This window comes from Schistocerca gregaria, chromosome 2, assembly GCF_023897955.1.
Source record: "Schistocerca gregaria isolate iqSchGreg1 chromosome 2, iqSchGreg1.2, whole genome shotgun sequence".
In the NCBI taxonomy this organism is placed as follows: domain Eukaryota; kingdom Metazoa; phylum Arthropoda; class Insecta; order Orthoptera; family Acrididae; genus Schistocerca; species Schistocerca gregaria.
The window spans coordinates 755394819-755466907 of NC_064921.1; the positions used below are offsets into that span (position 1 = coordinate 755394819).

The 72089-nt window shown below is 39.3% G+C and overlaps 2 protein-coding genes across 2 annotated transcripts; one reads left to right on the plus strand and one right to left on the minus strand.

The window, feature by feature from the left end:
* The first annotated feature begins 12804 nt into the window (after positions 1 to 12804).
* On the plus strand, positions 12805 to 55084 carry LOC126334948 (U6 snRNA-associated Sm-like protein LSm3). Its single transcript, XM_049997691.1, has 3 exons — positions 12805 to 13223; positions 15139 to 15246; positions 54630 to 55084. The coding sequence occupies exons 1-3, from the start codon at positions 13203 to 13205 to the stop codon at positions 54804 to 54806; spliced, it is 306 nt and encodes a 101-aa protein (XP_049853648.1). The 5' UTR covers positions 12805 to 13202; the 3' UTR covers positions 54807 to 55084.
* Positions 55085 to 58406: 3322 nt separating this feature from the next.
* LOC126335961 (jerky protein homolog-like) lies at positions 58407 to 59003 on the minus strand. The gene has a single exon (XM_049999437.1). It carries the CDS (start codon positions 59001 to 59003, stop codon positions 58407 to 58409), a length of 597 nt encoding a protein of 198 aa, XP_049855394.1.
* Between the last annotated feature and the right edge of the window lie 13086 nt (positions 59004 to 72089).

Consider the following 72089-nt stretch of genomic DNA (forward strand, 5'->3'; position numbering starts at 1 on the left):
TTCAACATCACATGGTTGCTGACGAGCCCCTGCTTGCCGAGCGCCCGTGCGGCCATCCCAACTCGCCCGTTACCTCACACACCTCCACTTATTAACATTCTGGCTTGCAAGCATGTTCAGAAGTAGCACCCTTCAATTCATACAGGTACATATAAAAAATTTACAAAGAACAGAATTAAATGATTAAAATGCTAGGCCAATAGTATTTACAAAATTTTTTAATGACTGGGAGCAGCATTAATTTCGATATAAACTTAAACTAACACAAAATATGAATGAAATGGCATATTAAATAAATGTCTGGATTTCAGTTATTCATAAACAATTTTTTGGACAAGAAATTAAATTTCCTTCCCTGATCTGATGAGACCGATGACCTTACTGTTTGGTCTCTTCCCCCAAGCAATCCACCCAACCCAACTATACTCCAATCCGACATATGTTTTAATTGAACTCTGATGGCATCCTAATCAGCTATAGGTATTACATACATTTTGCACTTTATTGGTTCGTAAAGTTTCACTATTATAGAGTACTCGAAATCGCTAACTTTACCAGATCGATCCGAGAATACGTCCTCTGAGTGGTTCAATGATCTACATAACTCTTTCTTTTCTCCTTCTGCCATGCGAGATTAACTGAGCGGTCCAAGGTGCTGCAGTCATGGACTGTGCGGCTGGTTCCTGCAGAGGTTCGAGTCCTCCCTTGGGCATGGCTATGTGTGTTTGTCCTTAGGATAATTTAGGTTAAGTAGTGTGTAAGCTTAGGGTCTGATGACCTTAGCAGTTAAGTCCCATAAGATTTCACACACATTTGAACTTTTCTCCTTCTGATATACCCATTATTGCATCAATCACTTCCTTAACTCTGTTATGCATATCGACATCCACACTCCAACACTCAGTAACTATGGTATGAGAAATGTGATTTTAAAAGTCTTTTAAATTTTACTTGCCTTTTTTCGTTTTGAAATTCATATTCTAGGCATTTCCCTACACAATTAAGCGAAGTATTGCACTTTCACAGGAAGTCAGTTCCTAAAATTACTTCTTTTACTAGATCACTCACTAAAGAACGTTCTATCTCGAGTTAATTTTCTCCGCATTTAAGTTCTAAAAGTATTTGTTGTCTTATTGGTTTTGCATTGTAGTGTATTGCATTGAACATGAACTGGGAGCCTAGAAACTATGGAGCGGCTTTGTCCCCACTGCAGCTGCAGTGGTCCACAACCGGACAACAACTATCACAGTCCATTTCACCCCTCCGCCACCCCACACCGAACCACTCTTTCAGGGTTACTGTGCGGTTTGGCCCCCAGTGGTCCCCCCCCCCCCCCCCAGGGAATGTCTCACACCAGACGAGTGTAACCCCTATGATTGCATGGTAGAGTAATGGTGGTGTACGCATATGTAGAGAACTTGTTGCCAACATAGTGTAGCCGAGGCGGAATAAAGGAAACCAGCCAGCATTCACTGAGGCAGATGGAAAACCTCCTAAAAACCATCTACAGCTCACCGGACCTCGACACAAGTCTGCCGGATGGATTCGTGCTGGGGACCAGGCTCTCCTACCCAATCCAGAAAGCCACGTGTTAGACCACACGGCCAACCAGGCGGGTCTTATTGCCTTACTCATAGCACCAACTGCCATTTTAATCTGAATGCTAGTGACTGGGAAGATTACTAGTTTCCTATTTTTGATCATGTTCATAAAAATTTTCTGACCCTGTTGACACATTACTGCCTGAATCTAGAAGTGCATCTCCCATTTCTTTGCCAATTTTAATTTCAATAAGTGGCTGTACATTTACCATTTCCTTTCGTTCTAATTATTTCTCCCTTAATAAATCATTTTCTACACCTCGTCCCTTCTTTTCCAATTCTAGCGTACACACATCCTTTTCTATCCATCCCTCAATCTCATGTTCATCCCAAAATAATTCATTAAATATTTCCTTCTCCCGAAATTCATTCCTTCCCTTTCTAAACCTCTAGCAATTTTATCTTCTCTCGTTTCCACATATGCGGCAGTAATGGCCATAATGTTCTCCCTTACCAACGCCAATCAGTCACATCAAAATCACACTCCTCCTTTATACACGAATTTCTACAAACTTCATTACACAAACTACCCTCATCCACACTATTTACTTCAGCCCTCTCCAAATTTTATGTTAGTTCTTCCACACATTTTGCAAATTCACTACCCACAGCATACACAACTTTACTGTTTTTTCCCTCCAAAATATCGACACTTGCAGCTCCAACAAAATTACACATCAATTCACTGTTAAACACTTTATCTTCCTGAAATATTACATAGATGCCTAAGCCATCATCACCACAAATATTTATTTCAGCAACCTTATCTGCTGACACATCATTTAAATCACTACATAAATTCACATCAGAAACCTTTCTTTCCTCTGTCGACAAATGAACTTTACATGAATCGTACACAACCTTATCCTCCACCACTACATTACACAAATTGCTGCTATTTGTTGTACAATTTTGGGACTCCCAGACTTTCTACATTCCGCTGTGATTGTCCAAAAATCAGCACACACTGCCATTTCTACTCACTTTTCATCCAGATTAACCCCCAATCCTACTTTACATACATTCTCACGTACACACTCTGACAGACGTTTTAAATCCACACGTTCATCAATAAGTTTCATTTCGCCTCATTCGTGACTAGAAACGTACAGATTCCTCCCTCCAAAGTATCAATACCAGTAGCTTTTACATCATTACATAAATTACCACTACTCTGTTCCTTTAAACAGAAATCATGTACCTCCACCGATACATTTTTAACTTCAACTGCTGGTGAGACCAATAATAAGCCTCCTTTAGTAATATGGACACTTTCAACCAAAACACAATCACCCTCATTTGCAGCTGGCGAGACCCAAGCTATGCCACCTTCACTAACATCGACGCTTTTCTCTGACTCACAAATACTTGCTACTACAACACCTTCCTTACTCCCATTGCTACTATTTGCTAATATCTCTTCAGAACTCTCCACACGATTTGCTTTCACAAAATTCATCTCCTCTTTAACTTATTTTTTAACCACTGAATCTTTCCATTCATCACCATTCACACGCTCATTCATTACACATCCATAACTTACATAATTCCCTGCAAATTTATTCCCATTACTTTTACTTAAATCTCTCACAAATCTAGGCTTCTGCCGTTCGCGCCAGCTTTTATTGAAAGAGCCACCTATTTTACCTTCCTCTTCAATATAATCCATATTAGGTACTTGTTACCTTTCTCCAAACCTATCAACATTTCTACCATCACCATTATCTCCAGTCCTTTTCATCAGCTGTTCAGATCACCATCACCGTACCTGAGATGTGGCGAACCTCAATTTCCTGACAGGTAGTTATGCGATTGCATTTTGAGCGAATTTCCACCGTCAAATCTGCGTTCTTTACAGTCACAGAAGTTATCACTCCCGTTCGTTCTCCGACCATTCTGCTAATTCCAGCTACTATCTCCTTGAGAATTTCTTCGATTTCTCTCATGGTTATTATTTTGGTGATGATTATTTGAATTCCCATTTTGATACTACCACCTGGTTTGCTCTGAGGTTTGAACTTCAAAACCCTCTCTAATTTTTGTACAAATTCTAGAAATTTGTTCACGGAATCACATGGACTATGAACAATATCTCACTGCATATTTTGGGGTAATCGCCTTTTAACGTGGTGATTTGGTTAAAACCGCCAACAGATGTTTCACATGCTTAAGCTTGCTAAGGTTGCGCTTGCAAAATTCTCTCGTCGTGTCATTACCCTACCAGTAACTTGGCCCATTTAAAAATTCATTTTGGATCTGTGTCTGTTTTGCCTTGCACCAAATTTTATTTAAAAAACACTTTTTGAACTCTTCATACGATTCACACAAACTACATTTAACATTTGCCCAAGACTGTGGGTTTCCCTCCAAATGCCATTTAACGTATTTTATTTTCGCTTCACCCGACATGCTGTGAACAAAAGCGTCCCTACATGCAGCCAAGAAACTTACTGATTGATATCTTTCATCATCTGTGTAACATTTCACAGATCCGGTATCTGCCCAAGATATATTTATAACTGGCGTGGCCTGTTGGAAGCCTAACGAATTAAAATCACTTTTTATCTGTTGCATTTGTTCTTTAAATTCATTTTCACTAGTGATACTGGCCTCTGTTTTATCTTTAACTTTGGCCACTTCTTTCTTCCCCTCACCTACACGATTGGGAATGTCACTAATTGCTAAATTTATATCGCTTTTACGAATATCTTGTGCTTTCATACAGTCGCTTATCTTGCCCCCAAGGTCCGTCTGTATCTTATCCATTTTTTGCCCAAGACATTTTTCCACTGATTCGATTTTAGATTTTGCTATTACAACTTATCTGTAATTTTCCCCATATCCACTCACACACATTTTAATTCATTATCAGATGCTTTTTCAAGGTTGCCCATATTTTTTTTAACTTCCTTTCTCCTAGCGGAACCTATTTCAGCTCACATTGCACCCATAACAGTCCAAATTGTATCAGTAACTGTTTTCATTGTGTCCATATTTGTTTGCAATGTACCCATATCTATTTGAATTGTACTGATATTATTTGCCATTGTATTCATATTTTTTCCCAATCCCTGGATCATTTGCATCAGCTAAGACATCATATCTCCTCCATATTCATTCCCCTGGTCTCGATTCCTACTAGTTACACTTTCACGCTCTGATTTAGGAGTAACTGGCTCACTTCCGTTTTCAGAATTAAACATACTAGGTGACAGTTTTATATTCACAAGATCTATAAGTGGAGCTTGAACTTCAGAATTAAACACTATTTCACTATTTGTGCAGGCACTTATCTGATCTGAGATGGTTCCCCCTGCCATGATGATGCTGTCGGTTGTAGTGGAAGATTCCCCTGGAGTACTCAAAAACGCTGCTGTCGTACTGCTGCTAAACTGCGTCCACCACTGGAGAACCCACCTAACGTAACTGTAGCTACTTCCGGTTACTGCGTGTTCCAATCATCTCAAAACCATTGCCTGTTAAACACACCAACTCCTACTGTTTCCTGTACTCGAATCTGAACCTCCATGAAAATTGCCTTTAACATCTATCGATGCGTTAGTTGTGAAAATACTGCGTAATTTCACTATTTCCATAAGCTACTTGCGGGGAAAAAACCTATCCCACACTGTGTTTTGTGAGAGGTCCATTCTACAGAAATCTCTACTGGTTTTGCAAAGGTTTTTACACTTCACATAGCACGCTGAAAAACAGAGAGCAAATGAATTACCACTTTGCAGGACACAAATCCCAGATGAACCCCCAATTGCAGGCTATAAAAAAAATTAATGGTGGCCCTCAAATACGCACCCTCAGACACAGAGTTGCAATATTAAAAGTTTTGGCTGGTTTCTTTGACTAGTGGCTGTTCCTATCACTCGGAAATTGCGAATTTTTGAATGTAACGTAGAAATTTATACATGAAAGATTGCAGTGAAATAATATCAGCAGGTACTATTTTTAACGACTTTAAATGATGAGTACAATATCAGAAGTACCTTTAAGAATGCCATTTATTTCTGCAAAACAGTTATTGGTGCCGATAGTCCAGTAATTAAATAAAATGTAAGTTGAATGACAGGGAAACAATAGATTAGTACTTCACATAATTAGTTATGAAGAACAACAGTGCTCGCAAGATATTAAATTGAAAACGTATACTACGTGTTCACTGCAGAAGCCACGGAAATCTCACAAGTGCACAAGTCATCACTACGAAATATTTCTATCTGCCATCACCATGCACAAACTGCTCAGCACTCTCCAAGTATTTCCTGCGATCGTCCGTCGCGCCTTCCTGTCAAGCACTCCCTTGTGTCCAGTGCGACCTGATGCTCCTCCCCCACTCCCATCCAGTCTCCCATCGCAGTAACGAGCGCTGTGATTGGTTAGAGCTTCCACCATGTCTCCAAGCCAATGCACACTCACAAACATATAGAAACACGCACGGAATACTGAATTTACATATAATTAACTTAAAATTAAATAAATATCCATAGGCTGGACCATAAACACGCTCTAACACACATTATTAAATACATAAACAAATCAAATAAACGTATATCGAAGGAATAGAAACAAAAGTAGGCCAGTAGCCTAATGTATCTTTGCTTTCTAAGCGCAGTAAATATTTGACCAATTTTTTCATGAATAGTATATATCGGATAAAAACAAAGACATTGACGAATAAACACATTTATAAGCATGCTGCTACCGTTTTTCGTGTAACTGTGGAGTACATATAGCCTGACGTGACCGCTAGTAATCGGCCACTTTGACCTCCAATAACTCACGTACTATTCAAGTTACATGCCTGTAATTCATACCAATTTAGATTTCTAAAGACACATTAATCTTCAACATCGGATGAACTGTTTATATTTGGGAAATTCGTTGCTTGGTGTTACTTAGATAATTTATAGTCAGGTACTAAACTTTAAACTAATAAATATATATTGAAAATCTGATAACACCAACAGAATCGTCGTGCAAATAATGGTATCTACATGTTTCTTCTTAAGGTATCATGATTCCCCCGGCTATTATTAATGTCTAAATGAACTACACTCCTGGAAATAGAAAAAAGAACACATTGACACCGGTGTGTCAGACCCACCATACTTGCTCCGGACACTGCGAGAGGGCTGTACAAGCAATGATCACACGCACAGCACAGCGGACACACCAGGAACCGCGGTGTTGGCCGTCGAATGGCGCTAGCTACGCAGCATTTGTGCACCGCCGCCATCAGTGTCAGCTAGTTTGCCGTGGCATATGGAGCTCCACCGCAGTCTTTAACACTGGTAGCATGCCGCGACAGCGTGGACGAGAACCATATGTGCAGTTGACGGACTTTGAGCGAGGGCGTATAGTGGGCATGCGGAAGGCCGGGTGGACGTACCGCTGAATTGCTCAACACGTGGAGCGTGAAGTCTCCACAGTACATCGATGTTGTCGCCAGTGGTCGGTGGAAGGTGCACGTGCCCATCGACCTGGGACCGGACCGCAGCGACGCACGGATGCACGCCAAGACCGTAGGATCCTACGCAGTGCCGTAGGGGACCGCACCGCCACTTCCCAGCAAATTAGGGACACTGTTGCTCCTGGGGTATCGGCGAGGACCATTCGCAACCGTCTCCATGAAGCTGGGCTACGGTCCCGCACACAGTTAGGCCGTCTTCCACTCACGCCCCAACATCGTGCAGCCCGCCTCCAGTGGTGTCGCGACAGGCGTGAATGGAGGGACGAATGGAGACGTGTCGTCTTCAGCGATGAGAGTCGCTTCTGCCTTGGTGCCAATGATGGTCGTATGCGTGTTTGGCGCCGTGCAGGTGAGCGCAACAATCAGGACTGCGTGCGACCGAGGCAAACAGGGCCAACACCCGGCATCATGGTGTGGGGAGCGATCTCCTACACTGGCTGTACACCTCTGGTGATCGTCGAAGGGACACTGAATAGTGCACAGTACATCCAAACCGTCATCGAACCCATCGTTCTACCATTCCTAGACCGGCAAGGGAACTTGCTGTTCCAACAGGACAATGCACGTCCACATGTATTCCGTGCCACCCAACGTGCTCTGGAAGGTGTAAGTCAACTACCCTGGACAGCAAGATCTCCGGATCTGTCCCCCATTGAGCATGTTTGGGACTGGATGAAACGTCGTCTCACGCGGTCTGCACGTCCAGCACGAATGCTGGTCCAACTGAGGCGCCAGGTGGAAATGGCATGGCAAGCCGTTCCACAGGCCTACATCCAGCATCTCTACGATCGTCTCCATGGGAGAATAGCAGCCTGCATTGCTGTGAAAGGTGGATATACACTGTACTAGTGCCGACATTGTGCATGCTCTGTTGCCTGTGTCTATGTGCCTGTGGTTCTGTCAGTGTGATCATGTGATGTATCTGACCCCAGGAATGTGTCAATAAAGTTTCCCCTTCCTGGGACAATGAATTCACGGTGTTCTTATTTCAATTTCCAGGAGTGTATAAATGTCTGCCATTATGGTTTCACAAAGTCCGCCATCTTTGGCACTCCTGGCATACAAATCTTCATCAACACAAAGCCCATTCGTTGACACAGCGTCAACATGGAATTCCCATCCACGTGGTCAGCCTAGACCACGCGCTGGGGCTACCCCACTTGCTCCAACTAATGTTCGGCACGATGCAATTTTTGACGAGCCTCAGCTTGCCAAGTGGCCCATGTGGCCACGTCAACTCCAAACTTAGAATATTTTCAGGGCGCCACAACTTTCCTGTTACCTCAAAACTGGAACAGAAGACTAAGATGCTATCAATCAGTGGTAGCAGAAACAATTAAACTAACAAGATTTGCAGGGTCCTGAAAAAGTTAAAGGAGAGTTCTAACATAAATACTGGCACCTAGAAGTAATAGTAATGTTGGAGACAATTTAAGATCAAAGGGACCTGTATCTGAAAGTGAAAAAACTGATTGATGTAATGAGGAAAAAGTGATTACAGTTTTGTAGAAACAGATACTGACTGGATAATAACAAACTAACCCATCAGATCTTCAACTTACTAAACAGCTACAAATCCAAACCCACATAGTTTACCGTAATTGATAAATATATGAAAGAATTAGAATAGACATATTAGATAACAGGAAACATTTTAGGAAATCAACACAAAAGCCAGGATTTCCAGGAACATAGAGGTCTGGGAGAGGAAGAAAGTGGGCTAAGGCTTAAATGAAATGGCACTCTCGAAGGATGAATGAAGCCTCAGAAGAACGAAAATTGAACACAACCGAAACCAAAGATAATTATCATAACCTCCGAAGATTTATACGAATGAATAAATAAGTAAAGGCTAAAAAGACCAAAAAGCACAAAATCCCAACCATTTGAAATCAAGACAGATGTGCGACAGGGCCATGGATTATCACCAATACTATTTAACTGTGTCCTGGATGTGATTGTGAGAATTTGGAATTCTGAACTTGAAAATCAAAGCATGAGTCCAATCAGTTTAGGAAGAAAATCGAGAGGAATCAAAGACAACTGCTTGGCTTTCACTGATGATTTTCCAATACTTTCAGAGAACTTAGAAGAAGTGGCCATACAGATCAACCTACTAGAAAGCATCTCGAAAGAGGAGGCCAAATTCATGACAAGTGACAAACATGGACCACAATTCCTTGAAACAAAATTTGGATGAATTGAGAGGGTAAAAAATTTGAAATATCTCAGTGAAGCCATGCAAGAGAACGAACTGGAGAAAGCTGCCTTGGGGGACCAGGTCTCAGAAATGGAGAGAGCTTGTGGATTAACTAAAAACATTTACAACAAACAGTGCATCTCTTGGAATTCCAAAATTAAGCAGAACAATGCTGTGGTAAAAACAGAGTATCTGTATGCTAGCAAATGTCTCTCAATGAATCACAAGTTGGAAAAGCTGGAGATACTAGAAAGAAGAATATTACGGAAAGTCAAGGGTTCTATCCAACTTGAAACTGGCTGGAAACTTTGGACCAACAATGAAATCTGCGAAAAGGTAGAAAGCTCTTGGAGACAATGAAAAAGAGGAGGTTATCATTTCTAGGACACGTGTACAGAAAGGACAAAACCAGTCTAACCAAAAGGATATTCGACTACCTGCGGAAAAAGAAGGCAACAAGAAGACAACAATGACATGGATTAAGGAAGCTCGTAAAGATATGGAAATGTTCAACATTCAGGAATTTCAGATGTTAAATAGGGACACATTTCGGATCATGATACAAAATTTGTAAGTATTTTAAGTCAGAATGATTAAGAAGACTGGAAGAGCCTGGATGGATGAACAGAAGCAACAGCCCAGCGTTCATATGAAGGAACACTGGAGAAAGAGGAAACTTCAGACAAAGAAGAAATGAAATTGTAGTGTGATCCTAAGTGGTCCATTCCCAAAGAAAGTGAGAAATAAGTTAATTACCGATATTGGCCACCAGTGACACCCTCACCTCCCCCCCTCCCACCACCTATGTCAACATCAAAATTTTGTTCCCATGTTCCCGAGAAAGCTCGATTTTGACGTCCTGTTCCTTCCCACCTCTACATTGACAGCCTGAGTGGATGCCGCCATTTGAAATGTGTTCTGAAACGTTTTCACATTCTGTTCCCTTCTATTCTCTTTCGTCAAGTGTGAAGTTTTGATTCTAAATCAGAACCATTTTTTCTGTAATACTTCTACTTTGTAGGAGATTTATTCAAGACAATAGGATGTGTAGCAAGAAATATGATATTGTTCACTCTTGCGTTACATGTAAGTCTAGTTCATGATAGCAGTAGTATAAATACTTTCATCCCTTTTTCCAAGGTTTAAGGTGAGTTTGGGTTCCATGACGTCATCATTCGATCTCTGGGGCCCACCGAAAAACTGGCCTCACAACAAACTTTTTACATCACACTAGTCGGCTTGTCCGCCACTCTTTGAGAGCACTCGTCTCCATGCAGGGCCCACTTGAAATCAGTGTGTAATGGAAATGGTACCCGCTAAAGATCTTAAGTTTATCGAGAGCTGTCGAGAACTTGCATGTATTTAAACTCGCAGTCAAGAATTATTAAGCTCATCTGAAATAGTTACTCGCTCCCAGATGGAAACAGCTGCTGGCACTCGTAAGGCTGGGTCCACAAACTCAACTAATGTGGCGCCACAGCTTGTTGTTTTCTGTAGTGGCATTGTGAGCTATCATTGACACAGTATGCCACAAATTCTACGTAATCGCACTGCTTGCAATATTACATCCATTGAATTCATATGGGTGGGTATGAATGAGGATAGTGCACATTATGGCATTAGAACTGTCACAAGGGTTAAATACAAGGAAGACAAAACCGAATGTTGGATCCAAAAATAGATTCCACACAGGGATAATTCAGGGGCCACAAACACATCTATTTATAAAAGAAATAACACTCGGAGACGAAAATTATCTGTGCAATGGGAAACTAACCAAAAGCTGGCATGGAAATTTCATCTGCAGACACGCCACTCTTCAAAGAGTTTAGATTTTTATTGTATTCTTTGGTAAAAGGCCAATTCACACTATCCGTCACGGCACCGTCACGTCACCGCACCATCATGTCAAGAAGTATACTCACTTCCATCACGTCACTTCTCGTCAAGTCAATTCAAGTCACGTGACCTCAACTCGCATTGCTTTCCTCAACAGTTCTTTCCGTGCGTGATTTTCAAGTGTTTTACGCGTGTAGTGCACATACACAACGTGATAGCTTATTTATGTGGATGGTGGAGACCAGATCTGTACGAAAGTGACATTTATTGGACTCTATAATTGTTTGCAACTTGCAGGGATAACTTGTATATTAGAGAAGGAAGACAGAATCGCAAAACAACACAGAAAGTACTTCGGTTCGAAAAAAAATTTTAAGATGGTACACAAGTGCAATTTCATACACAACAGAAGGAGCTTGAGGAAGTGAAACTTGCATTTTCCTTTTTAGAAAGACAAAGCATCAGTTTTTTTCTCATTTGTTACGTCAAACTACACCCAGAATTACTAACAGGAACGAAATGCTTCACGCTGTCATCACATTCTGAGAAAAATTGATTTGGTTGCTAGCCCCGTGCAAATTTTTGTGCAATGATCATATCGCCTCAATACCTTTCCCTTCAAGAAATAAAGTATTTTCTTCAGATGTTGTATTTGACTTTCAATAGTTCAATTCCTTTTTCTGTACTGGGGTAGCTAATGAAAGAACATAAATATTGACCACTAATGCTTGCAAAACTGTTTCACACACAATTCAAAAAGCTACTTAACAATAAATAGTCTTGCTTCAAATACCTATTTATTTCTTTATGCGACAGAATGGTTGACATACAAATAAATTCCACCTACTAATCAGTCTGATTATATGCACAGTGCTTTTTTCAGTTCAAGTTGCTGCCATGTTGCTATCCATTTCATAGTGAAATATTAATTACGATACCAGATTCTATAAATATCCACTCTATAAAAGTACTAGAGGGAAAGTAATTTAGTACATTCATGTCATACAATTCAGACTGCTGTCACACTGCTTCAGTTAATCTGTAGTAATTTATTAAAAATTTTAACAAAACAAATAACGAAATGAAAAAATTTGTAGCTAATAACAAACAACCGATGTCAACCAGTAAGAAATGAAATATGGAGATCAGCGTGAGGCCGAGTATTGGAAGGAAACGAGCTTGTGGGTCACATTATCATCTACGAATGGATGACGTCAGCTGTCAGAACTTTTCTCCAGAGAAACCTTGACTGAGTCGTGACGTTACGAGTTGACCAGTATGGATGCTGCTAGTTGCAGATTGTTTTGACGGGACTGGACGCGACGTGGCGGCCCGTGTGAATTGGCCTATAGGCATTTCGAATAATTAACTTTGAGGTTAACAGCTGCCACATCACACTTGGGACCGATTTCCTGCATATAATCCACAATTTATACAATGATTTATCTCACATATCACGAAGACGACTCGCTACATTCTAGTTTGCTATTCTTGTAGTTCAAGAAGCTGTGAAAATGTACCTCTCGACCACTATCTTCATTTTTTGATAATAAAATTAAAACACATTGATATCGAATAGACTAAAGCAGCAATTACTCCATGATAGCTGCGACAAATTGCTCGTGTTTCGAACCACTGCCACCAGGGAGCAGGGGTGGAAGGAAAGTGGCGCCACAAAGGAGAACGAAGTTGAGCTTTTTGTCGTATGACAAAAGTTGTGTCTCTTACGTTGCGCCACTAAAAAGTGAGAGTTCGCCCACGCAACTGCAGTGTGCCATTAGCTGTGGTGGCACTGTCGTTGCGTGTGTGATCTCGGCTATAAGACACGCGGTGTCAAATGCTGTGACGTCCGCGCCATGGTCTGTCTTTGTCGCTCCCCCCAGCGAGATATCTCCGATTGATGGATCCGACCTGATCTACAAGGCAGCGCATTTGGAAGTACAAGTGCAGAGATCATTAATTTGTAGAATTGAGAATTGCGTAGAATAGAATCTTTGCTGACATTTGTTAGCGGGAATATGAATCAATGTTTATGAAATAGTCTAGAAGGTATAAGACTGGTGGGGAAACAGCTGTCGTAATGGCGGAAGATGGCGACCAGGTAAATAGTTATTGAAGAACTATGAAATTTGTTTGTCATCTTGTTATCAATAGTACCTTTATATTTGAGGTTATGAATGTACAAACAAGTGGATTGTTTTCATTTAAGCTCAGCTGCTACTTTTGTTTGACACTGCTGCATCAAGGTATTTACCGTTTCAGTTAATATGAAATACACGATTAGCGTCAGCATATAGTATTCTTCCTCAATTACTCCGCCGACATGTAGCCGGCGCATGACCACACATTTGTGTTGTTCCCTATTTTCACTTTCTAGCTCGTATTTGACATGAATACTGTGACATTATCCCTGATCTAACATTTAATGTTTTAAGAATTTTAACTTTAAATGATTATATAGTTATTTTGCCTCAGTTAGACAGCTGTTTTGCCCTGGGACCCATCATTGACACTGCATATATTTTTAAATAATCCTTTCACCACCGTGATTAGATTTCCTTTGGCTCACGTAGCCGAAATTATACTCGTTTTTTGATGCTATATACGAATTATTACTACTTTATATAAATAGTGCTCCAGTTTTCTCATCTGGCATTACTTCTGAAATGCCATTGTCATAAACTATATGTTTCTGATTTGCTCTTGATCTGTAAAAATATTTAAAGAAGTATTCCCTCTGTTAATTACTGTACCATTTCTTGTCTTAACTGACAAAATCTGATGCCTACTCAGAGTGATAAGTGTGTGAGGTGACACAGTGGTAAGATACTAAACTTCTATTTGAACTGACAACAGTTCAAATACCCTTTTTCATCATGATTTTCCTAAATCATTTAAGGCAAATTGTGATGGTTCTGCTGAAAATTACAGGACCAATTTCCTTATCCTTCACCAATCAGAGTTTCCAGTAACCTAATTAATTTTAAATACTGTCTTTCGTCTTCCTAAAAATGGCAAGGAACAGTGAGTATGAGTTATCACTCTGTCTAGAATTAACAGATTTTGAGAACGCTTTTGACTTTTTTGCAGCAAGGTATATAAAATGGCATTTGAGAAATGAACCATTATAGCTATGATTTGTTACTTTACTGTAAAATACACAGTTGAAAGCTATAGCCTCTATTTAACTGCAGTAACTTAAATTAAACTTCTAGGCAATGAAATTATGTACATGAAAACTATTCTCAGCAGTTCTAGATCAAGTTGTTAGATTCTTCATTCGTGAATGCTGAGGAGGAGACTTCCCATACAAACAATTTAATGCTTGGAAAACTATTGATGTCACTTTGTATCCTAATGCATGCATTTGCTGCATGCCACTCATACTAAACAACATGAGGGGTAAATACCTACACTATACCTAAACTAAATTCTCTGTATGTGCTCCAAAGTGCATGCCACAGACAAACACAGCTGAATGATGCTGCTGGCTAAAGTGCCATGAGGTACACTGTCCATTACTACTGTGCATTGCCCCACCACCAACATTCTTACCTGTACGTCACTAGCAGCTGTATGCTGTCATTGATTGCGATGGCAACTTTATATTTCAGATTATTGGTAGTTATTCCTGCTTATCTATCACTTGATATTTGTGCTAGTAACTAAAAGGAACTGGAGACAGTGACCAGTTTTATACCTGCAGTTGATACATCATCCTTTCTGTGTTCTTTTCTGGATGGCTTGCATTCAGTCCTCCACTGTTTTGTGGATCTTGGGGCTTGTAGTAAGTTTGAATGTTATATGATGACTTGTATTTTAATCTTCTAAGTACTAACAGATCTGTGTCTTCTTTCTCCTATGCACTAATTTGCCTTTGCTTGTCAATGCTTTGTGTCGTCCTGCTTCCTAAAATACGCTTTTTTGCCAGTGAAATTTCATCATGGTTTAGGTCCTATTATAAGTGATGAAATAACAGTATCAATACATTTCATCTACCTGCTTGTTACTTTTAGGTTCCGGCTATTACTGTTAAGGAGCCTCTGGATCTAGTTCGCCTAAGCTTGGATGAAAGAATTTATGTCAAGATGAGGAATGAACGAGAGCTTAGAGGAAGGCTTCATGTAAGTAGAAGCATAAATTAGATGGAATATTGAGATTGACTTTTTATTTAGTTGCCGTAGTTCTATAAACTCTAATGTTTGAGGCCCACCACTATTTCATTTAAGCCATTTATTTATTGCATTGGTTTTATTTAAATGAGACTGTATAGATTCCAGAACAATATTTGTCTACCAGTACTAGTAGTAGTAGTAGTAGTAGTAGTAGTAGTAGTAGTAGTAGTAGTAGTAGTAGTAGTATATAGTCTCAGAGGAAATATTGACTCGGAGTAATAGTAAAACGTTAGGATGAATGAAAACCCACTTAATGACTGAGGTACTGGTTAGTTAAAAATAAACTAACTCTTATTCGGGAGAAATGCAGTTAAAGTCCACATTTGGCCATCTAGGTTTAGGTTCCCTGTGGTTTCACTGAATTGTTTAGGTTAAATGTTGGCATGGGTTTTTGAAAAGTGCATGGTTAGTTTCCGCCATGAAGCTGAGATTATGTTCTGTACTAATTTTGTAGTTCAGATATTAAAACCTAATATTACTTTTAAATACAAGGCTTTGTCTATCTTGGACGACACAATCAGCTGATTCTTTTGAGTTATGCCAGCAGCCTAATTGTTTTAAGCCAGAAACGACCTTGGTCCTGTTCATCATCGTAATCATTGTCGTGTTCCTTGTGTTTCTCGTTATAACCTTTTATTTCCTACATATTCTACGACATTGTCATTGATGTAGATGACTGGCTAATTGCAATTTATGTTAAAAAGGACAAGCTGTTCTCCCTCCATCCTTTATTTAAAATTGCAATCCAGCTTCTGTATGGTCCAGTTCGTGCTCAGAGCTGAGCAAGTATTAAGGAAAAATAGAAATTCATAAGACTAGAAGTAGTAGTGAGAAATGGCATACAAGCTAATTCATTACCTTCATCTATGCTGGGAATGTCCCGTAACATAATCAGAATAATCAAAATTTGGTTGCCTCACTTTACTCAAAGTAGTATGACTAGGAAGTGGAATGTAACCCTTGGTCTAGGGGTAGCATCTTTGATTAGAAATCAAAACATCCTGGGTTTGGACCCAGCTGCTGCTTCAAGTTTGAATAAAAATGTCCAGAATATTGGCCAAAGACTTCCGGCATAAGAAATCACATGCATCTACCAACAGCATGTAGTCAGAGGGTGGACAAATGTGCTGAGTTTCTGGGCACTCTTATGCCCTTGGAGCAGTAATCTGTCCCTAAAAGACAGAAGAATTAGAATGATCAACAGCATGAGGATCCAGAAGACAATGTAAAACCACTGCATTAAAGACACATTATTTGTATCCACAGAACATGTAGACTGTAATTGAAAAAGTGTCGTGACAATCTCTCCATTGGGAAAAGATTTCAGACTAGCTCCCATTCAGGAGGGGACTACTAATGGGGAGATGACCCTGAGAATAAGACTGAGTAACCAATGAAAGTATAACATTCTACCAACTGGGACATGGATTGTTAGACGTATGAAAGTTGTAGGAAAGTTAGAAAACCTGAAAAGGGAAATGCTAAAGCTCAATCTAGTTACAGTGGTGGTCAGTGAAGTGAAAAAAGAAGACAAGGATTTCTAGTCAGAGGAGAATATTGCATAGTGCTAGTAAGATTTCTTATGAATAGGAAGGCAGGGCAGAGTGTTACTGTGAATAGTACACTGATAGGGCTATTCTCATCAGAATTTACAGCAATCAAACACTGACAACAGTATCTAGAATGAAATTTTCACTCTACAGCGGAGTGTGCGCTGATATGAAACTTCCTGGCAGATTAAAACTGTGTGCCGGACCGAGACTCAAACTCGGGACCTTTTGGAAGGTAGGAGACAAGGTACTGGCAGAAGTAAAGCTGTGAGGACGGGGCGTGAGTCGTGCTTGGGTAGCTCAGTCGGTAGAGCACTTGCCCGCGAAAGGCAAAGGTCCCGAGTTCGAGTCTCGGTCCGGCACACAGTTTTAATCTGCCAGGAAGTTTCACTGACAACAATAGTTCAGGTCTATATGCTGATGTCACAGGCAAAAGATGAAGAGACAGAGAAAGTATATAAGGATACTGAACAGGTAATTCAGTACACAAAGGGGGATGAAAATCTAAGAGTCATGAGGGACTGGACTGTGGTTGTAGACAAAGGAATAGAAGAAAGGGTTGTGGAAGAATATGGACTTGGTAATAGGAATGAGAGAGGGGACAGACTAATAGAGTTCTACAATAAGTTTCATATGGTAATAGTGAATACTCTATTCAAGAATCACAAGATGAGGAGGTATTCATTAAAAAGGCCGGGAAATACAGGAGGATTTCCGTTAGATTGCATCATGATCACGTCGAGATTCCAAAATCGGATATCGGACTGCAAGACGTACCCAGGGGCAGGTATAGACCTGGATCAAAATGTGGTGTCGATGAAGAGTAGGCTGAAGTTTGAGACTAGTCAAGAAGAATCAATGCGAAGTTCTCTGAGGCTATAGATACAGTGATAATGAATAGCTCAGTAGGCAGGTCAGTTGAATAGGGATGGACATCTCTGAAAAGGGCAATCACCAAATTTGGAGAGAAAAATGTAGCTATAAGGAAAGTAACTGCAAAGAAATGATGGATAACAGAAAAAAAACTTCAGTTGGTCAATGAAAGAAGGAAGTACAAAAATGTTCAGGGAAATTCAAGAGTACAGAAATACAACTCATCTGGTAATCAAATAGGAAGTGCAGGGAAGCTGAAGTAAAATGGCTACATGAAAAATGTGAAGAAATCGAAAAATAAATCATTGTCATAAGGACTGAATCGGCATATAGGAAAGTCAAAATAACTTTTGGTGAAATTAAAAGAAAGGGCAGTAACATTAAGGGTGCAATGAGAATTCCACTGTTAAATGCAGAGTAGAAAGCAGACAGGCATAAAAAGTACAGTGAGAGCCACTATGAGGGTGAAGACTTGACTGATGCGATAGAAGAAGAAACATGAATCAATATAGAAGAGGTAGGGGATCCAGTATTAGAATCAGAATTTAAAAGAACTTTGAGAGACCTAAAATCTAATAAGGCACAAGGGATAGATAACATTCCTTCAGAATTTCTAAAACTATTGGGGATGTGGCCGCAAAATGATTATTCATGTTGGCGTGAGACTGGCGGTATACCATCATACCTTCAGAAAAAGTCACCCCCAAAGTTCCCAAGACTGCAAGAGCTGACAAGTGTGAAAATTATAGTACAGTAAGCTTAACAGCTCCTGCATGTGAGTTGCTGACAAGAATAATACAAACAAAAATGGAAAAGAAAATTGAGGATCTGATTATTTTGGTTTTGGGAAAGTAAAGGCTTCAGAGAGACAGTTCTGAAGTTGTGGTTGATAATGGTAGGAGACTGAAGAAAAATCATGTCACTATCATAGGATTCGTTGACCTGGAGAAAGCATTGGGCAATGTAAAATGGTGCAAAATGTTCAGAATCCTGAGAAAAATTGAGTTAAGCTGTAGGGAAAGATAGCTAATACGCAATTTGTACAAGAACCAAGAGGGAACAATAAGACTGGAAGGTCTAGAACGAAGTGCATGGATTAAAAAGGGTGAGATGTAGCCTCTGGCTCCTGCTGTTCCATCCATTTGTCAAAGAAGCAATGATGGAAATAAAAGAAAGAGTTTGATTGAAATTCAAGATGAAGGGATATCAGTGTTATGATTTGCTGATGACATTGCTATCCTCAGTGAAAACAAACAGGATTTGTTGAATGGAATAAATGATCTAATGAGTACAGAATATGAACTGAGGGTGAATAAAAGATGAACGTAATGAGAAGTAGAAGAAATGACAACAGTGACAAATTTAATATAATAATTGCTGATTACGAAGTAGATGAAGTTAAGGAATTCTGCTACCTGTGCAGAAAAATAATCCACAACGGCTGGAGCAAGGAGGGTGTAAAAAGCAGATTAGCACAGGTAAAAAGGGCATTCCTAGTGAAGGGAAGTCTACTGGTATCAAACATATATTTTAATTTGATGAAGAAATTTCTGCGAATGTATATTTGGAGCACAGCATTGTATGGCAGTGAGATATGGACTGCGACAAATGGAATGGGAGAGAATCGAAGCAGTTGAGATGTGGTGCTACAGAAGAGTGTTGAAGATTGGGTGGACTGATGAGGTAAGGAATGAGAGGGGTCTCACCAGAATTGAAAAAGTAATGTATGGAAAACACTGACAAGAAGAAGGGACAGAATGATGGGACATCTGTTAAGATATGAAGTAATAACTTTCATGGTACTGAGGGGCTGTTTAGAATAAAATCTGTAGAGGAAGACAGAGGTTGAGATACATCCAGCAAATAATTGAGGGCATAGGTTGCAAGTTCTCTGAGGTGAAAACATTATCACAGGAGAGGAATTCATGGTGGACCACATCAAACCAGTCAGAAGACTGATAACTCAAAAAAGAACTAGCAAATACAAAATCACTTTTACAAGGTTCTTGGAAATGTTTAGGTAATACAATTTAAGAGAAACAAAATACATACGTGCAGGTAGTCATCCATGTTTTTATAGTAGAAACCACCCCAGTATGTGCTAGAAGTAATCTAGGGTAATCAGGGGAAACCTAAATCATGATGACCAGATGAAAATTGGAGCCTCTACCCACTCACTTTGTTTAAAGCAGTGCTATCTTATTCAGCGTATTCCTAGTGTACAGTACTGTTTCACATTAAAGGTTATTTAATAATGTAAAAGACTAGTGCTACACTTCATTCATATATCTCACATACGCACATGCACATTACGTAAGGACAATAGCAGTGAGGTGGCCCTTTTTTTCCCTGCAAAGTAGGCTCTTTAAGTGCGTGTATAGAGTTTCTTGGGAGCCTGAACGAATTAAGAAGAAAACTAAAACATATCCAACCAGGCACTCTTTTTACAACTTGTCTAAGTTCCTAGACTCACCAGTTGAAAAATTCTGTTACATAGTTACGTGGTAAGCTGCAGTATTATAATAAAGTTGGATAAGAAGTAGTAATGTAAACAGGACTCACTATTTATAAATGTAAGCAAATGTTTACTTTGTAAAATATCAATGTAATAGAATAAATATTAAGCTACGAACAAGAGATAAACAGCAACTACTTGATATAACTGACGATGAAGCAGATTTTTTTCAAAGTAGGAGCTTTCTTTCTAATTTATTTTATTAAATTTAGCTACCATGAGCATCAATAGCATTGAACAACATAGTATAGTTTGTTGTTCACACAGTGATAGTGCTGCTGTTGGAATCCATGCTATCAACTTGGTGTCTTCACAGCACTGGGTGACTACCTTCTTTTTATGACTGACTCCCTGGTGAGTGGCAGGCCCGAGCCTGTGCCAGCTAGCTGCTCAGCTTCACTGTCCAACACAGAGCGGGCACCCACCATAGTCTTCTGTCGTGCCAGGTAGTGTGGTTTAAACACCATCTATCCTGATGCGTTGTATGCTGCAGCCACAAGGCAGTTGAACAGCGAAGGGCTGCCTCTGTCATACATCAAACAGCATGCTGATGAGATGCAGGTTTGAGCTTGGACCAGCTAGCTGCTCAGCTTCGCTGTTGCTATCCAGCACGCAGAGCAGGTACTCACCATTGTATATACTCATGCCATGTACTGCAGTTTAAAAACTAAGTGTCCCAATGTGTTGTATGCTGCAGCCACAAGGTGGCTGAGCAGCGAGGGGACACCTCTGTCATCTCTTTAAATGATGCACTACCATGTGTTAGTTACCTGTGGCTGCACCATAGTCACCACCACCAGCTGCTGCCACTGTCAGCATGTGTACCTCACTGAATGGGCAGGCAGCTGACATCAGTACACTGCGCGACCATGGCTGGTTACATCACAGAGGACAAGACCCCTCCCTCCAGCTATGATTCTGTCTTTATAACTGTCATGAATAAAGGACTTCCTTGATCAGGGGTGTTTTACTGATGGTCTGCCGTTCGTATCCAGTCAATACCATCTCTGCAGCCCACACCTAGATGGGGAAATGGCTCTCTACCATGACTTGCCAACAGCCAGTTCACATGCCCTCTTAGGGGTCACCTGCTGACTTGTAACTTAAATAGTTTTCATGAAATTTTCTTGGAACATTTCTGCAACAAAGAGGCTGTGCTACATGTTGACATCAGCTCTTGCATTATGTTAAATGTTAAGTTTTGTAGTTCGTTCGCAGAGTTTATGTTAATACATTTAAGGGATGGACTCACTGATTTTATGCCTGTCATTATTTGTTTGTATGCAACGTAAACAAACAAAAAAATGTAATAGAGGCACTATTTTAAGGTTTAACTGCAAAGTTAGTGCCACTGTGGATATCCACATCCATGCAGACCTGTAACAATGGTCTTTTTACAGAAGTGAATGGATGAGCATAGCAGATGGTGCTTCTTGTTTTAGGCAATAGCTGCAATGATGAATGATTGAATACCCTTTTAAAAAAATGTGTAAGAGAATGCCTTTGACATTCTTCATCAAAGTAATGAAAGCACAAAAAATACTCATTCTTGTATTTTAATTTACATTTATGTGACGTTGATGGATATTATTCCAGACATACTAAGATTCAGAATCTTATGTTGTAAAATAGTTCAGATTTAAATTCATAGAGCTATACATATGTTCCGACTTGTAATGGTGCCAGTCACAGTATCTGAAAGTTCATTCACTGAATCTGTATAACTCAGAAATCTACACCTCTAAATTTGGTAGTGGAAAATTCTTGATGCAGTATTAATAAAGGCTACAGGTACCACTCACTGCATAGTAAGGGTGTTGAGTCTTCAGTTGTTATTATTATTATTATTATTATTTCTTTTTTTTCTCAGACGTTATGTCTGGTCAAAAATGGAAAGTGACGCAGACCTTGATCAAGCGTGACTTCCTTTTAACTGTACGGTGTATGTTATATTACATTTAGGTACTTTCGGGTAATTAAACATGTATCAATAATTACGGATTTCTGTAGTTGTATATATAAGTTTGGATGTAGTTGTATTGCATTGATGTACTGGTGGATATTGTGTGGTATGACTCCTGTAGTTGATAGTATAATTGGTATAATGTCAACTTTATCCTGATGCCACATGTCCTTAACTCCCTCAGCCAGTTGGATGTATTTTTCAATTTTTTCGCCTGTTTTCTTTTGTATATTTGTTGTATTTGGTATGGATATTTCAATTAGTTGTGTTAATTTCTTCTTTTTATTGGTGAGTATGATTTCAGGTTTGTTATGTGGTGTTTTTTTTTATCTGTTATAATGACTCTGTTTCACTATAATTTGTATTCATCATTCTCCAGTACATTTTGTGGTGCATACTTGTATGTGGGAACGTGTTGTTTTATAACTTTATGTTGTAAGGCAAGCTGTTGATGTATTATTTTTGCTACATTGTCATGTCTTCTGGGGTATTCTATATTTGCTAGTATTGTACACCCGCTTGTGATGAGATCTACTGTTTCCATTTGTTGTTTGCAAAGTCTACATTTATCTGTTGTAGTATTGGGATCTTTCATAATATGCTTGCTGTAATATCTGGTGTTTATTGTTTGAGCCTGTATTTCAATCATGAATCCTTCCATCTCACTGTATATATTGCCTTTTCTTATTCATGTGTTGGATGCATCTTGATCGATGTGTGGCTGTGTTAGATGATACGGGTGCTTGCCATGTAGTGTTTTCTTTTTCCAATTTACTTTCTTTGCATCTGTTGATATGTGATCTAAAGGTTTGTAGAAGTGGTTATAAAATTGCAGTGGTGGAACCGATGTATTTATATGAGTGATTGCTTTGTGTATTTTGCTACTTTCTGCTTGTTCTAGAAAGAATTTTCTTAAATTGTCTACCTGTCCATAATGTAGGTTTTTTATGTCGATAAATCCCCTTCCTTCTTCCTTTCTGCTTGATGTGAATCTTTCAGTTGTTGAATGTATGTGATGTATTCTATATTTGTGGCATTGTGATTGTGTACGTGTATTGAGTGCTTCTAGGTCTGTGTTACTCCATTTCACTACTCCAAATGAGTAGGTCAATATTGGTATAGCATAAGTAATTATAGCTTTTGTCTTGTTTCTTGATGTCAATTCTGTTTTCAGTATTTTTGTTAGTCTTTGTCTATATTTTTCTTTTAGTTCTTCTTTAGTATTTGTATTATCTATTCCTATTTTTTATCTATATCCTAAATATTTATAGGCATCTGTTTTTTCCATCGCTTCTATGCTGTCGCTGTGGTTATCCAATATGTAATCTTCCTGTTTAGTGTGTTTCCCTTGACTATGCTATTTTTCTTACATTTGTCTGTTCCAAAAGCCATATTTATATCATTGCTGAATACTTCTGTTATCTTTAGTAATTGGTTGAGTTGTTGATTTGTTGCTGCCAGTAGTTTTAGATCATCCATGTATAGCAAATGTGTGATTTTGTGTGGGTATGTTCCAGTAATATTGTATCCATAATCTGTATTATTTAGCATGTTGGGTTGTGGGTTTAGAGCAAGGCAGAACCAGAAAGGACTTAATGAGTCTCCTTGGTATATTCCACACTTAATCTGTATTGGCTGTGATGTGATATTTGAATTTGTTTAGGTATTAAGTGTGGTTTTCCAATTTTTCATTACTATGTTTAGGAACTGTATCAATTTAGGATCTACTTTGTATATTTCCAATATTTGTAGTAACCATGAGTGGGGTACACTATCAAAAGCTTTTTGGTAATCAATGTATGCGTAGTGTAGCGACCTTTGTTTAGTTTTAGATTGATATGTTACCTCTGCATCTATTATCAGTTGCTCTTTACATCCTCGTGCTCCTTTGCAACAGCCTTTTTGTTCTTCATTTATAATTTTGTTCTGTGTTGTATGTGTCATTAATTTCTGTGTAATGGCTGAAGTTAATATTTTGTATATTGTTGGTAGGCATGTTATGGGGCGATATTTAGCTGGGTTTGCTGTGTCTGCTTGATCTTTAGGTTTCAGATAAGTTATTCTATGTGTAAGTGTATCAGGGAATGTGTATGGGTCTACGATGTAACTGTTAAATAATTTAGTTAGATGTGAACGTGTTGAGCTGAACTTCTTTAGCCAGAAATTTGCTATTTTATCTTTTTCAGGGGATTTCCAATTGTAAGTAGAATTAATTGCTTGGGTGAATTTATGTTGCAAAATCACTTCAGGCATTTGTGGTATCATCTTGTATGTATCTGTTTCTGCTTGTATCCACCGTGCATGCCTGTTATGTTGTACCGGGTTTCACCATATGTTGCTCCACAAGTGTTTCATGTCTGTTATGTTTGGTGGCTTGTCTATTTTAATGTGTGTGTTATCTATTGTCTGGTGAAATTTCTTTTGGTTTGTGTTGAATGTTTGGTTTTGTTTCCTTCTATTTTCACTTTTTTTGTAACTTGTAAGTCGTTTGGCCAATGCTTGTAATTTCTGCTTCTTTTCATCTAATTGCTCTATCGCTTCTTGTTGTGAGATTTTACCTAACATTCTTCGTTTTTTTACTGACATTTCATTTCTTATAAATTGTGTTAGCTGTCCGGTGTCTTTTCTCAGTTATTATTATTATTATTGTTGTTGTTGTTGTTGTTATTTCATGTGGCTCAACAGCCGAGAGACAAGTCTTTCAATTAGAGGCTACTTCAACTTTAGTGTTCCTAATCTACCCCAGTTGTCGATTGGAGCAAGAAGCCTACAGTTTAATGTGAAATCCAAACTGTGCCATTCCTGGTGGCTCCTCACATCATTGAGAGTTGCAAGCTACATTAAAGGCAAACTTAAAATTTCCGTAGTCCAACCAGCATTTAATCCCGCAGCACCTTGTTCGCCAGGCAGGTGCTTCACTGCTAACCCACTAGGTCTAACAAGTCAGCGATACATCTTCATATATATAAAATTATTTATGGTATTGTGTTGTTTTGTAGAACATTCTTTGTATGTGTAAAAAAGAATGTTCTTTGATGGGGTGGGCAGTTTCCTGTCTCTTTTTGAGCTGATGATGCCCGTGGGGACAAAGAAAATGTCTGCCCAGGATAATTTTGAGGCTCTATTTACTTAAACACTTTCACTCTCATTCTCTTCAGCTTGCACATTGATGGATTATTCAAGGGTCTAAACTTAAACAAGTTTATTGATTGCGTAAGTTATTTGTCCTCATCAGGATGTAAATACATGATATATCCCCAATGAATTTACTGAATTTTATACAGATTTGGATGCATTCGTGGTGGCACTAGTGTGAGTGAGACTTGATTGCTGTAAAGTTACTACTCAGAATGGATCATACAAATGGCATTCATGTTATCCAACAGTTGCATTCAGTCCGCAAAAATGCTGGATAGGCAGAGTTGGCTGGTATAGTGGCACATGGGAATCAACAGCGATTTAGTCAATACTGCAAGGAAGGAAACTTATGAGAAACGCATTGTAGCATAGTATTCTTTCACTGTCAAGAACAATGAGCTATGACTCGAGAATAATTAGCAAAATGTAAGGATTAATTAATAAACTGTTGTCCATAAAAATCAGTCTTTCACCTTGGACACTTCTCCCTTTGACCATTCAGATGGGATGTAATTAACTTTACGCATCTCTGAACAGAAAATTATATGGTAAAGTATGGCTTCATATTCTGGCAACAGGGACCATTAGTTCATAAAGTTTGAATCAGACAAGGTCCACTGTATAAACTAAACTCTAAGGTGTTTTACTCTGCCTCTGCAAGTGAGTGGTCAGTGCGCCTGGCTGCCATGTGGGGGTCAAGTATCAGTTGCCAATACTGCAAGGGATTTTCTCAGGATTCACTCAGGCTTACGATGCCAGTTGAGGAAGTTACTCAAACGGGAAGTAGTAGGTCCAAAAAGATCAGGAAAGGAGACAGTGGCTAGGGAAGTGGTATGCTGATCCCATGCCCCTCCATACCACATCCAAAGGCAGTATGTTAGAGGATGACGTGATGGCTGGTTGACTTTTCACTGTCCTTTGGGCTTGAGCTCAGACTTTAATACAGTTTTTGTAAAGATGCACACTACCAAAGAAAAATCTCACCTGGTAACCTACAGAAACTTAAAAAATGTTAACCATGACGCTCTTCAAAAGGATTACTCAGACATCCCTTGGCATAATATAAGCAATGGACCGACTTTACACGGAAAAATTCGGCAATTATGTCGGAAAATTATTGCGCTGTATGATAAACATGCTCCTCAACGCACTGTCAAGGTAAAGAGAGCTCCCGCTCCGTGGCTCACCACTGCATTTACGCCAGTTAATGAATAAACGTGATGCTGCACATAGGGTCTTCAAGCGTAACCCAACTCCCGAGGTGTACGAAGCTTATAGGAAACTCCAAAACAGAACCAAGCAAATCGTGAGGAATGCCAAAATCAGACATGCCCGTTCTGCTGTATGCGGCATATCAAAACCTGCTGCACTGTGGAAAAAGCCGCGCAGTTTCGGTATAGGGAAGCGAAGATCTGACGCTGTTTATCAAGTGTCTGCAGAAGAATTAAACGATTTCTTCTCAATAGCTGTAAACTGCCACGCAGCGACAAATTACCAGCCCCAAGATATCAGTCTCTCGAGAGACAAGTTTTTCCTAAAACATGTCACTACCGGCACAGTACACAAGACAATTATGAGAATCTCTTCCGAGGCAGTAGAAAATGATGGAGTGAGCATTGGCATGATTAAGAACGTCATAGACACTATTATTCCAGTTATCACAGACATCTTCAACCTGTCTCTTGTCAGTAGTACATATCCTACTGAGTGGAAGCAAAGTTTAACTCAACCTATACCCAAGACTGACAACCCTAAGTCGCCAGGTGACTACAGGCCGATCAGCATACTACCTGCAATATCTAAAGCCCTAAAATACATCGTCCATGAACAGCTGACGGATTACCTCAAAACCCATAACATCCATGACGAATATCAGTCAGGCTTTCGAAAGCACCATAGTACAGCAACTGCATTAATCAAAGTAACTGATGACATTAAACATGCTATGGACAGACGTGAAGCTACTATTCTAACACTGCTTGACTTTAGCAAGGCTTTTGACACAGTTGACTTCGATATATTACTAATTAAAATGAAACAGCTGAATTTCTCAAACAGCGCAATACACTGGTTCGACAGCTACCTCAAAAACAGAAGTCAACAAGTCATTTGTGGTTCGGAAAAGTCATCATGGAAAAACGTGCGCTCTGGAGTTCCCCAAGGCTCCATCCTTGGTCCACTACTCTTCTCACTGTACATTAATGATATTTCTTCAGTGATTCACTCCTGCAACTACCATCTATATGCCGATGACATCCAACTGTACATAAGTGCAAGCCTCAAAAACATTGCTGACGCAGTAGCGAGTATGAACACAGATCTTTGCTCTGTTTCTCGATGGGCACAGAACCTAGGTCTGAAACTAAACCCCAAGAAATCCCAGGTCATACTTATATCTCATCCAAAGTTAATCAGCCGGTACTTTCGCGAAACAGTCCCTAAAATACTTCTCAATGGTACCCAACTACCATACCAAAAAAACAGTAAAAGACCTTGGAATAATCTTGGATGAACACCTAAACTGGGAAGAATAAACAGTCACAGCTTGACGGAAATCGCTCTCCTCCCTACATGCAGTTCAAAAATTTAGAAAAATATTTCCAACCCATGTTAAACAAAAATTAGTCCAAACACTAGTCTTGCCTAATCTTTACTACTGCGATGTAGTTCAACACGGCACAAATAGTGAAAATTCTAGATGCCTCGAGCTAGTGATGAATGCTTGCGTTAGATACGTGTGCAATATTTGGTTGTATGATTATATCAGTCCTTCATACTCCCAGCTAGGTTGGATACGCCCACATAAGGCACGTGATCTCCACACAATGTGCTTACTTCATTGATTTCTTAGCCACTGGTGCCCCCAATACTTATCTTCTCACATTAAACACTTATCATCATTCCACAGTCGCAATACCAGATCGGATACGTCTAGCATCTTGGCTGTACCTTTACATAACACACAATCTTTCTCCGTGTCATTCTCCATCTCGGCCATACGACTATGGAACGCGCTCCCCTGTGATCTGCGTCTTATCCAGAACTACTCAACATTCAAGAGGTAACTCAAAACTTACATATTAGGGACGGTATAGCCACCATTGTTGTGCCCCTCCCATCTCTTTCTTTCTCCTCTCCATCACAGCTTCGAATTTTACCATTCTATTTCTCTTCCTCTAACCTATCTACCTCTCATATATCTCTTTCACCCCATTCTGTCGTCTTATGTCTCTGCTCCATGAAAATAACTCACAAGCTGCAAGAACATAACGAGGAAATTCCCAACTAACAATGGGGCTGACATTCACAAAAGAAAAGTATGTTTACTTTCAGATACATAGTCATTATTATTATCATTATTATTCTTGATTGTTATAATTATTTTTTATTGTTATAATTATCATTGTACTACTGTTATAATCTCTATTTTTTTCCTTAACATCAATACTGCATAATACGTTATATGTCCTTAATGTTCTGTAGAAAATGTAACTCGTTCAATCTGAGTACGCCTGGTTAGGTGTAAGAGAGGGCCTGAAGGCCCTAATCTTGCCAGGTAAAATAAATGCATAAATAAATAAATATGTGCATGGGGGACCCCCTTAGAATAGGCTGTTCCAACTCAGCTCTAGGTGCCTTGATCACTCCCAGCTTGCCAGCTGGGCAGGAGGAGGTGGTAGGGTGCTCATCAAGTGGCCCTATTGCACCTAGTTCTATTGCCTGCTCACTTACAATGGGAACAACCAAATGAAAACAAGCGAGTCGATCAGTTGTTAGAAAAAGGTTGACTCGTCCATTTTCACACATTCATCCATGTGAAACCAGTGTAAGGGAGCAACCAAATGTAAATGTCGTGTGACTAGGGCCTCCCGTTGAGTAGACTGTTTACTGGGTGCAAGTCTTTCAATTTGATGCCACTTTGTCGATTTGCGCGTTGATGGGATGAAATGATGATGATAACGACAACACCACACCCAGTCCCTGAGCGGAGAAAATCTCCGACCCAGCCGGGAATCAAAACCGGGCCCTTAGGGTTGACAGTCTGTCACACTGACTACTCAGCTACTGGGGGCGGACAGTAACCAAATGAAAACAATAGATTTATTCAGTTGTAGTTTTACATACCATTTGAACTACTCACTCATTCCATTGAGTGATTCCTGTCTGTAGGAGCAACTAGATGAAAAAACTTGATTTAGTTGTTTGTAGTTTTAGGTATCGGCTGGATTATCATTCATTCACTTTTTTCGAGTGAAACCAGTCTGTGGGAGCAACCGAACGAAATTCAATAAAACCCATTGCAGCTTTGCATTGAATTATTCATTCTTTCTTCTCAAGTTTCTCTATCAGTTCAACCATATATTCATTTTCTTCCTTTCTTTCCTTCCTTTTTTTTTTATTGAAACCCCTTTTTAGAGTTTTAGTTGACTGAGCCATCCACTCATTCTTAAGTGAAACCATTACTTTCATTAGTGAAGTAAAGAAATGGTACACAACCCCAGTAAACGTACTCCAGGGGATAGCCCTGTCTCCAGGTGTACATGAAATAATCACAGAAGGTACACTGCAGTTAAAATAAGCATTATACATATTCATTTAATTATGTATTGAAAGGGTGATTCTTCTTTTCATCATTTAAATTCTTCTTTTCATCATTTAAAATTGATCTATGTATTTCTGTGGATTAAATTGTTCCAAATGCAATTAATACACAACTAATTAAGATCGTGTATCATTGGAGGTACAATGTTGAGCATAAAACACCTGGTAGGGACACATGAAGAAAGGAACACTGCTAAATTTTAGTGACTTCTTGCATTTCATTTTACTGAAAATGCGAGATCTACATCTACGTTTATACTCCGCAAGCCACCCAATGGTGCCTCTGTCGTTACCTCCCTTTCCTGTTCCAGTCACATATGGTTTGCGTGAAGAACGACTGCCGGAAAGTCTCCGTGCGCACTCGAATCTCTCTAATTTTACATTCGTGATCTCCTCGGGAGGTATAAGTAGGGGGAAGCAGTATATCCGATACCTCATCCAGAAACGCACCTTCTCGAAACCTGGACAGCAAGCTACACCGCGATGCAGAGCGCCTCTCTTGCAGAGTCTGCCACCACTGAGTTTGCTAAACATCTCCGTAATGCTATCACACTTACCAAATAACCCTGTGACGAAAGGAGCCTCTCTTCTTTGGAGCTTCTCTATCCCCTCTGTCAAACCGACCTAGTACGGATCCCACACTGATGAGCAATACTCAAGTATAGATCGAATGAGTGTTTTGTAAGCCACCTCCTTTGTTGGTGGACTACATTTTCTAAGGACTCTCCCAGTGAATCTCAAGCTGGCACACGCCTTACCAACATATAATTTTATATGATCATTCCACTTCAAATCGTTCTGCACGCATACTTCCAGATATTTTACAGAAGTAACTGCTACCAGTGTTTGTTCCACTATCATATAATCATACAATAAAGGATCCTTCTTTCTATGTATTCGCAATACATAACATTTGTCTATGTTAAGGGTCAAGTGCCTATCCGCTGCAGATCTTCCTGCATTTCGCTGCAATTTTCTAATGCTGCAACTTCTCTGTATACTACAGCATCATCCGCGAAAAGCCACATGGAACTTCAGACACTATCTACTAGGTCATTTTTATATATGTTGTGAAAAACAGTGGTCCCATAACACTCCCCTGTGGCACGCCAGAGGTTACTTTAACATCTGTAGACGTATCTCCGTTGAGAACAACATGCTGTGTTCTGTTTGCTAAAAACTCTTTAATCCAGCCACACAGCTGGTCTGATATTCCATAGGCTCTTACTTTGTTTATCAGGCAACAGTCCGGTACTGCATCGAACGCCTTCCAGAAGTCAAGGAAAATGGCATCTACCTGGGAGGCTGTATTTAATATTTTCTGGGGCTCTTGAACAAATAAAGCGAGTTGGGTCTCACATGATCGCTGTTTCCAGAATCCATGTTGATTCCTACAGATTAGATTCTGGGTTTCCAGAAATGACATGATAAGCAAGCAGAAAACGTGTTCTAAAATTCTAAAACAGATCGATGTCAGAGATATAGGCCTATAATTTTGCACATCTGCTCGACGACCCTTCTTGAAGACTGGGACTATCTGTGCTCTTTTCCAATCATTTGGAATCTTCCGTTCCTCTAGAGACATGCGGTACATGGCTGTTAGAAGGGGGGCAAGTTCTTTCGCGTACTCTGTGTAGAATCAAATTGGTATCGCGTCAGGTTCAGTGGACTTTGTTGAGTGATTTCAGTTGCTTTTCTATTCCTTGGACACTTATTTCAATGTCAGACATTTTTTCGTTTGTGCGAGGGTTTAAAGAAGGCACTGCAGTGCGGTCTTCCTCTGTGAAACAGCTTTGGAAAAAGGTGTTTAGTATTTCACCTTTACGCGTGTCATCCTCTGTTTCAGTGCTGTCATCATCCCAGAGTGTCTGGATATGCTGTTTTGAGCCACTTACTGATTTAACGTAAGACCAGAACTTCCTAGGACTTTGTCAAGTTGGTACATAGAATTTTACTTTCGAATTCACTGAACACTTCACGCATAGCCCTTCTTACGCTAACTTTGACATTGTTTAGCTTCTGTTTGTCTGAGAGGTTTTGGCTGCATTTAAACTTGCAGTGAAGCTCTCTTTGTTTTTGTAGTAGTTTCCTAACTTTGTTGTTGAACCACGGTGGGTTTTTCCCGTCCCTCACAGTTTTACTCAGCACATACCTGCCTAAAACGCATTTTACAATTGCCTTGAACTTTTTCCATAAACACTCAACATTGTCAGTGTCAGAACAGAAATTTTGTTTTTGATGTGTTAGGTAGTCTGAAATCTGCCTTCTATAAACAGATAAACTTTCCTCCCTTTTTTTTATATTCCTATTTACTTCCATATTCAGGAATGCTGCAACGCCTTATGATCACTGATTCCCTGTTCTGCACTTACAGAGTTGAAAAGTTTGGGTCTGTTTGTTATCAGTAGGTCCAAGATGTTATCTCCACGAGTCTGTTCTCTGTTTAATTGCTCGAGGTAATTTTCGGATAGTGCACTCAGTATAATGTCACTCGATGCTCTGTCCCTACCACCCGTCCTAAACATCTGAGTGTCCCAGTCTATATCTGGTAAATTGAATCTCCACCTAAGACTATAACATGCTGAGGAAATTTATGTGAAATGTATTCCAGATTTTCTCTCAGTTGTTCTGCCTCTAATGCTGCTGAGTCAGGAGGTCGGTAAAAGGAACCAGTTACTAACCTAGCTCGGTTGTTGAGTGTAACCTCCACCCATAATAATTCACAGGAACTATCCACTTCTACTTCACTACAGGATAAACTACTACTAACAGCGACAAACACGCCACCACTGGTTGCATGCAATCTATCCTTTCTAAACACCTTCTGTGCCTTTGTAAAAATTTCGGCAGAATTTATCTTTGTTGAAGTTCCGGTACTTTACCAATGCAGCTTCGACAGTTTACAATTACAATACCGATTGCTGCTTGGTCCCCGCATGTCCTGACTTTGCCCCGCACCCTTTGAGGCTGTTGCCTGTTCTGTACTTGCTCGAGGCCATCTAACCTAAAAAACTGCCCAGTCCATGCCACACAACCCCTGCTAGCCGTGTAGCCGCCTGCTATGTGTAGTGGACTCCTGACCTATCCAGCGGAACCTGAAACCCTACCGCCCTATGGCTCAAGTCGAGGAATCTGCAGCCCACACAGTCGCAGAAACCGTCTCAGCCTCTGATTCAGACCCTCCACTCGCCTCTGTACCAAAGGTCTGCAGTCAGTCCTGTCGACGGTGCTGCAGATGGTGAGCTCTGCTGTCATCCCGCTAGCGAGACTGGCAGTCTTCACCAAATCAGATAGCCGCCAGAAGCCAGAGAGGATTTCCTCCGATCCATAGTGACACACATCATTGGTGCTGACATGAGTGACCATCTGCAGATCGGTGCACCCTGTACCCTTCATGGCATCCGGAAGGACCCTTCCCGCATCTGGAATTACACCCCTCGGTATGCACACGGAGTGCACATTGGTTTTCTTCCCCTCTCTTGCTGCAATATCCCTAAGGGGCCCGATTACGCGCCTGATGTTGGAGCTCCCAACTACAAATAAGCCCACCCTCTGCGACCGACTGGATCTTGCAGATGGAGGAGCAACCTCTGGAACAGGACAAGCAGCCGGCCGAAGATCAGTATCAGCCAGAGACAGAGCCTTAAACCGGTTCGTCAGACAAACTGGAGAGGCCTTCTATTCAGCCCTCCGGAATGTCTTTCGCCCCCTGCCACACCTCGAGACGACCTCCCACTCTACCACGGGTGAGGGGTCAGCCTCAATGTGGGCAGTATCCGGGGCAGCCACAGCCGTAGTCCGATCGGAGGATGCGTGGGACGAGCTGGCTGTCCCTGACGAACCCCTATCGGAACCCCCACAGTGATGCCCATTGGCAACAGCCTCAAGCTGTGTGACCGAAGCCAACACTGCCTGAAGGTGGGAGCGAAGGGATGCCAACTCAGCCCGCATCCGAACACAGCAGTCGCAGTCCCTATCCATGCTAAATACTGTAGTGCAAAGAACGTCTGAACTAATCTACAGAGAGCACAAACAATTTGACACAAAATTTAAACGGTTATTAAAATACAAGATTGCCTAGTAAATGCAGTAATTCTGCTAAATGCGCACTGCTGACAAGCTGCTCCACGGCAGAAGGAGACTACGCTGATTTTATGCTATTCAGGTACTAAAACGTGATGCTACAACTCTCAAATCTATAACATGCCTGAAATTTATGAATTAAACAATGTAACTACCCAAAAACACGCAAAGAAATTAAGAATTAAACTATGTAACAAATAAGTGAGCTAAGAGTATACGACTTGCTGCTGGCAGCTGCTTATCCAACAGCGGCAGGGAGCACACTTATGTCCATCAATTAAAAATCAGTTAATGTGCTCCTTAAATGCTTCCTCAACCATTTGTGTGTAAGGTAAATATATTATGCACAAAATTACATCACTAGCTATGTAGGACCTACGTATTATTCAAGTTGTACTTATGCATGCAGACGTGTTTACTTTTATTTCACAGTTAAGTCTATCTCTAGCCATCACTTTAAACAGTCTTTGCAGTACCCTGTCTGGACTGATGGGAATGACAATTGGTTGCCTGATCAGTGTGCATTCAGTTCTGAGCAGACACATACAGTTGTTTTAGCATTGCTTAATCATTATTGTTGTCTATAGTGTTATCACTTGTAATTGTTACTGTTGTTGTTGTGATATTTACTTTTTATTGAGTGCCAATAAATGGCTTTTAGTTCAGTTTTTTGTCCACATTTATGAACAGATGTTTACTTAGTAGTGAATTATGTGTCTGGATCAAAATGCTGAAACACACAGTAGCATGGAAATGAAAGAAATTGTATGAATGACTAAAAAGTGATTCACAAGATAAATTTGATAAAACATGTAGTATCTGCAAGGGTAACTCATATTGTGAAGCTATATTAATTAAAGTAGTTCAGTGAAAATTAACAAATGAAGACAAATATTTCTCATGGGAAAAAACTTTGCTTACGAATCAGATGATTAGTCACCGAACTATTAAAAATATAGCATTTTGTATGCTTCTGGTTCACATCACGTCTGCATTTATGTAAAGAGACTTGTCAGTGGTAGGTACCAACAAGTGGGAAGAGAGAGGTCTGTTTCAATAAATTTAAATAAAAATCAGTTGTTCATTTATTTAAACATAAACTTGTAATGCAGCACCAGTTATTAACCTTTTAAACCCAACCAAAAATTGATATTTAATGCCAGAAAGACAAAGAACTCACATTTAATTAGATATGTAAATTTTGAAAATACTTTATTTTTAGAAATATACATCTTGTACACCTCTCAACAAAATAAATTGTTTACTGAGTGAAAACATTCATATAACTGACACAACAGTCAGAGGCTTGTCAGTTGGTTGTCTCACATTGAGTGAAACCATTCAAACTCTGAGTGAGTGAGACCATTCTTTTAGTTGACATGGTCAGAAAGTCTAGTTTCATTCAGTTACTTCATTTGACTGAAAAATCGACTGATCAGTTGTCTGTTAAAATCAGTTAGCTGTCCCATCACTAGTGCACGCAGTCTTTCTCACTGATGTAATAAGTTACTTAAATAACTTAAATTTGACACATCAAGAGCATGATCTGCTGGTTACTAATGTGTGCCATAAAATTAAGGCATTCATGAACAAACTGTGTCTATTTGAAAGGCAGCTTGGTACAAGACATTTCATGGTTTTTGTTTGTTTTTCTAAATGTCTTTCATTGCTACAGTTGTCTGCAGACACATATTTTGTACTTTGTTAACAAAACATTGTGCAACTTCGTCCAGAGTTATGAAGACAAGGTATTGGGGAATGTGTGGTCTGTAAAATAAACTGATATTATTCAGCACTTTGTTATCTATTGTTCTACACACTTTACCCATTGCAGAGTCAATGATTGATTTACAAAATTGCTCTCTGCTCAAGGACAGATATTATGGCAACATGAATTTTGTTTTGATAATATCTTGATGGACATGTAGAAGAATTTCCTAAGTTACATGTAAATGCAGCTGTCATAAAGAGTCTGAATCAACATTTTGTCATGGACAACAGAGTGATGAAAAGGATAAATACTGCAGAAAGTTTAGAGCTAAATGATTCAGCACTGGTGAGCATTTTGTGCTTTGGTGCAACACAGATTCATACACACAACATTTCATCACTTATGAAGGAAAGAGAGAAGTGTTGTGTTCCACAAACAATAAAATGGTAATATTTTTACTTGTGCTGATTTTTTTTTTTTTTTCTATTTAACATGTTCTGTTGCAGTTGTATTTGCTTTGTCACGATTAACTCAGTTGCTAATATTGTGTCCAAAAGGTAGACTGCACGAGTGCTAGCTGTTTGCCCAACTCTGCCCGTGGGTACCCATCCTTATGCATTTGAGCTGGAACAGTCATATGTTGATATCTATAGCTGATTCCTGCACGTGGTGCCCCTGCATAGGTATCTGAAATAGGTACTGAACTGAACATCAGCATTCCAGAAGCACTTGTGAGTCCAAACAAGATACGTTTAAACAAACGGTTCTTTTTAGAACCTGTCCTGACAGTTATTTCAGTAAATATTGAAGGCATGTCACGACCTAAGCAACAGCTGCTTCAAGAACTGTGCCGTGAACAGAAGTGTGATGTACTGTGCACACAAGAAACTCACAGAGATACCCAGCAAAGACGACCAAAAATACCTGGTTTGCAGCTAGCTGCAGAAATACCTCATGCTAAATATGGAAGTGCTATTTTCGTCAAGCATGAAATCCAAGTCTTGAGTGCCTATTGCACACATGACAATAACATCAAGATCATCACCTTGGAACTCAGCAACTGTGTGATAATGTCAGTGTACAAGCCTCCTTCCGAAAAATTCTCCTTTGGTCCTCCTAAAAACTTTGACTCACGGAAGATATCTGTGGTAATTGGGGATTTTAATAGCCACAGCCATACCTGGGGATACACCCGAGAAGATGAAAATGGAGAAGCCGTTATATCTTGGGCGGAAACTAACTCCCTCTCCCTCATTCATGATAGTAAACTTCCTCCATCCTTTGACAGTGGAAGGTGGTAATGAGGGTACAACCCTGACCTCTTATTTGTGAGTGAAAATGCAGCGCAACAGTGCCACAAATCAGTGTGTCATCCCATACCTAACACACAATATAGACCAATAATGTGCTGATTTCTTCCCATCGTAAGACCCCGAGAAATTGGTTTTAGACGAAGGTATAATTTTAAGAAGGCAGATTGGCCAAAACTTTCTAGAATGCTGGACGATAAAGTTCAAACAATTAAGCCTGTGCCTGAAGAGTATGAACACTTTGTTGAACTTGTTAAATTCTGCTCGCGGGCATGTATCCCAAGAGGCTGCAAGACAAACTACCTGCTGGGCGTAACTTCAGAAACAGCTACACTGCTCGAGGAGTGTTATACCCAATACTCTGAAAACCCATTCAGTGAGGAAACCTCCCAAATAGCTAGATCTGTCCTCTCCTCAATCTCCGAGGCAAAGAGAAGACAATGGGAGAAACTGATGGAAGACTGTGATATGAGTAGAAATAGTCAAGAGGCCTGGCGGCTTCTAAAACGCTTGAATAATGACCCTTCACAGGCGAATATGCATGCGAATGTCCGAGCTGATCAAATTGCACACCAACTCGTACAAAATGGGAAACCACCTTATTCAGCCAGGCCTGGTAAGAAGACATGTGAGAGACGACCTGACAAAGAAACCAATACCCTGCTTCAACCATTTACCCAGACTGAGGTGGATCTCACTCTGAGTAAGTGCAAAAATGGGAAAGTGGCTGGCCTCGATGATATAAGAGTTGAGCAGATAAAGAACTTTGGGCCGATAACAAAAGCATGGCTGAGAGACCTAATGAACAACTGTGTCCAATCCTGCAAGATTCCTAAAATCTGGAGGAAAGCCAAAGTTGTAGCTATCTGCAAGCCAGGCAAGGACCAAAATGATCCTAAAAGCTACCGCCCTATATCTCTCCTATGTCATCTGTATAAACTCCTTGAAAGACTCGTACTACACCAACTAACGGAGAAGCTAGAGACAATATACATCCCACAGCAGGCTGGATTTAGACAGGGAAAGAGATGCACATCTCAAGTGTTGAAACTAACACAGCACATCGAAGATGGTTTTGAAAGGGAAGAGATCACAGGAGCTGTATTTATAGATCTAACAGCAGCTTATGACACAGTTAATCATAGAAGACTTCTAATGAAGCTGTACAATGCCAATAGAGACTACCAGCTAACCTGTTTCATAAGGAATCTCCTTGAAAATAGAAGATTTTTTGTTGAATTCCAGGGCAAGAGAAGCAGATGGAGATCACAGAAAAACGGATTACCCCAGGGAAGTGTTCTTGCTCCAGCTGTGTTTAACATCCACACAAATGATCAACCACTACCTGAAGGAACACAGAGCTTCATCTATGCAGATGATTGTGCTATCACCGCCCAAGCCCGCTGCTTTGAAACTGTTGAAGAGAATCTGTCCAAAGCATTGAGAGAACTGTCAGCTTACTACAGGGAAAATCAGTTGAGACTAAATCCTGGAAAAACACAGACTTGCGCTTTCCATCTTAAAAACCGACAGGCAGCTAGGGCCCTCAAAATCACCTGGGAAGAAACATCACTAGAACACTGTACGTATCCCAAATACCTAGGGGTCACCCTTGACCGTGCATTAACATACAAGAGGCACTGCCTAAATACCAAGCAAAAAGTGGCAGCCAAGAACAATATCAGAAAGCTAACAGGCACAACGTGGGGAGCACACGCCAACACTGTGAGAACCTTTTCCCTTGCGTTGTGTTACTCTGCCGGAGAATACGCAAGCCCAGTGTGGTTCAATTCTTGCCATGCCAAAACAGTAGATGTTGCTCTTAATGATACTTGTCGTATCATCACCGGGTGCATGAAGCCTAATCCTGTGGAGAAACTGCATAGCCTCGCGGGAATTGCACCCCCCGACATCCGCCGGGAGGTAGCAGCAAAAAGCGAGAAGGAAAAATAAGAAACTTCTGCAGCTCACCCCCTATATGGCTATCAGCCAGCAAACCCACGACTAAAATCCAGAAAGAGCTTCCAAAGCTCTAGTTGGGACACCACAGCAATGCCGAATCGAACTATGGCGTGCAAGGCTTACCAGTACTGTAGGATGGATTACACCAAGCGAAAGACTACCACCCGGCTACACAGAGAGTTGGAGTACATGGAGATCCCTCAACAGACTACGCTCGGGTGTCACGAAATGTAAAAGCAATCTGACCAAATGGGGTTTCCTAGAGGAGCTGCCACTCTGTGACTGTGGAGCAACGCAGACGACCTTCCACCTGCTCCAGTGTACCCAATGTCCAGCAACATGCACAACAGAAGACCTGCTACATGCAACGCCAAATGCAATAGAGGTCGCTAACTTCTGGGCAGCAAAAGTGTAAATAATTATCTTGTAAATGTATCTACAAATAACATGTAAATATTGTACATTATTTTATATATTGTAAATGCTTCTGACACGAATAAATAAAATAAATATAGCTGTCCGGGTGTTCAGAAACAGATTCATACAGTCCTGCTACAATTAGAGTCCTCTGTGATCGGCGAGACAAAAAAAAAATTAACCTTACTTTCGTACATACATCCTGTTACAGGAAAAATTGTTACAAAAACTGTGACACTATTTCATTCAAGAGTGAGTGGCGTTGCTACAGATCAGTGTAAATTTAGAAAAGCTGTTAGTCATGGAACATTAAAAAGCTTTGTGATACCGATCAGTCTCTTCTTTTTTGTACGATGAGCAACATGTGATGAGTGCTGAACTGCATCAGTCTTATGTGATTTTCAAAACGATTTTTTGGTGTCAATAGTCTTTATTATGCCCCCCCTCCCCCCCCCCCCCCCTCTCTCTCTCTCTCTCTCTCTCTCTCTCTCTCTCTCTCTCTCTCTCTCTCTCTCTCTCTCTCTCTCTCTTATTAAACTTTTCATGTGTTTATAATTCAACTATCTGACAAACCGGACATTGTCTGGGTACTGATTTCGCCAATTTTCTATTAGAAGCTTATGGTTTCTGTATGCTGGGTGCAGCTGCCTCACCTATCTGCAACAGGTTTTTGTAAATGCTTCTTTGGTAATGCCTCTTGATAGCTCTGTAGTTGGCTATTGTTTTTGGTTAAAGCCTTTTACACTTCGCAGTTGAAAGCTGTCAAAGGTGGTGCTAGATGTCAGTGAATTCCTTAAGTTGAGTCAACTGTAAGAGTATCTTACTAATATAGAGTAAATGTACTAAAACTACATGTTGTACAATAATATATTTGTGTAAGTACTTTCAGGGCATATGTTGTTACTGTCTACAAAATATGTTGCGAATAAAGTTATTAACAGCAAAGTAGTAAATTTAGTGTTTATGACTTACCTCCAGGACTGTGAGAGTTAGGCGGCAGTTACCCCAACCCCCGTCTCCACTGTGGCCACTACCTGATAGCAAGGGATACGTGTACTAAATTTGGCTGAAATTGTTCCAGTAGTTTAGGAAGAGATGTGGAAAATGCCACCCCCCCCCCCCCCCAATACACACACACGCACACAGTCATTTCAAGGCAAGGTCATTGATGGGAGCAGCTGCATCAATAAAAGTCAAATTATGTCAGGCAATTGTGACTGATTTCTGTTGATGCAGACAATACTGTTATGTGTGCCATGAAATGTCATGTGATACACAAAGAAACGGGTGTTATTAATCACGAAGCAGTTGTAGCAGCGATGATTGTGGCTCAGGATTAAAAGATCAATTGACCATGCACTTGAGAGATACATACCTAGTGGAAATGTTCATGATGGGAGGATCCCCCTTCCCCACTCCCACCCCCATAACACACAGTCACTGTAAAGAAATTTCTGAAGAAACAGACGATACGGCATAAAAAGTGTAAAACAAAAGATAGGGAAGGAGATGGCTGTCAAGAGGGCAATATGTGAAGTCTTCAGTGACTACTATGGCAGAGTATTGTTGATAGGTCTTTCAACAAAACCCTAAGAAACTATGGTTGTATATTAAGGCTGTTAGTGGCACCAAAGTTAACATCCTGACACTATTGGACAAGACTGACTGAAATTGAGAGTGACAAAGAAAAAGCAGAAATGCTGAACTCTGTTTTCAAATGTTCCTTTACAAATGAAGATACAGGGATATTCCCACAGTTGAATTCTCACACCACTGCAAAGATGAGTGATACAGATACTAGAGTCAGTAATGTTTAGAAACAGCTAAAACTACTAAAACTTTATACAGCTCCTATCAGATCTTATACTGAATTTGTGACTGCATTACTCCTCTTGTAACTACAACCCACCATAGATCCCTCGAGCAATAAACCATGCCCAGAAGTAGGAAGAAAGCACAGACCACACACTTCGGCAATAACGGTAGCAGAAGAAGTAATTCAACAACTGCTGTCCAGTATCCATAACATTCCTTTGTTGTAGAATCTTAGAACATATTTTGACCTCAAGTGTAACAAGGTATTTTGAACAGGACATCCTCTATGCCAACCAGCATGCATTCTGAAAACGTCGATCGTGTGAAACCCAGCTCACACTTTTCTTGCGTGATTTACTGAAAGCCGTGGATCAAGGCAGCTGCAGTAGATTCGATTTTCGAAAAGCATTTGCTCAGTACCACAGTTTTGCTTATTATCAAAAGTACTATTCTATGGGATAGCAAGTGAAATTTGTGACTGGAATGAGGATTTTTTGATAAGAGGTTGCAGCATTTAATAGAGAGTTGTAGAAGTAACTTCTGGTATGCCCCAATGACCTGGCATACAATATTTAGTGAACTTGAGCCTTTTTGCAGATGAAAAACTTGTGTAATTATGACCTTAAAAATAAATATGACTTTATATGAGTATTTTTTAAAAACCTCCTTGTTGATTTTTTAAAAAATATACCTTGTGATCCAAAATTTACATCTGGGCACATTGTGAATATAGAACTTACTTTTTGCATTATTTGAAACAAACTATATTTATTTTTGAAATATGTGTCCGAGAAAGAAAAACTCGAAGTGCTGCAAAAACAAAAATGTCATGTATTTTTTCTGCTGCACACCACTTGTTTAAAGTATTCCAAATTATTTACCACATTCTGTTAATCTTCAGTTTCTGCAGAGTTGTACTGGATTACGATGTGCATTTTAAGTTTTCCATTTTCAAAGATATATGGTTATAACAGGATAGTTTTGTTCCTGGAAAAGCTCCTCTCCACACCACAGGTCACAGGACAATACTTGAAGGCTGTGAGGTCACAGCTTGTTAGCTTTTTTTCATTCTTTTCAAATGTTGTGGCTTTCTCAGAAAGACTGTTACTAATTTTGTACATTGTCAAATATCCAAGATTCCACTGAATAACGCTTTGCAATATGTTGTTCACTTTGTCAGCCACATGATCATGAGCTCAAGCCAACTCAATCTGCACATGCACAAGTGCACAATATCCAGAGTGTCACACAGTCGAGTGCCAGCAGCTTCCAGTTGTGTGATGGATTTTGATACCACTGGAAAGTTGGCATTGGCATATGCCAAGTTTTCAGACAAGGTATCTGAAAGATGTCTTTCACAGCTTGGATAGTACTTGATTCACAGCTTTCAGTCTTTCAAAAGATGATCATCTGAGACTGTCAGCAGGATGCAATCACATGCAATAAGAAAAGTATTTTTTATTAGACAAGTATTATTTATTGACTCACTTTAATTACACATGTGGATGATTAGTTTTGGCAAATTGAAATTGCCATCTTCAGATCTGAAAGAATGTTTACAAGTTTTCTACAGTCTACTAATTGAAATTAATTTTGAAGAATGTTTTACCAACATAAGTGCATTACATACCATATACATACAAATATTGTATACTCTATGTAGTACATCTCATCTAGTTATGATTATAAAGGAGCTATACTGCAATATAGATGAAAGCAATTTTGGAAAATCCAATGTTAACATTATAATAAAAGAATGTCAGAGGTGCACAAACCTGACTGGAGAAGACATATGATGTAGCATCATACATCAAGTAATAAAACCATAAGTGTGATAACCACTCAGAAAAATTACTGATAAAATCCATTTGTTACATAAAGTATTACTTGCTGTGCCTGTGTTGACAGATGATGGCAGACTGCTAAACAATAGTCAAATGGACTGTTATGGAGTACCATCAGATGGCGGCAGCCTCGTACATAACACCTTAGGTGCACAATACATCCAGACTTTTCATATTTGCATAAAAATGTATAATGATAACAATATTTTACAGTTAAAATTGTTTTTATGTGAAATGTTATAACCATTTCAATACAGTTTCTTATTAGGAGCTAGGAAGTGGCAGTGCCAAAGTTGTAACAAATGCAACATTTAAAAGCAGACAATTCAAGTCAGTCAAAACATCATAAAAGCATTTGGCAAGATTCCACAATTAAAACCAAGAAATAAAGTGGACTACACAGGTGACATCAAGGAGCTTTTAGGGAGAATGATCGTTTCTGTTTTCAATAGCGCATTGTTTTGCATTTTCACAGTCATTTCCAATATTTGTGTACACAGAGTTCATGCATGTCAGTAGGTATGCTATACCAAGAACATAAATGTGATCTGCAACTGCCACATAAGTGCTACAGGTTTACATAGGATGTATGTGTGTCATTTAGCATAGTCAGGAACATGCTCTTACAGAACAAAAAACTGTTTGTGAGTAGATGATGTACAGTTTATTCATAATATAGTATCTATGTACACTGCCAAAAGGTCGAGCTAGACACACCATTTAACCACAAACAAGAAAGAAGGGGGGGGAGGGGGCAATACAGGTGGAATGAAAAACCATGTTGTGAGACGGCTCATCTCAAGCGTAGATAAGTCTTTCCAGGATGCATGTGGTATAACATGTCGTAAAATTACTTAAAGATGATTACTAATGCTATGCACATAGCAGTGATTGTGCCATTTGAGTGGTAATGCCCTAAGACTGAATGTGATAAGAGAATCAGTTCTGAGTCAATATTACCAGATGCTCAATAAATAACTGGACTGTGTAATGCATATTATGTGCATACATTATATTGTTTAACATGGCTATAACTAGACAATTGGGTCTTGTGTCAAATGTAACCCCAGGCCTATATTGAAACGCTTTTACTAAAGGACGACTCATAGGCAAAAGCTTGAGTCATAATGAGAAGTATCTGTTATGGTTAGAGCTGTATGCCCATACACAATTTATGCAGATCCAGATTCTATTTTATCGATGGTAAATCATACATAACAGGGTTTTAACGTGGATAACATCACATTTCTAGCATTTGTAGACTTAGAGAGAGCTTTTGACCATGTTGACTGGAATACTTTCTTTCAAATTCTGAAGGTGGCAGGGGTCAAATACAGGGAGCGAAAGGCTATTTACAATTTGTGCCGAAACCAGATGGCAAAGGGTTGTAAACTATCCCCGATGTTGTTCAGTTTGTATATTGAGCAAGCAGTGAAGGAAATTAAAGAAAAATTTGGAGTAGAAATTAAAATCCATGGAGAAGCAATAAAAATTTTGAGCTTTTCCAATGACATTGTAATTATGTCAGACAGCAGATGATCAGGAAGAGCAGTTGAACGGAATGGACAGTGTCTTAAAAGGAGGATTTCAGCTGAACATCAACAAAAGCAAGACGAGGATAATGGAATGTAGTCGAATTAAATCAGGCGATGCTGAGGGAATTAGATTAGTAAATGACACACTTAAAGTAGGAGATGAGTTTTGCTATTTGGAGAGCAAAATAACTGATGATGGTTAAGTAGAGAGGATATAAAATGTAGACTGGCCATGGCAAGGAAAGTATTTCTGAAGAATAGAAACTTGCTGACATAAAGTGTAGATTTAAGTGCCAGGAAGACTTTTCTGAAAGTATTTGTGTGGAAGTGGAAACATGGACAAAATGTGGTGCTGCAGAAGAATGCTGAAGATTAAATGGGTAGAGCACATAACAAATGAGGAGGTACTGAGCCGAATTGGGGAGAAGAGGAATATGTGGCACATCTTGACTATAAGAAGGGATCCATTGGTAGGACATGTTCTGAGGCATCAAAGGATCACCAGTTTAGTATGGGAGGGCAGCATTGAGGGTAAAAATCGTAGAGGGAGACCAAGAGATGAATACAATAAGAAGATTCAGAAGAATGTAGGTTGCAGTAGTTACTTGGAGACGAAGAAGCTTGCACAGGAAAGAGTAGCATGGAAAGCTGCATCAAACCAGTCTCTGGACTGAAAACTTCAACAACACATGCCAAGGGACTTGTCCCCAAACATTTCTAATTTAAGCATTTGAGCTACTTTAAAGAAAGATGAAGCATCTTTTAAGCAAAATCATGGTAGCATTGTACACATAATTGTATAACAACATAGTATTAATGTTGCCATACATAACACTGTTGCATCCGTTGATATAGGATACATCAGATCTACTTTCAGTAACGTAAAATATACTTATTTCATAATACACATTAATAAATAACAACCAGTTAGAAACTTATACTTACATGAACATGTTGTTACCTCATGCAGTATAATTGTGCTACCTATTGGGCTCTAAATTACATGTTGCTCATGGTTTAGATAATTACATAACATCATATGGGAAGCCCAGGTACACAGTCCAGGTCATACGCACATTGTATGCACCAAACTACGTGCTTGTAGTAATATGTTGTATATCATGTTATGGCAAGAAACCACCCATCTAATTCATGGCAGATTCAGTTTACAGTGTCACAAACCATAATAGTTCATGTAGAGAAATAATACTGACAGTATTTTGCAGTTGTACTGAGTTAATTCCAATTCAGTATAAAGCCAAGATAGATGTCTGGGTCATAATAGCTGCCATTACTACCATCTCTCGAAAGGTGCTACATAAGTAAGAGTACACTGCTGATTATTTCATACAGCAATGTTGAGTCGAGTGTAGATGCTTTTCTACTACATAATGCAGGTTTCAGCCGGGCACAGGCGCACACATGGTGCTCTCCATGATAAGATTAACAGACATTCATGAATAAACTCAGTATCCATTTAACTAGCTGTAGCATAACAAAAAGTAATATGACTGCATGAACTTCATGAAGATAAGGCTGTATGTCCACTCTGATATACTGTGTGGCACAATATGGCCAGTAGGCATGGTCTAGGTCATGTCTGATGTAACATTTATATGTATATGACAGTTAAATCAGTAATGATGGTCACATATTTGAGGTACTTACTAATTATCATAACATGTTATTTACTTAAGATTTGTATTAGAGCGCTATAACCCAGGACACAGATTATATGACTACTTCATAGTTTCAGATGTGATGTAGTACATTAATGTTACTTCTTATCTAGCCACAGGTCTAGGGCATGATAGTTACAATCATACACATTACTTCAATGTGGGTAACATATTAGCTTAGCTCCCGCATAAGCTATGTTAGTAACAAATATGATGCATAACCATTGGGCTAAGTAATATACAGTATATATATTGCGGCAATGAAATGTGATAACATAATACTGTAAATATCAAATGTAGTCATGTAGATGTAGATGAGTAGGTAGCAGATGCCATAAAATATAAACCAGTTTCCTCCCTTTTGAAGCTTTATGTAGCACTTTCGTATCTTGATGTGTGTGTGTGTGTGTGTGTGTGTGTGTGTGTGTGTGTGTGTGTGTGTGTGATTTTATGTTGAATATTGTTCGTGTTTACTGGGAATGCAGTTTGATATCGCAATTACCACATCTTAATTTATATTTTCCTGAACCGGAATAAATGTCTGTCTTATTACCGCCTGTCTGGTGCCATAGTCTCAATATCGAGGTTTTTGATGTTCTGAATGCTAATTTGACATTGTTTGAAAAACTTGTGCTTTATTTTCTCTGATATACTACCTTTGTATGTCATCCTTGCGTGCTTTGTTTATGTACTGCTTTTATTTGGCGCATGTCTGCTAACATTATACTGTGATTTTCTTTTAAATTTAATTTAAATTTTATTTACTGTGTTCTCTCTGTACTCATTTGCATTTTATGTTTGCTTCAGAATCACTAGTTATCTTTTTGTATTGACAGGATCAGTAGGGAGCTTGAGCTGCCTAGGGATTGTAACATAAAAGCAGCTCAAGTTACTCCTTTTGAGGTGCAGAATTAGACATGGCTAAAAAGGAAATATTGTGACATGTTATAGTACCTGTCTTGCTCAGGAATGTGATGCAGTGTCTGAAGGAACAGGCACTGTGGTGACCACAGCCAATAAGAAATATATTAGATGTATTCGCAATTGCAAATTTTAACAACCATCGGCTGTATAATGGAATGACAACACTGAAAATGTATCAGACTGGGACTAGAAACCAGATTTCCCATGTATCTCGAGCTTTACCACTAGGCTATCTGAGCACAGCTCAGAGCCAAACCAAAACTTCCATATGACAACAAACATGCGTCTACAACTTGCACTCATACATTCATATGTACATTCCCATACAGGGGAGACATTTTAATTGAAAGTTGCTTGCCTGGTGTTGGCGGCAACTCCAGCCATTCAGAAATACATTAAATGTATTTGCAGCTGCAGATAAGGGCAACCATCAGCTGTATAATGGAATGATGACAATGAAAATTTGTGCCAGACCAGTACTCAAATCGGATTTTCTGTTTGTTTAACACGAGTGATCACCTTACTATTAGGCTATACAACCACAAGACTCAAAACCAGTCCCAGACACACAAGTGCAGGTTGTAGACACATGGTTGGGTTGATGACAAATGGAAGTTTGGGACTGGCTGTGAGTCATGTGTTCGTATAACTTAATAGTAAGGTGACCGCTCGCCATAAACAGAAAATCCAGGTTCAAGTATCTCTCTGGCACAAATTTTCATTGTTGTCATTCCATTATACAGCTGATGTTTGTCCATATCCGCAACTGCAAATACATGTAATGCATTTCATAATGGCTGCAGTGCCTGTTCCTTTGGACATTCGTGCATGTCTGAAGGAACGTTGCATCATATTTATGAATAAAACAGATACTGCAGTATTGTTTTTATCTGCTGACACTGGGCAAACTACTTACAATTAAAATGTCTCCCCTGTAATGGAATATACATATGAATGTAAGAGTGCAGGTTGTAGGCACATGGTTGATGGCATGTGGAAGTTTGGGCCTGGCTGTGAGTTGTGCTCAATTAGGTGACTGCTTGTGTAAAGCAGGAAACCCCGGGTGCAACAAATTTTCGTTGTCATCATTCCATTATGTAGCTGATGGTTGTTTGTATTCGTAAATGTGAATATATTTAGAGAAATATTATGGTTTAAACTACCAATAACCTAGTTCTGTAGGGATATACACCTATTTTCAAATAGAGCAGCAGAATAAGCTAAAGCCATTTCAATTGTATATCATGAAGGAAGCAATTTGTAGTAGTGTCAACAAGTACTTAATGCTAATTCAGATTAGGCATGATAAAAAGATTAACAATTTATTTCATGTTCATAATCAAAGGCACCATACTAATCCAATAGAGAAACAGCAGTTCTCTGAAAGAGTAGTGAATCTAAGTGGCATCATATTTTTGGATGAAGAAGAGGTGTTACTGACCAACGGTTTACAATATAATATTAAGAAAAACTGGAAACCAGATGAGCTTAAGATTCTAAAATAGCTACCGAGCAGACTGAAATGAGTGTGTATCAAACAATTAGCACAGCAGTCAGAATTAGTAAAATTTTAAAAATAAAGTTAAAACATCCCCATAAAAATAAAAATGAGTAATTAAAACGTATAAAAAATTTAAAAAACGACAACAACAGGGTGTACCGTTGGCAGACGTATACCAGATAAAAGCAGTACAAAAACAAAGTATGTAATGAAAACATTCAAAAATAATATATCAGATAAAATTGAGCACAGGTTTCGCAAATTGAATGTCAAATTAGCATTTAGAATATCAGACACCTTGAAATTGGCATTACGACATCACATAGGTGATAATATGAAGGACATTTACTCTGGTTCAGGAGTACACAAAATAAAATGTAGCAATTGTGATAAATTTTGTTTAGGACAGACAGGACATAAGTTTTCAACAAGATTCCATGAACTTACTGACACACAAAATAAAACTGCATTCAGAGTCCACATGAAAAATGTTAAACATAAAATCACAGACATGCATCAAAATATGTAAGTGCTAAATAGTGTGTCAAAAGGAAGGAAACTGAATGTATTAGTGAGTTTGCAGATAGCACATAAGATATTAAACAATCAAAACAAAAGTTTTTTCAGCATCTTTGATGTTGATCTATAACATCACATTATATTTCCTGCGATGGTTCATGACAATATGCAAATAACATATTATTATCTCTTATGTTATGTGCTACAGACTCCATTTGATATTCTGATGTTATATCACATTTCATTATCACAATTTCTATACTGTACATTGCCTAGCCCAAGGCTATGCAACATTTCTAAATAGTATAGCTTATGCTGGAGCTACTGAAACACACTGACGTGACAGAAGGCATGGAATATCTCATAATATCGTGTTGGACCTCCTTTTGTCTGGCATAATACAGCTGTTCGGTGTGGCATGGTCTCGACAATTCATTGGAAGTTCTCTGCAGAAATGTTGAGTGAAGCTGCCTCTATAGCTACCCATAATTGCAAAATTGCTGCCATTGCAGGATTTTGTGCATGAACTGACCTCTTGATTATGTCCCAAAAATGTTCGATGGGACTTACGTTGGCCAATCTGGTTGGTCATATCATTTGCTCAAATCACCCATAACGTTCTACAAACCAAGTGTGAACAATTTTGGCCCAGTGACATGATGCATTGTCCTCCATAAAAATTTTGTCAACGTTTAGGAACAGGAAGTCCAGGAGTGGGTGCAAATAATCTCCAGGTAGCTGAGCATAATCAGTTCCAGTAGCAGTCAGTTCAGTTGGACCAGAGGACCCTGTCTGTTCCATGTAAACACAGCCTACGCCATTATTGAGCCACCACCAGCTTGTACTCTGCCGTGTTGACAACTGAGTTGATGGCTTTATGGGTTCTGTGCTACACTCAAACTCTATCATCATCTTTTGCCAACTGAAATTGGGACTTATCTGACCAGGTCATGGTTTTCCAATCATCTATGGTCACAAGCCCTGGAGAGGTGCTGCAGATGATGGCATGCTGCTAGAAAAGCACTCATGTCTGTCATCTGCTGCCACAGACCAGTAACGCAATATTTCGCAGCATTGTCATAACAGATACGTTCGTCATACGCCCCCATTGATTTCTGTGGTTATTTCATGCAATGTTACTTGTCTGTTAGCACTGACAACTCCACACAAACGCCGCTACTCTAGGTCTTTAAGTGAAGGCCACCAGCAAATGCGTTGTCTGTGGTGAGAGGTAATGGCTGGAATTTGATGTACTCTTGACACTGTGGATCTAGGAATATTGAATTCCCTAGCAATTTCCAAAATGAAATGTCCCATGTGTCTGGCTCCAGCTACCATTCTGTGTTCAAAGTTTGTTAATTCCTGTCGTGTGGTCATAATCACATCATTAACCTTTTCACATCAGTCACCTAGATACAAATGACAGCTCCACCAATGCACTGCCCTTTTATATGTTGTGTATGCAATACTACTGCCATTTGTATGTGTACATATCACTATCCCTTGACTTCTGTCACCTCAGTGTATGTTATCTGCCTTGAAGCAATGTGTATGATTGTAATTACCATGCTGTAGTCCTGTGGCTAGATAACAAGTGACATTAATGTAGTAGGTCACATCCGAAACTAGGATATAAATAGTTGTACAATCTGTGTCCTGGATTATAGCTCATGCACACATTTGTTGTGTGAATAATACATTATAATAATTAGTAAGCCCCTAGATCCAGGGCTACTGGCCATATTGTGCCATGTGGTATATCAGCATCAACATAGGGCTTTATCTTCATAGAGATTACATGGTCCTATTACTCCTTGTTCTGCTATGGGTATTACGTTTACTCACAAATACCTGTTCATCTTATCATGGAGGTCACCCTGCAGCTAAAACCTGTGTTATGTAGTAAAGGAATCATCTACATACAACTGCTGTATGATATGATCAGCATTTGGTCCTTACTTACACAGCATCTTTCAAGGAACCTCAATAATGGCAGCTGTTATGACCTAAACATCGTGCTAGGCTTTATATTACATCATAATCAACTCTGTAAAGCTTCATAATACTGTCAATACCGTTTCTCTGCGTGAACTATTATGGCCTGTAACACTGTGAAATGTATCTGCCATGACTTAGGCATGTGGTTTCTTGTCTTCACATGTTGTACAGCATATTCCAATGAGCACATAGTTGAGTGCATAAAGTGTGCATATGACCTAGCTTGTGTACTTGGGCTTCCCATATGATGACACACAATTAACTAAACCATGAGCAACATGTCATTTAGAGCCCAATCGGCTACACTATTATACAGCACGAGATAACAGTATGTTGCACATAAGTATAACAGTTTCTAACTGGTTATTTATTAATATTTATTATGAAATGGATGGTCCACAGCTCGTGGTCTTGCAGTAGCGTTCTCGCTTCCTGTGCACGGGGTCCCGGGTTCGATCCCCGGTGGGGTCAGGGATTTTTCCTGCCTTGAGATGACTGGGTGTTGTTGCGTCGTCTTCATCATCATCATCATCATCATCATCATCATCATCATGATTCATCCCATTACGGTCACAGTAAGGAAATGGTAAACCACTTCCGCTAGGACCTTGCCTAGTACAGCGGTGCGGGTCTCCTGTATCATCCCGTATGCTCCCCAGAGTCTGGGACCTCATCATCATTATGAAATGGATAATTTTTATGTCAAAAAAAGTTGATCTGATACATCGTATACAGCAGACCCAACAGCTTTAATACTGCATTGCTATACCGTGCTGTGTATGGCCACTGCCATGATTATGCTTATAAAATGATTGCTCTTTCTTTAAAATAACTCATGTGCTTAAGTTAGAATGTTTTGAGATAAGACGCTTGGCATACTTGTGATGTTGCTGACATAAAACACTTTATGTATGATTTAGCTTCTATAAACTAGAATATGGAGCTACATAAATCATGTGTGAACATACAGCTCTAATCATAACAGATATTTCTCATCACGATCTAGGCCTTTGCCTATGAGTTGTCCTTCAATAAAAGTGTTTCAACCTAGGCCTGGAGTTACACTTAAAATACCCAACCAAAAAAGGTGTAAATACAACTTAACATGCACAATAAAATACATTTTTCTACAGTATAATACCTAGATTCAAGCGTAAATTGTTGTAAAACTCGTCCTATAATCAGGGAGAAAATATGACGTCATTAAAATACAGGCCCTAATAATGAAGTACTGTCTGAAAAAAGCTGCAATAATATTCAGTGAGACCTTGATAAGATTTCAAAGTGGTACAAAGATTGGCAACATGTTTTAAGTGGTCAGAAAGTATTAAGCTGTATGAAATTTAAAAACAAGTCCTATGAACACAGTATCGAGCAGTAACAGTTAAAATCAGTCAACTCATACAAGTACCTGAATGAAACATTTGTAGGGATATGAAATAGAATGTTCACATAGCCTCAGTCATGGGTAAAACATGAGTCCCACAAGCCAGACTCCAGTTTATTGGTAGAATACTAGGGAAATGCAGACTGTTTACAAATGAGATTGCTCACAAATCACTCCTGTGAGCCATCTTAAGATACTCAAGTGTGTGTCCCTCATACCAAATAGGACTATTGGGGGGGGGGGGGGGAGGGGGGGGGGTTATAGAATGTATAAAGAGAAGTGCATCATTATTTGTGTGACCTGTGGGAGAGTGACTGAGAGATGCTGAAAAAACTGAACTGGAACACACTTGATGATAGACAAAACTATTCTGAGAAAGCCTACTTACAAAGTTCCAAGAGCTTTTGTAAATGAAAACTATAAGTATATACTACTACCGCCTTGTATTATTCCTGTAGGGATCGTGTGAGTACAAGATTAGGTTAACTATAGAGAGGTATTTAAATAGTTCTATATATGAATGGAATGGGAAGCAGCCCTAATAACTTACAATTTAACCTACCTCTCTCATGCTCTTCACAGAGGTTTGCAAAGTATGGCTGTAGATAATTGATGTAGACAAAAAAAAAAAGGTTAGTAGAAGGTGCTAAGCACTGGAAAGGATTCAATCATGGTCAACAGCTTCTGATTACTGTTGACTCGCCCACTTGAATCTTAAGAAAAGTGCATTTATAGTAGCATTAAACCCAAATTCCTGTTATTTATGTATTGTAGTTTTTTGCCTTCCTTTAACTATTCCTTCGTTAAATTGTGTTGGATACTATACAGATGTCTCAGTACCCATCCCATCTTCTGGCAAGGACTTTCCACACTCTTATTTTCTTTTCTATTGTCACCAACGCCGTCCTATTCCTTACTCTTGACTTAATTGCCTTCAGTATCGCAAGTTTTAAATGCTTCCTGTTTCTGCTTGGGTTTTGTTGCAGTCTGTGCCTGACTGACACCTGCTTAGCACTTTCATAGCTTTTTATTTTTGTTAGTTGTAATATCGTAAGTGTTGTGACGCGCTGATCATTCAAAGTGCCGCCATGCAATTTCGCATGTCCTCTACATGCGGCACTGTCTGCCAGCCATGGAGCAGCCACACCACCTAAGCGGCCAGCCGGCCAGCGTCCGCTAGACGTGGACTCAGTGCAGATTTGACCATTACCGTGTACACATGCCTTACGTGGTCTACTCGCTCTGTGACTTGTGTATTGTGTCAACTTTTGAAATACAAGTGTTCAAATTGACGTTATAGCAGTAAGCTAGTTTTCTTCTGTACAAAGTGTTATGATACAACAGATTTTTTCATGCTTGTGTAACATCTTTGACATTTAAAAAATATTTCATTAGTATTGTTAAACTTTGTTGCATTTAATGCTACAAAATCTCTGTCAAATAACACACTGACACAGGCTATTGAACAAAAATACTAAAATATTAAACAAAATACTAGTTTGTACATTTGGTAATGGAAAGTCTTGGTAGCATTAAATAATTTAGTAATAAAGGTAAAAGCTCACCAAACAGTGGTGGCATTGACTATTTGAAAGGCGCATAAATAAAATTGGAAACTTTGCAAACATTTGGATGAATCCTTTTTGGTCTGAAAGCTTCCTGTTTTGTTGGTATGGCTCTCAGCAAGTCAACACTTCCACTGTTTGGTGAGTTGACTATTTGAAAGGCGCATAAATAAAATTGGAAACTTTGCAAACATTTGGATGAATCCTTTTTGGTCTGAAAGCTTCCTGTTTTGTTGGTATGGCTCTCAGCAAGTCAACACTTCCACTGTTTGGTGAGTTGTTACCTTTATGCTTAAATTAATTAAAGTTCATAAGTATTTTCAGACAGAGTGCACTTACAGAATGAATGCTTCACAATGAAAATTTGTAGAAATTTTATGTTACAGTATGTTGTGTCCAAGTGTTTTGACCCTCATATCTTACATGAGTCATCTGTTTCAGGCTTATGATCAGCACCTCAATATGGTACTGGGTGAAGCGGAAGAAACTGTAACCACTGTGGAAATTGATGAAGAAACATATGAAGAAGTTTATAAGACAACAAAGCGGAACATTCCTATGTTGTTTGTTAGAGGTGATGGTGTAATTCTTGTATCCCCTTTGATAAGATCAGGTTAAACATTTGCATTTGCCTTGTATCGTGTTTGAGCAAATGATATGCCATAAACCTTATTGCCAAAATAAAAAGATCGTATTGTTGTTACTGGAGTAAATTTCTAATGTATTTCAGTTCTCTGCATGGATATTCCAAAGACATAAATATGTATCATGAAAATTTCACACTGTCAAACTATTGTAGTAATATTTTCTTTGTTACAGTGTAATTTGGAAGTATCTACCTGAAAAAGCAGATAATAAATAAATTTTGTGTTGTATGATTGCACTTTTGCAAAATATTTTCATTGGTTGTTTAATTTTTGTAATAAATAACATATGTACCAGAAACATCACAGCTCTTGAGTTGTGATGTCTGGCATAAAATGACCCATTTAATTTTGCAAAGCATTGTGTAGTTTTCAAATTTACCTCTGTAAAGCTTTTATGTTTATTACAATTTACATAAATAAACATGTCCAGTAAACTTTGAAAAATATAAAGGTGCTTTAACAACAGTTTTACTTAAAATATGTCCTACTACTAAAAGAGCACATTCGTTTTTTTAGATCAGGTACTGGCAATTTCCTACACATCCACAATTAACACTGAGGACTGGACAGTTATGGTGTAGTTCAGCTGGCAGATACTGTGCTTCAAAGTTTTTCTGAATTTTGTGTAGCAAGTTCTACTGCACAGAAATTAACTCATATTATCATATTTCAAAGTGTGTCCTTTTCTATGAAATACTGCAAAGAAACATAGAATTACATCAGTGACTGTTTTGTGTTGTTGTGGTCTTCAGTCCTGAGACTGGTTTGATGCAGCTCTCCATGCTGCTCTATCCTGTGGCAAGCTTCTCCATCTCCCAGTACCTACTGCAACCTACATCCTTATGAATCTGCTTGGTGTATTCCTCTCTTGGTCTCCCTCTATGATTTGTACCCTCCACGCTGCCCTCCAATACTAAATTTGTGAAGACTTGATGTCTCAGAACATGTCCTAGCGACTGATCCCTTCTAGTCAAGTTGTGCCACAAACTTCTCTTTTCCCCAATCCTATTCAACACCTTCTCATTAGTTATGTGATGTACCCTTCTAATCTTCAGCCTTCTTCTGTAGCACCACATTTCGAAAGCTTCTATTCTCTTCTTGTCTAAACTATTTATTGTCCATGTTTCACTTCCATACATGGCCACACTCCATACAAATACTTTCAGAAACGAGTTCCTGACACTTAAATCTATACTCAATGTTAATAAATTTCTCTTCTTCAGAAACGCTCTCCTTGCCATTGCCAGTCTACATTTTATATCCTCTATACTTCGACCATCATCAGTTATTTTCCTCCCCAATTAGCAAAACTCCTTTACTACTTTAAATGTCATTTCCTAATCTAATTCCCTCAGCATCGCCCGACTTAATTCGACTACATTCCATTAACCTCGTTTTGCTTTTGTTGATGTTCATCTTATATCCTCCTTTCAAGACTCTGTCCATTCCATTCAACTGCTCTTCCAAGTCCTTTGCTGTCTCCGACAGAATTACAATGTCATAGGCGAATCTCAAAGTTTTAATTTCTTCTCCATGGGTTTTAATACTTACTCTGAATTTTTCTTTTGTTGCTTGCTCAATATACAGATTGAATAATATTGGGGAGAGGCTACAACTCTGTCTCACTCCCTTCTCAACCACTGCTTCCCTTTCATGTCCCTTGACTCTTATAATTGCCATCTGGTTTCTGTACAAATTGTAAATAGCCTTTCGCTCCCTGTATTTTACCCCTGCCACCTTCAGAATTTGAAAGGGAGTATTCCAGTCAACATTTTCAAAAGCTTTCTCTAAGTCTACAAATGCTAGAAACGTAGGTTTGCCTTTCCTTAATCTTTCGTCTAAGGTAAGTCGTAAGGTCAGTATTGCCTGACGTTTTCCAACATTTCTACGGAATCCATACTAATCTTCCCCGAGGTCGGCTTGTACCAGTTTTTCCATTCATCTGTAAAGAATTTGCGTTAGTATTTTAAAGCTGTGACTTATTAAACTGATAGTTTGGTAATTTTCACATCTGTCTACACCTGCTTTCTGTGGGATTGGAATTATTATATTCTTCTTGAAGTCTGAGGGTATTTCGTCTGTCTCATACGTTTTGCTCACCAGATGGTAGAGCATTGTCATGACTGACTCTCCCAAGGCCGTCAGTAGTTCTAATGGAATGTTGTCTACTCCCGGGTCCTTGTTTCGACTCAGGTCTTTCAGTGCTCTGTCAAACTCCCCGGGGCTTTGTTTCGACTCAGGTCTTTCAGTACTCTGCCAAACTCTTCAGGCAATATCGTATCTCCCATTTCATCTTCTTCTACATCCTCTTCCATTTCCATAATATTGTCCTCAAGTACATCGCCCTTGTATAGACCCTCTATATACTCCTTCCACCTTTCTGCGTCCCCTTCTTTGCTTAGAACTGGGTTTCCATCTGAGCTCTTGATATTCATACAGGTGGTTCTCCTTCCTCCAAAGGTCTCTCTAATTTTTCTGTAGGCAGTATCTATCTTACCCCTAGCTAGATAAGCCTCTACATCCTTACATTTGTCCTCCAGCCACCCCTGCTTAGCCATTTTGCACTTCCTGTCAATCTTATTTTTGAGACGTTTGTATTCCTTTTTGCCTGTTTTGCCTCTTATATAGTGTGTATTAATTTTCAGTCAACATCATGATAATGTGAAAAAATCTTTCTTCTTCCACTTTTTGTGCCTCGTCTCAAAAAGGTTAGTAAGCCCATTAGCAGGTCACTGAGGTCCACACCAGCTCTGTTTTTATTCAAATCCAAACCAAAGGCTTGTTTCATCTTCTGTATTGTTCTTAGTTTCGTTCTTACATTGATATCCGATGCAGTTATTTTGTGTTTTGTCATCCAAAGAAATTTTACAAACACCTAATGGTTTAGTCTACAAAGTGAAAGTCCTTTTTTTTAATGAGCTTCTTCGGGTAATTAGGTCTTTAGCTAGCCCTTTCTCTTTCTCAGTACTGTAATGCAAGGGCATCTTGAAAAGAAATACAAATTGTGTACTAGACAATAATCAATGCCCTTTGCACTGCAAATGACCTTCAAAAGTGTGGTGCGTGGCAACAAGGGGAACTTAAATGCCACAAAACAAGTAACACACAATGTTTTATATATTCCTTTCCACCAAGTGCGATTGATAGGTGCTGGCATCTGAGTTTTTTTCATGGAAGTACAAGCACCACAGATTGCCACAGTACAGTAAACATGTATTAGAAAAATTGGCAAGAAAACATTAGGTTTAAACAACTCATAACAATGAAAGAAAAGCTGTCAAACTTACTAAAATACAGCAGACATTCTATCCCTCCTTTTTAGATGACAAAAACTCAGTCATTGTGTTTTGGTGTAACGAAGACGGCCTGTTATGATTATAGTTGCATCATTCTCTCATAAACATCAAATAAGCAGGTGTAGCAGTGGGTTGTTGCTCCAAATAATGTAGCATGAGGTCAAGGGATTCTGCTGCGTCACTGTGTGGCACCAGCTCTCCTTTGTTGCTTTCAGGCTCGTTGTCACTTCCATCACAGCAGTCTACTTCTTCCTGGTCATGAGTCACAGCAGCAACTAAATCAGCGTCAGTAAGGTTCTCCACACATCCACTGCCACCCACTCATCTATGTCTTCTTCACTAGCTTCTTCACATCCAGGGATTGCTTGTATCATTTGTAGTAGATTTTCCTCTTCATTTTCAACTAGGTTGTCCTGAAATTCAAGAAATGTTAACAGTTTTCTCCACGATTTTCTCAGAGTAATTTCTGAAATATTCAGCCATGCCTCAACGGCCCAATAAACGACATCCTTTACATTGGCCTTTTTTACTTCGTCCACTAAAGGAATGCTATCATCATGGATCAGTGTTCGTAAAAACTGTTTTCTATAAGTCAGTTTTAATGTTTGCAGTACACCCTGGTCAATCGGCTGTAGAAGTGGTGTAACATTCAGCGGCATAAACTTCACCACAATTTCTACATCACAGAATTCCTCAGTGCTGGGGTGAAATCGCGCGTTATCAGTCAAAAGGATTGCATAGGGAGACCAATTATTTTCCTTAGAAAACTCTCGATCAGAGGGAACAAACTGGCCATGAAACCATTCTTTCAGCAGCTTACCACCCATCCATGCTATTTTCTGGTTGCGATAATATACCGGCAGGGACTTCATGTTGCACTTCTTAAAAGCTCTGGGCCTAGCAGATTTGTCGATCAGCATTAAAGACACCTTGTGAGCCGTTGTTCCCACTGGTTACCATGGTGTACCTACTTATCTGCTTGGTATACTTCATTCTAGAAACTCGTCACCATAATTAGGGCTAATCTGAACAAATCAGTAATCCGAACAAGGTCCATCCCAATTAGTTCGGATTAACGGGACACTACTGTATTTACGAAGCAGAGAAGTAGCTGATGTAGGACCTATGTCGTTTGTCTTTTTGGAGTAAAATCCATGTGATGTAGGAGGTACATCACTGGTCTCCAAAGTATTAAAATAATTCTGACGCAACTTGGAGTTAGTAGGGAAGAGAAAATATTAACTCATCATGTGTTGATGACTTCATACAGCTGACTCTCCATTAGAGGAGTCATTGACAGGTGATGAAATAAGAGCTCCAATGCGTGTTGTACTACATATGTGCTACACCTCGTTTATTCCTCTGTGAAGGGTATCAGTTCCTGTTACATTTTCATTCAGAAAACGTTCTGAGGAAATCTTGTGGACAACCATCATTGATTCACAGTTTTAACATTGATCGTGCACTACAAAATTAGCAAAATGTTTGTGCATATTTACTTAAAACAATACTTGAGCCAGTATATTCAATTAATTTTAGAATGTCCATGCTGTACAATCACAAAGATTGACTTTTCTTATAAAATAGTGTGTAATTATGGAGATAAAAATATTGATTAATACAACTGGTCTGTGCCTGCTGTTGCTGGCATGTAGCAAGTACTAAAACTTTTGAATACCTTTGAAGAACTAGAACATACGTAAAATTGTAATGATTGTTACTCTTCAGTTGTTTATTCTTTCCTTTACTTCGAGTAGTCAGTAATTTTTAAAAAAGAACACAAGTCTTTCTATAGCAGATATGTCCTCCTTAGTGCAGGGGCAACTATCGGCTTCCAGTATGTATAGCCCTCATAAAAAAAGAAAAAAGGAACTATTGAAAAACATGTCAATGAAAGAATTATTCTAGTGTTGTTAGGCTTGTTTTGTTCTGGTCCCAGGTCGTTTACGTATAGGAAGGGGAAGACTGCCAGATATTCATCACTGTATGCTTGAGTTGGAAAATCTCTATTCCCTCTTCCACTTAAAATATGACAAAGGAAGGCATCCTGAATATCAGACAGTGCACTGTCACACCGCAGAGACAATATCCAGGTGCAACAATATCAGTGACTTTTCTCATTCACTTCTAAAACAGTGCGAGTCAGATCATTTATGAGAATTCTGCAATCCCTTACATGGAAACCCTCAGAATTGGGTGATTTTAATAATAATAATATTCAGTTGTTTGTTACAGACAAACCATAAAAGTAAAAACACATTGCACTTGTCACTGGATAGATATATCTGAAATCAGGAGTACTAATTAGCATAAGGTGGAAGGAGTATATAGAGGGTATATACAAGGCCGATATACTTGAGGGCAATATTATGGAGATGGAAGAGAACGTAGATGAAGATGAAAGGGGAGATATGATACTGCGTGAAGAGTTTGACAGAGCACTGAAAGATTTAAGTCAAAACAAGGCCTCGAGTGTAGACAACATTTCATTAGAACTACTGATAGCCTTGGGAGAGCCAGCCATGACAAAACTCTACCATCTGGTGAACAAGATTATGAGACAGGCCAAATACCGTCAGCCTTCGAGAAGAATGTAATTATAACAAATACCAAAGAAAGCTGGTGTTGACAGATGTGAAAATTACCGAACTATCAGTTTAACAAGTCACAGATGCAAAATACTAACGCGAATTCTTTACAGACGAATGGAAAAACTGGTAGAAGCTGACCTTGGGGACAATCAGTTTGTATTCCGTAGAAACGTTGGAACACGTGAGAAAATACTGACCCTACAACTTATCTTAGAAGATAGATTAAGGCAAACCTACATTTCTGGCATTTGTAGACTTAGAGAAAGCTTTTGACAATATTGATTGGAATACTCTCTTTCAAACTCAAAGGTGCCAGGGGTCAAATACAGGGAGTGAAAGGCTATTTACAATTTGTACAGAAACCAGATGGCAGTTATAAGAGTCGAGGGGCATGAAAGGGAAGCAGTGGTTGGGAAGGGAGTGAGACAGGGTTGTAGCCTCTCCACAATGTTATTCAGTTTGCATATTGATATATTGAGCAAGCAGTAAAGGAAACAGAAAAATTTGGAGTAGGAATTAAAATCTATGGAGAAGAAATAAAACTTTGAGGTTCGCCGATGGCATTATAATTCTGTCAGAAACAGCAAAGGACTTGGAAGAGCACTTGAACGGATAGGACAGTATTTTGAAAGGAGGGATATAAGGTAAACAAAAGCAAAACGAGGATAATGGAATGTAGTCTAATTAAATCGGGTGATGCTGAGGGAATCAGATTAGGAAATGAGACGCTTAAAGTAGTAGATGAGCTTTGCTGTTTGGGGAGCAAAATAACTGGTGATGGTCGAAGTAGAGAGGATATAAAATGTAGACTGGCAATGGCAAGGAAAGCGTTTTTGTCGAAGAGAAATTTGGTAACATCAAGTATATATTTAAGTGTCAGGAAGACTTTCCTAAAAGTGTTTTTATGGAGTAGAATGAGCACTTTTTGCAACTTCCTGCTGTATTACATGTTTGGAAAGTAGGGGAGAGGTACTGGCAGCCGTGAAGCTGTGAGGGGCAGGTTATGAGTCGTACTTCAAGAGATCAGTAAGTGAAATCACACACACATGCTGTGTTGAAGGCATAATATTTATTCCAGAAAGTGCTAATAAGACTGAGTGGAAGTAATTGGCAAGCCGTCGTATACGAGATTCCCGTATTTATTCCACCTCTGATACTGTGACAGCACCTACAGTTAGTTACTAATGTCCACCATTGGTCAGATCTTCACTGTAATATTCTTAACAAGAATTTAGTATGTTCCAGGAGGAATGGTTAGTATTGAGGGATATGACAGGAACAATCATTCAAACCAAAATACACTGAGGTAAAATAAAATAAAAATTTAAAAAAATCGCAGTACCAAGGAGGAATTGGGTGACGTACACGGTAATCGGTAGGCATGTTTCTACATCTGAAAGATGTCTATTTAAATTTCATGCCAATCACTAGATCTATCTCCAATTGAGCACACATGGGACATCACCAGACTGCAACCACAGCGTCATCTACAAATGGCATTAACTGTTCCTATATTGACTGGCCAAGTGCAACAGGCATGGAACTCCATCCCACAAAGTGATGTCCAGCACCTGTCCAACACAATGCACGCACATTTGCGTGCTTGCATTCAACATTCTGGTGCTTACACCGGTTATTAATGTACTAACATTTCACATTTGCAATGGCTTATCTCGTGCTTACAGTATCCTATGATCTTGCAAAATTAATCACTTAAATATGAGCCCTAGACAAATGTAATCCCAGATTTTCTTTACTCTACATTAATTATTTTTTTAGTGTTGCAGTTTTTTCTGTCAGTGTATCTCTAGTAAAAGTAAGCTCTAAAATGCTTACCTTAGCAAATGTGAGAACTTCATCTTCAGTACCGTGACACAAACCCCTGCAATTACAACCTCTTTGCTTTCCATATTTCGAGAGGTGGTTAGTATAGACCAAAATAAATATTAAAAAAATCAAGTGAACATGGGCTCTAAAGTGCTTACCTTATGAGCTAAGAGCCAATGCTCATCTTAAATACAGTGAAACACATTCCATGTACTGAAAAAGTGCTCACAACTCTCAAGGTAAGCGCTTCAGAGTCCTTGTTTATGGGAGACTCATTTCTTTTTGTCCATACTGCCATCTCCCAATATACAGAAACAATGAGGTTGCAGAAGAAGACATCTGTTTCACAGTATCAGAGATGCAGTAGTGCTCGTAGCTCTTAAGGTATGCATTTTAGAGCCCATATTAACCAGACTTTTTTGCTCCTAATGAGCATTCCTCCTCAAAAACTGTGTAGAAAGGCATATTGCAGCAGTGACTGGTAATTTATTTCCAAATCTTTCACCAAACACATATGAGTCCCATCATAAATGGTTTTTCTGGCTGTTGTTAAATAGCAGCAGTAAAGCATCCCCATCAGTCAGGTTTAGGTTAGAAGGAAAAGTATACTAACACAGAATTAAAAGTGCTGAATCAGCTACAATGTTCAGAAATAAGCAATTAGATGTGCCACAGAAAGTCTTTACCAAGGGCGCACAGTAAATTAGAAATTTAATTCTTTCTTAAAAGTATTCTTAGAACATTATGAACCCATTTTTCTTTTGCAAAAAGTCAGTGAAAATTATAGTGGAAGCCAAGAGATTATATGAAGTGCATATGGGACCTGCAGATAGCATACAGGGATGCCAAAACTAGCAGTCAAAATAAAATAGCTTCTCAAATACGTACAGTTGTTTGGCAATCTTCCTTTATTAATAAGAGAAATAGTGGCTCACATCTAGAATCAAAGTACCATATGCTAGGAAGAGAGTTTTGTGTGATATAGAAGGCTACATCTACAAGCAATATTATCAAATTCTTCAAAGGCAGATGGAGAGCATTGTTAGTCAAGAAGTGAGTACATTATGTATGGCAAATGGTATTCAGTTCCTTGATCATAGTCACAGTGTAGCAGATGATGTTAACTTCTATTAATCTGTCACTAAATTCATTGAAATATTCCTAAGGGTTGCTTAAAAAACAGCGCAGAAAAGAGGCCACTGATCAAACGTATCCTGACATCTGTTAATAGATATTATTATGGATTGTGTACCTTCCGCCTTTATGGTGGCATGAACTCTGCTGGGGTCACGTTCAATAGTATGTCAATATCCAGAGCTATGGCAGCCCATTATTCCTCAAAAGTCGAAGAGAAGAGAGTGATGTTGGACATTGGGGTCTGGAGTAAAGTAGACTTCTGATTCATCCCATAGGTGTTCCATTAGGTTCACGTTGCAACTATGGGTAGGCCAATCCATTTGAAGAAAATTATTCAATTGCCTAACAGTTGCTGCTTTGACAAGGTGCATTGTCATGCTGATACAATCAGTCATCATCTCCGAACTGTACACATTACAAAATGCTGTAAACAGTGGTTATATACTTTAACATTTAGTGTTACCTTAAGTGCAGTATGGGAATCAGACGCTAACCACAAAAAGCACCACCACCTCTGTACTTCACTGTTGGCAATACATAATGGCAGGAAATGTCCCCCAGGCATTCTTCAAATCCAAACCCTTCCATCGGATTGCTGCAGTGTATAATGTAATCATAAGCCTAAATCACCTGTTTCCCATTGTCCTCTGCCCAGTGACGTCACTCTTGACACCACCTCAAGAGTCCTGAAGCATTGACTGCAGAAATGTGTGTCTTATGAGGAGCTGGTTGACCATTGTTTTTAAATTCCCTACACACAGTGGGTTTTTCTTTTTTTTTTAACGACAACCCTCCAGAACAGGGGACGGTCTCTGTACATCAATACATGCGCCTTGTCTTGGTTTAACCATGGTAATTCCTTCTGTTTCCACTTTACAGTCACATTAGAAGTGTTGAAATGTTCCTGATGTATTTGTTTATTCAGGTGAAATCCAATGCCTAGACCCCTTTAGAAGTCATGAGGTCTCCTGATTGACCCATTCTGCCATTATTGCTCCTCTGCTGACAACACCATACTCCCCACACCTCTTATACTGGCCAGTTTGCCTCTCATAACATCTAATAGTCAACTCCATGACATAATGGTGCATGGATACTTTCGATCAGATAGGTTACATTTAGAAAAACTGGTAACTTTTGAGTAAAATCTATGACTGTTGTCTCATTTGATTTATATTATCAGCCACACCACCTACGCAAAAAAAAAAAAAAAAAAAAAAAAAAAAAAAAAAAAAAAAAGATTTTGTATTTCTATCTAACAATCTATCTTCTCAGCAATCACAGGCCCTGTAGACCATGCACTGCATCAACGATCTGCTTCCACCGCCTTCTATCTCTCACAGCCTCTCTCCACCCTGCAGAAATTCCTAATGTTGCGATGTCCTTCTCTGTCATCTTTCCACCTTGTACAAGGTCGGCCCAATGGTCTTGTTGCCAGGAGAGTTCCTTCAAATGCTTTCTTGGTATTCTGTTGTTTTCCATTCTGGCCACATGTCCAGCCCATTGCAGTCTCCTACTTTTTAATTTCTGGATGATAGTGGGTTGCTTCTTTAACCGATAAATTTCATTGTTCTTTCGAATTCTCCATGCGCCATTCTTAAACACAGGTCCCCCACATTATTCTCATTACTTTTCTTTCGAAAACATTCAGTTTTTCTCTTTCATTCTTTGCAAGCATCCAGCTTTCGGAACCGTATAGTACTATGGGACAGATAATAGTGTTGTATATCTTCATCTTTGTGGTGATTGACAAAGCTTTACTTTTGAGTGGGTTGCTTAGTGAGTACAGACATCTTGACCCTGAGGCTATTCTTTCATTTATATCCATTGTTGTGTTAGTTTTACTGTTGAAACATGATCCAAGGTGTTTAAATTGGAGAACTTTTCTGAATTTAGAATGTTGGTCAATTTCAAAGTAAGGATTTGCGTTTATGACTCGACCTATTTCCATATAAACAATTTGTTCTTGGTTAATCAAAAGCCCAATTTTGCTGGCACTGTGCCTGAGAGATCTGTACATGTCTTCCAGTTCTTCTTCAATTTCACTCAGCAACACTATATCATCTGCATAAGCCACGAGTTTTACTTCACTGTGTTCGAATCGGAGACCATTGTAGAGATGTAAATTACTCTCCCGAACCATTTTCTCCAATGCAAGTCATAAGCCAGTTTTAATTGAAAGGTGGGGGATATGAATCCTCTGAACTTCACTGCTGCCTGGGAGCCATCCATGCACAGTCGTATCATCCTAATGATTTTACTGGGTATACTAAATTCTCGTAATGTGTTGTAGAGGCTACTTCAGTGGATGCTGTGTAGGCCCGCTGTAAGCCAATGAAGAGGCAGTGGAAGTTTTTGTTATATTATCAGTTGTGGAACGGTCTGTTTGTATTTCACATAAGCTTTTGGCTAAAGCCTTTGTCAGAAAAAGGAAGAGAAACACACACCACGCATTCACAAAAACAAACACACCTCACGCACACATGACCAGCAACCAGGAGTTTGTGATCATGTGTGCATGAGGTGTGGTTGCTTGTGTGAATGAATGGTGTGTGTTTCTTATTCTTTTTCTGAGGAATGCTGTGACCGAAAGCTTGTGTGTCTGCATGTCTCCAACTTAACATGTTGTCTTTACACTAAGGACATATTATTGAATCTTTTTCCGGAGCATGACCTTTTAAAAACCGCTCAGATTGGCTTTCATAAATGTTTGCCTCCATAGTTTTGGTAGGCATGATGATGCTGTGTTCAGTCCCTAGGTTGGTTTGACCCAGCTTTCCTTGCTAGTCTGTTCTGTTCAAGCCTTTCCATCTAATTACTGTAACTCAAATCGAATTGGACCTGCTTAATGTACTCAAGCCTTGGCCAATCTCTACAATCATCATTCCCCTCCCCCAACTCTCTCTTTTTTCCCCCTTTCCATTACCAAATAGACTATTCCTTGATGCCTCATTATGTGATGTATAAACTCATCCCGTAGTAAAATTGTGCCATTTTTTCCCTCCCCAATTCAATGTAGAACCTCTTTGTTAGTTACCTGATCTACTCTTGGAGAACTAAAGAAGAAACAATTACCCTGTTGGCATTTTCTGCCATTTTGCTAAGACCTCTAATTCTATAGTTCCTAGATTCTACAATGGAAACTAACTTCGGTATCATTACAATCAGTCTCCATGTATTATGGGCACCTTTCAGGAACCAATGATACCTCAAATTGCAGAAGACTGCAACTCAATTGGATTAATCCTTGCTAACAGAAACAGGGTGCAAAATGTCACGTACTACCTGAAGTTGGTTTTATGGAGATGGTTTCTAAATTTACACCCGTGTGTGTGTGTGTGTGTGTGTGTGTGTGTGTGTGTGTGTGTTAGAGAGAGAGAGAGAGAGAGAGAGAGAGAGAGACCCTACCAACATTCCAACATTGTAACTATAGGACTTGAAGACATTTGGTAAAGGAGCATCATGGATAGGACACACAAAAAACAGTCTTGTTAAATTTAATTGAGAGTTGAGATTTAGTATCAGACCTGATATCCAACACACAAACATATAATGAGAGCACATTTCTGCATGAAATGTCTCAAGTGTGGTAGTGGTGGTGATGGCTGTGGCAGTGGCATGAATCAGTGGAAATATTGTTTTTTTGTATTGGACAGTTTGAATATGAAAAGGTAAGATTCATTTTTTGCCAATTGTGTTCTATAAATCCCGTATTTTATTCATGATGATTTGCAGATCTTGTCAAGAAGAAAAGCCTGCATGGATATGCAATGAGTCAAGGCATACCTTAAAAAATAACTACTGCTTAGAGAAACACTGCTGAATCCTCACCTTTATTACGAGGGTAATCCCAAAAGTAAGGTCTCCTATTTTTTTTATAAGTACATAGACCTGTTTATATCTAAAATGATTTACATCAGTTTACAGCTTGAACATTTAACTATTTTTCAACATAATCATCATTTGTATCAATGCATTTTTGTAGACGCTATGGCAGTTTTTGTATACCCATGTCATACCAGCTCGCCGCCATGCTGTTCAGAAGTTTATGAATCTCTTCTTGCATCTAATCGTCGGAACTGAATCACTGGAACCACAATTAACGCTGACAAGTACTGTGATGCTCTGGAAAAACTCAAACGGTTGATTCAGAACCGGAGAAGAGGAATGTTGAGCAAGGGCATACACATTCTCCATGACAATGCTCGCCCACACATCGCACAGCAAACCATTGCTCTCCTGCAACAGTTTCAGTGGAACATAATCACTCACCCACCCTATAGTCCTGACTTGGCGCCCAGTGGCTATCACCTGTTCCCTAGGTTAAAAGAACATTTGGTCGGAAAGCGATTGAGCTCCAATGCCGAGGTGAAAGAAGAGGTTCATAACTTTCTGAACAGCATGGCAGTGAGCTGATATGAGATGGGCATACAAAAACTGCCACAGCGTCTACAAAAATGCATTGACAGAAATTGTGATTATGTTGATAAATAGCTAAATGTTCCAACTGTAAACTGATGTAAACCATTGTAGAAATAAACAGGTCTGTGTACTTGAAAAAAATAGGAGACCTTACTTTTGGGATTACCCTCCTATATAGCTGCTATTAGTAGCTTAACAGTTTCTTGATTACAATGATAATTTCGAAGAAAATATTTTCCTAAATTTGGAAATACTTAATTTTATCTGCAGTACATCTACATCTACATCCATGCTCCACAAGCCACCTGACAGTGTATCGCGGAGGGTACCCTGAGTACCTCTATAGGTTCTCCCATCTATTCCAGTCTCATATTGTTCATGGAAAGAAGGATTGTCGGTATGCTTCTGTGTGGGCTCTAATCTCTCTGATTTTATCCTCATGGTCTCTTCGCGAGATATACGTAGGAGGGAGCAATATATTGCTTGACTCTTCGGTGAAGGTATGTTCTCGGAACTTCAACAAAAGCCTGTACCGAGCTACTGAGCGTCTCTCCTGCAGAGTCTTCCACTGGAGTTTATCTATCATCTCCGTAGCGCTTTCGCGATTACTAAATGATCCTGTAACGAAGTGCACTGCTCTCCGTTGGATCTTCTCTATCTCTTCTATCAACCCTATCTGGTACGGATCCCACACTGCTGAGCAGCATTCAAGCAGTGGGCAAACAAGTGTACTGTAACTTACTTCCTTTGTTTTCGGATTGCATTTCCTTAGGATTCTTCCAATGAATCTCAGTCTGGCATCTGCTTTACCGACAATCAACTTTATATGATCATTCAATTTTAAATCACTCCTAATGCGTACTCCCAGATAATTTATGGAATTAACTGCTTCCAGTTGCTGGCCTGCTATTTTGTAGCTAAATGATAAGGGATCTATCTTTCTATGTATTCGCAGCACATTACACTTGTCTACATTGAGATTCAATTGCCATTCCCCGCACCATCCATCAATTTGCTGCAGATCCTCCTGCATTTCAGTACAATTTTGCATTGTTACAACCTCTCGATACACCACAGCATCATCTGCAAAAAGCTGCAGTGAACTTCCGATATCATCCACAAGGTGATTTATGTATATTGTGAATAGCAACGGTCCTATGACACTCCCCTGTGGCACACCTGAAATCACTCTTACTTCGGCAGACTTCTCTCCATTGAGAATAACATGCTGTGTTCTGTTATCTAGGAACTCTTCAATCCAATCACACAATTGGTCTGATAGTCCATATGCTGTTACTTTGTTCATTAAACGACTGTGAGGAACTGTATCGAACGCCTTGTGGAAGTCAAGAAACACAGCATCTACCTGTGAACCCGTGTCCATGGCCCTCTGAGTCTCGTGGACGAATAGCGCGAGCTTGGTTTCACACGACCGTCTTTTTCGAAACCCATGCTGATTCCTACAGAGTAGATTTCTAGTCTCCAGAAAAGTCATTATACTCTAACATAATACGTGTTCCAAAATTCTACAACTGATCGACGTTAGAGATATAGGTCTATAGTTCTGCACATATGTTCGATGTCCCTTTAGAAGGGGAGGGGCAAGTTCCTTTGCATACTCTGTGTAAAATCGAACTGGTATCCCATCAGGTCCAGCGGCCTTTCCTCTTTTGAACAATTTTAATTGTTTCTCTATCCCTCTGTTGTCTATTTCGATATCTACCATTTTGTCATCTGTATGACAATCTAGAGAAGTAACTACAGTGCAGTCTTCCTCTGTGAAACAGCTTTGGAAAAAGACATTTAGTATTTCAGCCTTTAGTCTATCATCCTCTGTTTCAGTACCATTTTGGTCACAGAGTGTCTGGACATTTTGTGTTGATCCACCTACTGTTTTGACATAAGACCAAAATTTCTTAGGATTTTCTGCCAAGTCAGTACATAGAACTTCACTTTCGAATTCACTGAACATCTCTCTCATAGCCGTCCTCACACTACATTTCGCTTCGCGTAATTTTTGTTTGTCTGCAAGGCTTTGGCTATGTTTATGTTTGCTGTGAAGTTCCCTTTGCTTCTGCAGCAGTTTTCTAACTCGGTTGTTGTACCACGGTGGCTCTTTTCCACCTCTTACGATCTTGCTTGGCACATACTCATCTAACGCATATTGTACGATGGTTTTGAACTTTATCCACTGATCCTCAACACTATCTGTACTTGAGACAAAAATTTTGTGTTGAGCCATCAGGTACTCTGTAATCTGCTTTTTGTCACTTTTCCTAAACAGAAAAATCTTCCTACCTTTTTTAATATTTCTATTTACGGCTGAAATCATCGATGCTGTAACCGCTTTATGATCGCTGATTCCCTGTTCTGCGTTAACTGTTTCAAATAGTTCGTGTCTGTTTGTCACCAGAAGGTCTAATATGTTATTGCCACGAGTCGGTTCTCTGTTTAACTGCTCAAGGTAGTTTTTAAATAAAGCACTTTAAAAAAAATTCACTGGATTCTTTGTCCCTGCCATCCGTTATGAACATTTGAGTCTCCCAGTCTATATCTGGCAAATTAAAATCTCCACCCAGAACTATAACATGATGGGGAAATCTACTCGAAATATTTTCCAAATTATAGTACATTACTATATGTCATGCTGCTATTTGCCATAAAGGTAACAGAAGTATTCAGTCCCTAAATCTAGATATTCACATAATTTGTAGAAAGATTAGCTAATGGGATAAGTGGTTAATTTTCTTTTGAATTTGTAGGGGATCCCAAAATTTTATCTGATAAAAAACTAAAATTGAACTTTCAAACATTCCCTCAAAACTGTATGATTTTGACTAGTCATTCTGTTATGCTCTTCCAAGGGCATCATTTGCAACAATATGAGCAGCCATGGGATCAGCATGCCACTTTCTTAGCCACTGTCTGCTTTCTGAACCTTGGAGCTGCTACTTTCAGCTCAGTAGCTCCTCAATTGGCTTCAAGAGGTTGAGTGAACCCTGTTCCAGGCATCTCAATAGGAAAAAATACCCAGCAGCACTAACAAACACAGTGGCATCTTCTGCATGATACTCTAACATGTTGACTGGTCAGCTATAGAAGCAGACATTGGTAACTGTTGGATTTAGGATGCTCTGTCTATTTTTACTCTGACAGGCTCGCATTCATATTTTTACAGTAACCTTCCTTCTATAGCTGGTGAATCAATGCCTATATTTCTTAAGTATGCTTGCTTATTTATTCATTCATCACACTTGCGGCCAGTTACCTAGAAAGCTAATCAGGCCATACAATTAACATTTTTGTGTGTGATAAAAATTGTGTATAACAATTACTTATACCCAGTACTCACAAACATTATGAAAAAAGAAAAACTGTAATATTACATCCACACTACAGAAAACCTAATATTGCAACAAAGAAACTAAAAAAGAAAAATAGAAAATACTTTTTATATCTGATTAAAATTTCTTTGTGATTGACAGACTACAGTGGCAGGAGGGGAGGGGATGGTCATGCACCCAGCCACACTTCACAAGGCAGTGTAAGTACCTCCAAAACACGCAACAACATACCAAGCACATGGCGCTTGGGAGGGAACTATAACTGGATGGCAGCTGGTCCCTACCACTCGACATGCTCAGCATCAGTCCCAAAGTAATTTTATTTGGAGTATGCAGTACTACTACTAATTTCTTAAACCAGTTACCCAGCTAGTAATAATACTGTTGTAACTAGATCCTGTGAATAAACTCAGTGCACTTCTGCCTTTGTTCATTCAATAAGGTACAGCTAAGCTGCATTCTTGACACCCTTAAATTACCCCTGCTAGGGTGTAGGGCAGGACGACAATGGCATGTCCACTATATGTGTGGTTCTCTGTAACTGCATAACAATGTTACATGGATCATCTTGCACAATAGATTGTAACGATATGGATTGAGTTAATTTATATTCACATCGCAAATTAATTTCTGCTTA

Bases quoted from the DNA above. Each gene is read 5' to 3' on its own strand.
- LOC126334948 (XM_049997691.1), top strand. From the start codon at position 13,203: ATGGCGGAAGATGGCGACCAG. The intron at 13,224-15,138 runs GTAAATAGTTAT...TGTTACTTTTAG, and splicing joins TGGCGGAAGATGGCGACCAG to GTTCCGGCTATTACTGTTAA. The intron at 15,247-54,629 runs GTAAGTAGAAGC...CATCTGTTTCAG, and splicing joins AGCTTAGAGGAAGGCTTCAT to GCTTATGATCAGCACCTCAA.
- LOC126335961 (XM_049999437.1), bottom strand. From the start codon at position 59,003: ATGAAGTCCCTGCCGGTATATTATCGCAACCAGAAAATAGCATGGATG.